The sequence below is a fragment of the Peromyscus californicus genome, unplaced genomic scaffold (genome assembly GCF_007827085.1).
Source record: "Peromyscus californicus insignis strain IS unplaced genomic scaffold, ASM782708v3 Scaffold_20__1_contigs__length_68692818, whole genome shotgun sequence".
In the NCBI taxonomy this organism is placed as follows: Eukaryota; Metazoa; Chordata; class Mammalia; order Rodentia; family Cricetidae; genus Peromyscus; species Peromyscus californicus.
Window position 1 is genome coordinate 23,212,748 of NW_026294503.1, and position 71,675 is coordinate 23,284,422.

General features: G+C 36.8%; 1 protein-coding gene across 1 annotated transcript; it reads right to left on the reverse strand.

Moving 5' to 3' along the window:
- Positions 1–23,248: 23,248 nt before the first annotated feature.
- On the reverse strand, positions 23,249–59,356 carry LOC128116229 (solute carrier family 22 member 22-like). Its single transcript, XM_052747413.1, has 10 exons — positions 58,939–59,356; positions 56,300–56,403; positions 54,982–55,136; positions 54,316–54,484; positions 53,358–53,481; positions 49,477–49,592; positions 46,947–47,161; positions 31,769–31,877; positions 26,925–27,128; positions 23,249–24,486 (listed from the first exon to the last, which is right to left on the reverse strand). Exons 1-10 carry the CDS (start codon positions 59,338–59,340, stop codon positions 24,423–24,425), a joined length of 1,662 nt encoding a protein of 553 aa, XP_052603373.1. The 5' UTR covers positions 59,341–59,356; the 3' UTR covers positions 23,249–24,422.
- Positions 59,357–71,675: the final 12,319 nt, after the last annotated feature.

Genomic DNA, 71,675 nt, shown 5'->3' on the forward strand with positions numbered 1-71,675 from the left:
TATCATGCTACTTTTTAGATAGCCATATTTACTAGCAATTTAAGAAAATATTTTTTTGTACTTTTTAATATCATTTAGCCACTTAGTTGTGGTCACTTTCTACTTAAAAATGCTATTGAGTTCAATTCATTTGTACATATTCATGTTTCTGCCAGGCACTATACTCTTTTGTAAGAATAATTTCTTTTATGTATCCATTTGCTGGTAATGATTTGCAAGAACTTTGTTTTCAAATCTGAGAAATGATTTATGTTTCATAGCTTTTGTAAACTATGCTTGATTGTTATAAAAGTTAGACTAAAAAGAGGTTAGGGACCTGTAAACTAAACACTATAAAATAGTGCTGAAAGAAATTGAAGAAGACAAAATATTTTGCATTTACAACATAGTCCCTGTGTATGCATTAAAATGAATACCATTTAAATGTCCACATTAACAAAAATTATTTGCAAATTTAATGTAGTCATTATCAAAACTCACAGAAATAATCCTAAAATTCTGATGGAGCCACAATTGCCCCAAAGTAGTAAATGCCACTTTATTCAATAACAACAAAGCCAAAGATGTTATACCAACTGATATCAAAATACAAGTAATCAATAATAAAAGCAGGTTGATGCAAGCATATGAGCAGATGCACACCTCAATGCAACAGAATACAGCCCCAGATCTACTTACTGGCAGCCCATATAACTTTGATAAAGGCATCAAGACTATGCAAAGGAGAAAGGACAGTCTCTAGTAAATAGGATTGGAACACCAGATAACCACACACAGAAGCATGAGATTGAACATATCTTATTCCATACAGAAAACAACCCAAATATAAGATGTAAAGCTATAAAACAAATGATTACAACAGAAAAATGCTTCTTGACATCCGTCTAGATTATGATTTCTTGGATATAGCTCCCAAGGCATATTGTAACAAAAGTAAAAAATAGACTAATGAGATTCATCAGGCTGAAATGCCATTGTGAAGCCAAGGAAATAATCAACAGAGTAAAAAGCAAGCTTGCATATTCAAAGAAGCATTTCCAAACCATCTACGGATAAGAGTTAATATCCAAAGAAGCAAATGGCTAACGGTAAGAAAACAACTAATTAAAAAAAAAAAATGGCCAAAGCACCTAAAAATAAAATTCCTCCAGTAAAGACACACAAATGGTCATGGAAAAAATGTTCGACAGCAACAATCATCAAGAAAATGCTAATTAAAACCACAAAGACGGCTGGGAATGTAATTCAGTAGCAGGATGCCTTCCTTTCCCTAACATACTTTAGCTTGGTCCTAGAACCTCAAACCTAAAAACAATCAAACAGCAAACATCACAATAACCGGTTCTACCTGACTCTGGTTGGGATAGAGATGATCAGTAAAAATGGTTTTTAAAAGACAAGGTGATAAGCACTGATTAAAATGTGAATGAGGGGGTTCAGTACAATTTGTGGGAATGGAAATTACTAAAGACATTATAGAAAACAGCATTGAGGATCTTCATAAAAAGCTAAAACCAGAACTACCAACAATCCTTCCTCTGAATACATCTACAAACATAATAAAATTAGTATTTGTAAGAGAAAATACAATCACACACTCGTGGTGACAGCATTCATAATCGCCAGAAATAGACTCAAACTAAGCATGAGCAAATACAAGAGTAAATAAAAAATATTGTTTCATGTAGTCAACTGGATATCGTTCAATGTTTAAAAAGAAGGAAGTCCCATCGTTTGCAGCAACAGAGATGAAACTTAAAAGGACATTATGCTAAATGAAACGAGACAGGCAATATTCCATGATTTCACTTATAGATGGAATCCTTAAAAAGCTATACTAATAGAAACAGAGACTACAAAAGTGTGGTTAACATTGATTAGAAGGGGACAGTGGGGTTTAAGAAATGTCTGACAAAAGATAAAAGACTTCATTTAGACAGAAGGAATAAGAAATTGGAAGATATTGCTAACTAATAATAATAATAATAATTGCTAATAATCATCTATTTGTACACTTGAAAATTGCTAAGTGGCTTTTAAATATTCTCAGTACAGAAGAAAAGTTTAGCATAGGAAGTAATCAATATGTAGATTTCTTTGACTTAACCGTTTAATGAACTATGATACGTGAAAACACCAGGTTCCTGCATGTGCTGTGTATTTACTGTTTAATTGCCTATGATTTCTAGTTTCATTCTGTTATTATCTGACAAAATGTGAGAAACTTTTGCATTATTTTGCAACAATCAAGTCAGCCTTCAAGGGGTAAAATATGTTCTGCTTTGGCACAGTTCCATAATGTAGTAAACAAATATATTTATTATAAATTAATGAGATAAATTGCTGTGTATGACTAGTAGGTCCATTTTGATCTCTCATGTAAATTAATTCCATTGTTTCCTTGTTAATTTTTGTTACAGTGATTGAGATGGTAAAACTATTGGCAAGAGTGGGTGTAAAAATCCCCTGCAATGATTGTTTTGGATACTGTTTGTTTTTTATGTCCAGTACTTCTTGTTTCATAAAATGACCTTCTTCAACTTTGTGTGTCCATGTGTGTGGGGGTGGGGGTGGTGTGTGTGGGTGGTATGCATATGTGTCTATGTGTGTGTATGCATGTATGTGTGTAGGTGCACAGTTGCTAATAACTTTTTGATGAGCTATTTTTTATGATGTAGTGATATTCTTTGTCTCTTCTGACTATACAGAAGTCTGTTTTAATTAATATAAATAAATTTCCTCCTAGATTACTTTTAGATTTTGTTATCTTGGTATAGAATTTTACACTTCTACTTTTTGTGTATGTACATCACTGCCAGTTAGGAGAGAGAGAGAGAGAGAGAGAGAGAGAGAGAGAGAGAGAGAGAGAGAGAGAGACAGAGACAGAGAGACAGAGAGACAGAGAGACAGAGAGACAGAGATAGACAGAGAGAGAGAGACAGAGAGAGACAGTCTTTTAATTGAATAGAATCTATTCTTGAAAGATACTTTATCATGTCTTCAATTTAGTTGGTTTTTCTTTTGGTTGCTTTTTTTTCTCATTCATTTTTTTGCCTTCAATTATATTACAGTTTTGATGATTGACTTAGGCATGCTTTATTCCTTCCAAGCTTTAATTTGCTTGTATATTCCTCTGGAGGGAAATTTTTTTTCTTTTAGTTTATAAATATCTTAAAAGAGAACTTTTCTCTTCCTGAAGGGTAACCTTGCTGAGTTATCAGTTACTTTCCTTCTGTGTTTGAAATACATCATTCTAAATCTACTTGCCTTTAGAGTTTCTGCTCAGGAATCTGCTTAGTCTGATAGGTTTGCTTTGAAACTTTGCTTTGAAATGCTGCCTTGGCTTCAGACACTTTTTCTTTGTATTTTGGTAGCTTTACTATGGCCTACTATAGTAATATTTTTTTTCTCTTGTGGTCACATTTATTAGAGTTCTAAATGTCCCCATACTTAAATAACCATATTTTCCCCAAATTTTGGAAATTGTTTGCTGTTATTTCACTGAATTGCTTTTCTATGCTTTTTAGGATTTTTTCCTGCTTTTTTAAACCAATTTCAATTTTTCATTAGTTTTTCCTCTTAAACTTCCTGTGTGCTCTGTTTATTCTTACTTTATCCTTAGTACTTTCTGAACATGCTAACTCATCAACTTTTTCTTCAGGCTCTAACATACTTAAGACCTTCTACCAAAGATTGAATTTTACATCTGAAACTTTAATTTCTAAGATTTACACGTGCCTCATTTTCAGACTCTATATCTGTATTGAAATATGCTGAGATCTGTCAGTCTGGTGGGATGGGCAGCTTTTATACACAAAAGTTAGAGCCTTCTGACAGAACCATCTTCTCCTAATGATGTACCCCTAGGTTATCAGTTTGGTTTTCAAGGAGGAATTTAATTCCAAATTGAACTAGTAGTGCAAATTCCCTGTATTTTATCTGCCTTTAATTCATGGGTATTAGCACAATATGTACTCTGCCAGACTCTAACCAACTTCTTCTGAGGCTTTCACATGTGTGAAATCTCTCTGGTAATTCAGGAAGGTGTGTTCTAGCGTGGAATACGTGGTGTTTCAAATTCAGTGACTGCTTTTCCATTTCTGTCAACAACGCATTCCTTGAAAATGTCTGGGGCGATCTATGTTTATGTTCCTTGTAGACATAACATCCACAATTTCATCATTTCTCTCTGCTATTGATATGGGAGTGAACGCTCATGATCAAAACATGGTCTTCCCCAGCTCCTCATGCCTGTTTGGGACTGGGTCCTCAGGGAAGGACATTTATCACCTCTGGAAGTTGAAATATTCACCGATGGTTGAGCAGAGTTGGACTGTTGCTGTAGTAATGTGTAGTATCTTGCAGCTGAGATACATTTATAACTCAGTAGCAAAGATTTTGTCCAACATGCTAGAGATGCGAAACTTCATTCCTAGTTCCCTCACAGTGAAAAGGAGAAAAGGACATAAGCAATTGCATTTGTTTTGCACTTTTCTCTGTCTTGCCTTCATGATAATCTGTGTTGTTTAACCATCCTGTAACTTTTTTTTTTTTTTTTTTTTGGTTTTTTCGAGACAGGGTTTCTCTGTGTAGCTTTGCGCCTTTCCTGGAACTCGCTTTGGAGACCAGGCTGGCCTCGAACTCACAGAGATCCGCCTGGCTCTGCCTCCCGAGTGCTGGGATTAAAGGCGTGCGCCACCACCGCCCGGCCATCCTGTAACTTTTTTATTAGTTCTCAGAATTGTTTTCTACCTTCCTCTCCTTAAAAAAATAGTTTATCCTGTGTTGCCCTGCCTCTTCTGCTCTTAAGGCCTGAAAAATATCATTCAATCCTTCATCCTGTCTGAAAGACAAAATCTCCCATTCATATGCATAAGTCAGGTACAGCAAGTAGTCAGAGGATTCAGGACATTATGAACAGAAAAAAAAATAAAATAAGGAATGAGATGGGCCACAGAGATGGCTCAGAGGGTAAAGACACTATTGCAAAACGTGGTGACCTGAGTTCAATCCCAAGGACCTATATGGCAAAAGGAGAGAACAATCCCCACAGGTTGTCCTCTGACTTCCACACATATGCCTGGGCCCACATAAATAAACAAACCCTACACATATGTAAATACACCCACAAACTAAGAAAATGCAATATTAAAGAAGGAAGGAATGACAGTGTTTGGGTAGTTACATATTACTAGGAGATAAAACAAACCTTTATAGAATACCCCTAGGTTGAAGATACTTTCCCATTAAAGAAGTAAGTACAACTTCAGGTTCATCCTATAGTTAGTTGGGTTTTGTCATCATTGCCAAGGATCTGACTGCAGCTCACCAGAGGGGAAGAAGTCCTGAATTATTTCTAAGCCAAAGAATTTCTCTACAGTTGGTACCGAGGTTCTCAGGAGATGAGTTTGGTGGTTATAGAAATGGAACCCCAAGATGACATATAAGAAATCTCCACAATAGAGTACAAGAAGGCTGTGTTTGGTGGGCAGAAAAGTACTTTCTATGATACTGAAGAAATCTACTGAGAACTTGCAGGATAAGCAGGTAGCTCACACGTTCTGGGAAACTGACAAGGGAGCCTAGGTTACTAGGAAACTGGTTGTGTAGACCTTGCTGAACAAGAAGAAACCAGCTGATTGCACATAGAATTCAATGGGAGTTGGACAGGGAGGAAACCATGAAATATACTGAGATATATTGCTTTGGGGGAAAGTCACTGCATTTTCTCAAAGAAATTAAGTAGAAATCACCATCATGTGACAGGATATGCTAATCATCCAGAGGAAAGCCTGTGAGAGATTTCTGGGAAAATGAGAATGGCTACTTGGCTACTGACCCTCCCAAAGACAAGCAGGACTATATACCAACTTGAGAAGACCACGCACATTCATCCAGGGTTGTCCCTCGTGGGATCAGGCATCCTAACCTAGCTTCCAACAAGAGAACAGGATGAAGCTCTGCAGAGTCAGTTCAGAAGTCCATCCTCCAACAGCATCCCTCCAGTGCCCTCTACTGTCAAACTTTAAACCATCCCAATGCCACAACAATAGCATTACATTCAAGAGGTAAGTAAAACACTAATAAACAAATTTTCTTGGCCTTAATCCCAGGAGTTAAGATCAAATCGATACCAATTTTCACTTCCCTGAGTCTATCTGTTGGTACCAGTTTTTTGAACCAATTCTGTATCAAATTAAGATCCATTCAGGAAATGAAAGCAATGCAATGATATGGATGTGGGAGAATTGTGAACTCCTTTTTATGAACTCCAATGAATTGACTACTAAAATGGAAAAAATAGTACCAAAGAACAGATAAATCACTACTGAGAAGGAATACCAGGTGAGGCATTGGCTTTGTAAGGGATGAAGCATCCCCAGGCTGGATTGAAAACTCCAAACAAGGAAGTTTGTGTATGAATTGACCTGGCATCTCCATGTGAAATCTCCATACAGGAGCCTGTTAGTTATCTGGCTCTGCCCTTCCTGCTACCACTGGAGGTAACCTTCTCCTACAACAGTGACTCTTTACTCCAGTCATAAAGGAGGCAGAACTATCAGCTCTTTCTTTGTTGGTGTATGGTTGAGTGACACAGGAAAGGATGGTTTGGGGCTTCTGTTTCCTTAGACTATGATTATTTTAAAGGGAAACGTCCCTGTGGTTCTGGACTTTACCCCAGTTTATCTTTTGAGCACTCAATACAGTTTGTGAAGGAAAAAAGGGAGGGAGAGAGAGAAAGAGGGAGGGAGAGGAAGAGGAAGGGAGAGAGAGTTCCCCTCTTGGTGTTCTCAGCAGTCTTTGCTTTTTCCTGGATTTTAGTTGACTTATTTTATTATTACCTCAACTCTGATAAACTCAAAAGAAACTCTGAACTTACACTGATGCTAGGCATGTTGTGGCACCAAGACCTGTGCTCCTCCCTTTTTACTTTGTAAGAGGATACAAAGAAAGGATCCTGTAAATAAATACTCAAACCCGGAGATTGCACATAATGTGGAAAAGGATGAAACTTTCTTCATGTGAGAAGTTTTTAAAATATAATTTTTATTTATTCCTTGAGAGTTTCATTGGTACATACAACTCTCCAACTCCTGCCACATCTAACTCAGTGGGTGAGAAAAAAAAAGAGTATATTAATTGTGAGGGTGTAGTTGTGAGAGAAAAGCTTTTTGATCCTCATGACTTCCCTCACTTGGGTATCCGAGTTGTTTCACTCATCTTTCTCTTCCCTTTTCTCTGCTATCTGAACCCATCCAGGCTCAAGCTCTATGTATCCCTAGCATGCTGATAGCTCTTTCCTCCTGAGAAGCTGAACATTACCTCTCTGCTCTGTGGTGATATATTGTGTACCCTAACAAACTTGCTTGAGGATCTGAGGACAGAGCCAGCCACTAGATTAGACAGGGAAATCAGGCAGTGGAGGCACACACCTTTAATCCCAGCACTTGATCTCATGCCTTTGCTTGGGAAGCACACACGCCTTCAGTCCCAGGAAGTAATATGGCATGGCAGAGAAAGGTATATAAGGTGTGAGGAAACAGGAACTCACTCTCTTCAGGCTGAAGTTTTTTTGAGGTAAGAACTAGGGGCTGGCTGTTCTGCTTCTCTGATCTTTCAGCTTTCACTCTGATATTTGGTTCTGGGTTTTTTATTAAAAGACCATCTAAGATTTGAACAACACTGTTCATCGTTTGTTTTCCATTTAATTTCATATAGTTTTCCCTCCTTATTATTTCAGAACCTGACTTTTAGGTAGCATTTTTGTGATAGATTTCCTAAACATCTGACGTTTTCTGTACTTTTAGGAATAGCAATGGCAGTATTGATTTGTTTATTAATCTTCCTTTTCACTGGAGTCTGTGGAACATATGAGCAAGGGTTGTGTGTGTCTCTTGGTTTCTGCTATTATTTTGTTGCCTAAATTATCTAGAACTCTAGAACTTAGTGGTCTTCCAGAGCTTAAGCACTAACAAACTAATTCTTTTCCAAATATCCAGATTCTTCCCACCTATTGTCTATTTCCTGTTTTCAGTGTGTGTAGACTTCCTGTTTTTACTTATTTGAAGTGCCATTTAAATTGTTGTCACATTCTATATTCATGGCTAGGGCAATGACTCAAACATTCTACATGGTTATTTTGAAGACTGCTAAGTCTCATGAAAATAAGGACTAAACAGTGTTTGCTAAACCATGATGTTTTGACTGGGGTCATCTTTATGGATTCCTGGGAATTTTCCTAGCACCAGTTTTCCCCCTAACCCCATAATGGCTTCATCTACCAAGATACGTCTTTCTTTGCTGTCCCTCCCCCAACTAGACCATCCCTTCCCTTCATGTTCTCTTCCCACCTCCCCTTTTACTCCCTACCTCCTCCCCCATATACACTCCAATTTACTCAGGAGATCTTGTCAATTTCTCTTTCCTAGGGGGATCTATGCATGTCTCTCTTAGGGTCCTTGTCACCTAGCTTCTCTGGGGTTGTGGATTGTAGCCTGGTTATCCTTTGCTTTATGACTACCCAAATTAGAACCTTCATCTAGTAATGGATGGAAGCAAATGCAAAGATTCACAGCTAAGCACTGGGTGGATCTCCTGGAGTCCAGTCAAAGAGAGGGAGGAGGGAGTATATGAGCAAATTGGTCAAGATGATGATGGGGAAACCCACAGAGACAGCTGACCTGAGCTGGTTGGAGCTCACTGACTCTGGACTGAAAGCAGGGGAACCTACATGGGACCAAACTAGGCCCTCTGAATGTGGGTGACAGATGTGTGGTTTGGGCAGTTTATGGGGCCACTGGCAGCAGGACCAGGATTTATCCCTGGTACATGAACTGGCTTTTTGAAGCTCATTCCCTGTGAAGGTAAATCTTGTCTGATACACAGGGGAGGGGCTTGGTCCTGCCTCAACTTGATATGCCAGACTTTGTTGATTCCCCATGGGAGGCCTCACTGTCTCTGAGGAGTAGATGGAGGGTGGAGTTGGTGGTGAGTGGGAGGAGTTGAGAGAAGGGCAACTTTTAAAAAAATTTTAAATTAAAAAAAAATGGTGTGTTGACATAATGGTTCAGCAAGTTGAAGTGCTTGCCACCAAGACTGATAAACTGATTTCAATGCACAGGACTCATAAGGTAGAAAGGAAGAACCAACTTCCAAACATTTTTCTCTGCCTGCCACACATAGGCCTTGAAATGAGGATATACAGACACATATGTATGCAAAACACACACACAGACACACATACACACACACTCACACACTTAAAATAAGTGCAATAAAAACATATACATTGTATTACATGAAGATTAAAGATGTAATTTGAATGAGAAATAAGTTAGAAAGTAGTGTCAAAGGGATTCTACAGAAAAATATAAAGTTCTAGAGACAAAGTAATGACCAATGTCCACAAAAATAAGCTTTCAGAAGACAAAAAGGCGAATTTCAAGTTTTAATTGTAAGTCAAATTTAGAGCAAGCAGAGGAATTGATCATAAAATCTTGATAATTTGGATGAAAACCAGAAGATATTTGCTGCCAAGATATAGGACAAAAAGTGTGGTATACACATTAGCCACATATTGTTTGTTCATGGGAATTATGCCCAGATTTTGAAAGACTTTCCAAAATAGGCTAAACAAATCTCATTTTCTGTTTACATCACAGGTCCTAGAATAAAGTTTGAAATTCATCTGATATGGTGAGATGACTTTGTGAAGAAAGACTTGACAGGACCAGGAAAGGAGTTTAGAGGACCTTGCCTCCTGTATTTAAAAATTTAAGAACACATAGATTATTTCATACACATTTCAACCAAGAAATCATAATTCATTACTCACAATTAACCAAGAATCATGCTGTATATTGACATTCCAAGATAGTATTTTATAACAAGACTTTCTCTGTCCCACCAGCCAGGTCCCAAATAATGACACAAAGACTTATTATTAGTCATGAAAGCTCGACCTTTAGCTTAGGTTTGTTTCAACTAGCTCTTGTAACTTAAATCAACTCATTTATATTAATCTACATTCTGCCACATATTGCCCATCCTATTTCTTCTGTTTCTCCTGGTATCTTTCTCCTGCCTCTAGATTCCTCTCCTTCCTCTCTCTCCCAGAAGTCCTGCCTGTATCTCCTGCCTAGCTATTGGCCATTCAGCTTTTTATTAAACCAATCACAGTGACATATTTCTACACTGTGTAATCAAATACCTCCAAACAGTATTTTATGGCAAGTAGCTTAAATTTTCTTTTTTCTTATTTCATTTAACTTTTAATTTATGGAAAACAAAATTTCGTCATGTGATTAGATTCTGTATACTAAAGAAATGAATTTTTATACTCAGATGTTTTTTCTATTTTCCCCTTTTACTGAAAATAGATTCTTTTCTCATACAATATATCCTGGTTACAGTTCCCCTCCCCGTACTCCTTGCAGTTCCTCCCCGTTCCACCCCAATCTAGATCTACCCCCTGTCTGGTTTTCATTAGAAAACAACAGACTTCTATGAGATAACAATGAAACATAAAATTACTAAGATAAAACAAAGGCCAAAACATCAAAGTTGGACAAGGCAGACCAGTAGAAGGAAAAGACCCCAAGAGAAGGCACAAGAATCAAAGACCTACTCATTCACATACTTAGGAGTCCCATAAAAATACGGAGCTGAGGCCGGGCGGCGGTGGCGCACGCCTTTAATCCCAGCACTCGGGAGGCAGAGCCAGGCGGATCTCTGTGAGTTCGAGGTCTCGAAAAACCAAAAAAAAAAAAAAAAAAAAAAAAAATACGGAGCTGAAAGCTATAATATATATGGAAAGGAATCTGATACAGACGCCTACAGGTCCTGTGTTTGCTGCATCACTTTCTGTGAGTTCATGTGAGCTTTCCTTAGTTTATTTAGAGGAACTCATTCTCCTCATATCCTCCATCCACTTTGGCTCTCACTCATTCTGTCTCCTCTTCCACATGGTTCCCTAAGCTCTGAGGAGAGGGGTTTGATGGAGACATCCCATTTCAAACTGTGTGTTCCAAGGTCTCTCTCTCCTCTCTCTCTCTCTCTCTCTCTCTCTCTCTCTCTCTCTCTCTCTCTCTCTCTCTCTCTCTCTCTCTCTCTCTCTCTCTGTGTGTGTGTGTGTGTGTGTGTGTGTGTATTTGTTCCCATCTGCTGTAGGAAGACACGTCTCTGATGATGGCTGAATAAGACACGGATCTATAAGTATAGCTGAATATCATTAGGCTAGGCATTATTTTGTCACTCCTTTTTTTTGTAAGACCAATACTATTTGGTTTTACTCTGTGACTCTGGGCTATCAAGTCTATGATTCCTGATCACCTAAGCAGTGTCAGGGTTGGGTTCCATTTCATGGAGTGGGCCTTAAGTCAAATCAGATGATGGTTGGTTATTCCTACAGGCTTTGTGCCATCATTGCCCTGGTGTATTTTGCAGGTACACATTGTTGTGGATCAAAGAGTTTGTGCTGGGTTGGGTTTATGTTTCTCTTTTGGTAGCATACAGAGTGCCTTCTCTTACCAAAGACACTAGAACTTCAGGGTAAAGGTTCCATGTAGGCATCAGCTTGACTGTCCACATGTTCGATGAGTTGTGTTGGTGTTGTCTTCAGCAAAGGGGCCTCACTGCCAATTTGTGGAGAGCAGTCTATTACAATGGGAACAGCACAGAGTGTTTGAGGATTTCTGTGGTAGTTCAACAATTCAGCATAACCCAGTTCTGGCATGGGAAGCTTCATTAGGTAACAGGAGATGGCCAGTTGGGACCACATCTTCCTCATTATTTAGAGACTTCATTAGATAGCCTTCATATATTTTAGGGCATTCCCACTGCACTATGTTTTCATGCCCCACCCCCTAAATTATCCCTCAATTCTAGCTGTCTCTTTCTACATTCTCTCCTTCAATGACCTCTCCTCCTAATCCTCCAGTTCCCATCCACTTGCCCCCAGCCCACCTATAAAATCTATTTGATTTCCCCCTCCCAGGAAGATCTATGTGTCCACCCATATCATTCTTCTGTACCTAACTTCTCTGGGTCTACTGATTGTAGTTTGGTTATCTAATATCTAATATCCACATACAAATGAAGACATACCATATTTATCTTTCTGGGTTTGAGTTACATCATTTGTAATGATTTTTTTCTAGTTCCATCTATTTGTCTGCAAATTTCATGATATCACTATATATATATATATATATATATATATATATATATATATATATATATATTTCCTATTCTGTAGGTTCCTGCTTTGTCCAAATGAGGGTGTCCTTTCACATACATAAGCTTTTCAGTTTCATGAAGTGACATTTATTAATTGTTAAAATTAGTGCCTGTGCTAAAGCTGTTCTGTTCAGAAAGTCTTTTTCTGTGCCACTGAGTTCAAAGCTATTTCCCTCTTTTCTATCAGGTTCAATGTACCTGGTTTTATGTTGAGGGTTTTGATCTACTTGGACTTGAGTTTTGTGCATAGTGATAGGTATGGGTCTATTTGCATTCTCCTTCATAATTAAATCCAGTTATATGAGTACTATTTGTTGAAGATGCTCTTTTTTCCAGTGTGTGTTCTAGGCTTCTTATAAAAAATCAGGTGTCTATAAGTGTGTGGATTTATATCTGGATCTTCAATTCAATTCCATTGATAAAAGTGCCCATCTTTATGCTAATATCATAGTGTTTTTATTTACTATAACTTTGTAGTTCAACTTGAAATTGGGAATGGTGAGACTTCCACCTGTTCTTTAATTGTTTAGTATTCTTTTTGCCATTCTGGTATGATGGGAATGTCGTCTGTATGATGTGAATGTGTGTTGCTCTGATTTGGTGGATAAATAAAACACTGTTTGGCCAGTAGCCAGGCAGGAAGTATAGTATAGGCAGCATAAGCAGAGAGGAGAATTCTGGGAACAGGAAGACTGAGTCAGGAGTTGCCAGCCAGACACAGAGGAAGCAAAATGTGAAGGAAGAACTGAGCAAAGGTACCAAGCCATGTGGCTAAGCATAAATAAGAATTATGGGTTAGTTTAAATGTAAGAGTTAGTCAGTGGTAGGCCTGAGCTAATGGCCAATCAGTTTAATTAATATAAGCTTCTTTATAAGTGGCTGCGGGTCTGTGGGGCTGGGCAGGACCAAAGAAAACTTCAACTACACTGGTATTTGTTATTGCTGCTGTTGTTGTTGTTTACATAGGAGCTAAAATTTTTCCTTTCAAGATCTGTTAAAAATGTGTTAGAATTTTGATGGAGATTGCACTGAATCTGTAGATTGCTTATGGTAGGATGCCCATTTATTATATGTTAAACCTTCCAATCTATGAGCATGGGACATCTTTCCATCTTCTTGTATCTTCTTCAATTCCTTTCTTCAAAGACTTGAAGTTTTTATCTTAGAAGTTTCACTTGCTTTGAGATTTCCTTCTCAGCTAATCTGTCGTTTGTATATAGGATGGCAACTGATTTGGGGGGCTTAATCTGTATCTAGCCACTTTTGGTAACACTGTTTCTCAGCTGCAGAAGTCCCCTAGTGGAATTTTTAGGGTCAATTATATATACTATCATATCATCTTCAAAGAAAGGAATTTTGACTTTTTTCCTTCTCAATTTATATCCCCTTCATCTCTTTTGAGTTTTCTTATTACTTTAGCTAAAACTTCAAGTACTATATTGAATAGATATGTTGAGAGTTGACAACTTTATCTTGTTCCTGATTTTAGTGGAGTTGCTTTGAGTTTCTTCTCTCCATTCAAGTTGATGTTGTGGACTTGTAAACTGCCTTTATTATGTTGAGGTATGTCTCTTGTATCCCTAATCATACCAGTACTTTTATCATGAAGGGGTGTTGGATTTTTGTCACAGGTCTTTTCTGCATATAATGAGATAACCATGTGTTTGTGTTTTGTTACTTTCAATTTGTTTCTATTGAACCATCTCTGTATTGGTTGAAGCCTTCTGGGTTGAAGCCTTCTGGGTTGAAGCCTACTTTATCATGGAAGATGATCTTTTTGATATGATCTTGGATTTGGTTTGCAGTATTCTATTGAGTATTTTTGCATCTATATTACTAAAGGAAATTGGTCTGCAATTCCCTTTCTTTATTAGGTCTTTTTGTGGTTTGGGTATTAGGGTAACTGTTACCTCACAAAATTAATTGGAAAATATTCCTTCTGTTCTTATTTTGTGGAATAATTTGAGAAGTATTAGCTTTATCTCTTTTTTGAAAGTCTAGCAGGACTTTTACTAAAACTACCTGGTTTTTTTTGAGACTTTTAATTGCTGCTTCTATTTTACTGTGTGTTACAGATCTCTCTAAATTACTTATCTTATCTTGATTTCACTTTATCAAGTCATACCTATCAAGAAAATTATCAATTTCTTCTAGATTTTCCCATTTGGTATAATACAAATTTTTAAAGAATGTATTTTAAAGAATGTACTTAAAATTCTCTGGATTTTCTTAGTATCTCTTATGTCCTCATTTTCATTTCTGATTTTTTAAAATTTGAATATTCTTTCCCTAACTTTTAGTTAATTTAGGTAAGGGTTTGTCTTTCCTCAAAGAAGTAACTCATTGTTTCATTGACTCTTTGTATTGTTCTCTTTGTTTCTATTTCATTGGTTTTAGACCTGTGTTTGATTATTTCTTGCTCTCTAATCCTCTTGGGTGTGATTTCTTCTTTAAGTTGCTAGTATGGGATCACTCCAGCCTTTTATATAGGCCTATAGTGCTATGAACTTGCCCCTTAGAACCACTTATATTGTGTCCCATGAGTCTGGGCTTGTGGTACATTTGTTTTCACTCAATTCTAGAAAGTCTTTAATTTCTTCCTTTATTTCTGTCTTGACCCATATTTTCATTCAGCGTCCATGAGTTTGTAAGCTTTCTGTTGTTGTTGATATCGAGCTTTAATCTGTGTTTGTCTGATAGGATGCAGGAGTTACTTCAATTTCCTTATGCATGTTGAAACTTGCCGTGTGCGAGTACATGGTCAATTTTGGAGAAAGTTTCATGACGTGCAGAGAAGAAAATATATTCTTTCGTGTTTGAATAAAATGTTCTATAAATATCTGTTAGGCCCATTTGCTTTATAAAGTCTATTACCTTCAGCATTTTTCTGTTTAGTTTTTGTCTACATGACCTACATATATGGGTAAAAGTAGGGTATTGAAGTCTCCCACTACCAGTGTGTGAGGTCAATATTTAATTTAAGCTGTAGTAGTGTTTCTTTTACAAACTTGGGTACCTTTGTATTTGGGATACAGGTGTTAAGAAATCAAATGTCCTCTTGGTGAATTTTTTCTTTGATGAATATGTAGTGTCCTTCCCTATCTCTTCTGATTAGTTTTGGTTAGATGAAGAAGCCACACATTCTTGCTTCTTGGGGTCTATTACTAGTAATATATTTTTCCAATCCTTTACCTTGAGGTAATATTTATCCTAATGTTGAGGTGTGTTTCCTTGATGAAGCAGAAGGATGCATCCTGTTTTCACATCTATTCTGTTAGACTCTGCCTTTTTACTGGGAAATTGAGATCATTGTAGCTGAGGGAATTCAATGACCAACAATTGTTGATTCCTGCTATTTGTTGTTGTTGTTGTTGTTGGTGGTGGTGGTGGTGGTGGTGGCGGTGGTGTGTGTGTGTGTGTTTCACTTCTTTTAAATTTTCTGGTCTGAAACTATTTACTCCCTGTGTTTACATGGTTGTAGCTAACCTTAGAATGGAATTTTTCCTCTAGCACCTTCTGTAGGGCTGGATTTTTAGATAAATAATGCTTAAATTTGGATTTATCTCAGAATGTCTTATTTTCTTCATCTATGGTGATTGAAAGTTTTACTGGGTATAGTAGTAGTGTGGTCCCTTAGAGACTGTGGTCCAGGACCTTCAGTCTTTTAGATTCTCCATTGAGAAGTCATAAGTAATTCTATTAGGTCTTCTTTATAAGTTAGTTACTTGGTCTTTTTCCCATTCATTCAATATTCTTTCTTTGTTCTGTACACTTAGTGTTGTGATTATTATGTGTCAAGAGGGAGTTTGTTTACTGGTCCAGTCTACTTGGATTTCTGTAATCTTCTTGTATCATTATAGGCATCTCCCTCTTTAGGTTAGGAAAATTTTCTTCTATGATTTTATTGAAAATATTTGATCTTGGTTTCTTCTCCTTCATCTATTCATAATATTATTAGATATTATCTTTTCATAATGCCATAGATTTCCTGGATTTTTTCGGATTTAACATTTTCTTTGACCATTGTATCCATTTCTTCTATCTTATCTTCAGTACTTAAGGTTCTCTCTTCCATCTGCTGGTGAAACTTGCCTCTGTAGTTTTTGTTTGAATTCCTAAATTTTTCAGTTTTAGAATTCCCTCAGTTTATTATTATTATTATTATTATTATTATTATTATTATTATTATTGACTCTATTTCTATTTTCAGGTCTTGAACACTTTTATTCATTTCCTTCTTATGTTTGCATTTTCCTGATTTTCTTTAGGGGATTTATTCATTTCCTTTTTAAGGACCTCTATCATATTCATTAGGCCCATTTTCAGGCCTTTTTCTTGTGCTTCAGCTATGTTGAAATACTCAGAGTGTGCTGTGGTAGGGTTGCTGGGCTCTAGTGGAGACATATTGTCCTGGCTGTTATTGATTGTGTTTTTATTCTGGTGTCAGAATCTGGGGTTGGGATGATTATAGCTCTAGGTGCTGATACTTGGTTTTGGTTTTGTCTTTGTTGAGTAGATATTTTTGTTCCTTCATTTCTGTTTCTGTTCTGGCTTTTAGGAGAATATGACAGTTGTGTGTTTCCTAGTATGAAAATTTCTGTGGACCTGATAGATGTGGCCACTGAGGGTACTAGATGAATTGTGTTTCTGGGTATTGGGAGCTGGCTAGTGACCTAGATGGGTTAACAGGACTGGGAAAGCAAAGCATTCCACCAGGATCTGCTTATTTAGACTCCTTAGAATGGGACTAGGGAGTGAAGAGAGGTCACACAAGAAAGTCTACTACAGAGCTGGGGATGAGACTGAGGCATTGTACCCAGAGGAACAGGAGAGGAGAAAATCAGTCATCCTCTCTGGTTCACTGGCAAGAGTGGCCTGTGGGTTAGTAGGAATTACCTGCTCGATTTAGGGGAATGAGGATAAGGCAATTAGTAGGGGGAAGGAGGTTAGGAGCAGAAGGTCTATGGGATCCACAGGAGATGTCAGCAGGACAAAGGAAAAGGAGGCTGTAGCAGGTATGGGGTTTAGATTTGGAGGAGAGGAGGGAATGTTGAAGGTCTTCGGTTGGAGTACCTATGTCCCTGGCCTGCTCAGCTAGTGAGCTCCAAGTAAACTCCTGCTGGTGTTGGAGGCTGAGATAATGATATTAGTAGGGGAAAGAAAAGTTGGAGAAGAACAACTTCACAGTCACTTGAGGATGGAGTCAGAGAGGAAAGAAGATAGAAGAAGGTGCTCTGTTGCAGAGCTGGAGATGGCTATAGCTAGTTACAAAGGAAAAAGAACTCGGTAACATTAATAATTTTCTTTTTCTACTTTCAGTACATGTACAATGATTTTTTTACTTGAGATAACATAAAATGAGGCACAAGGAAATACTTTGAAGTTTTAAAATTATATGAAGATGTCACTACTTTGTATAATAGTAAACATTCATAAATAAATACAAGAAATAGTTATGAATGCAAAGCATAAGTACATACCACATAAAGTTTCTCTATATATCACCACAAAGAAAATTAGAGAAAGTAGGAAGTAGTCTGGAACGAATTGTCACAGGAAGCCACTTCCTGAATATAACACCAGTAGCACAGACACTGAGAGCAATAATTAATAAATGGGACCTCCTGAAACTGAGAAGCTTTTGTAGAGCAAAGGACATGGTCAATAAAACCAAATGACAGCCTACAGAATGGGAAAAGATCTTCACCAACCCCACATCTGACAGAGGGCTGATCTCCAAAATACATAAAGAACTCAAAAAGCTAGACATCAAAATACTGAACAATCCAATTACAAAATGGGCTACAGAGCTTAACAGAGAATTCTCAACAGAAGAATCTCAAATGGCTGAAAGGCATTTAAGGAATTGCTCAATATCCTTAGTCATCAGGGAAATGCAAATCAAAACAACTCTGAGATATCATCTTACACCAGTCAGAATGGCTAAGATCAAAAACACTGAAGACAGCTTATGTTGGAGAGGAAGTGGAGCAAGGGGAACACTCCTCCACTGTTGGTGGGAATGCAAACTTGTACAGCCACTCTGGAAATCAGTATGGCAGTTCTCAGAAAACTGGGAATACGTCTTCCTCAAGACCCAGTTATACCACTCTTGGGCATATACCCAAGGAATTCTCAATCTTACCACAAGGACACATATTCAGCTATGTTCATATCAGCATTATTCATAATAGCAAGAACCTGGAAACAACCTAGATGCCCCTCAACTGAAGAATGGATAAAGAAAATATGGCACATATACACAATGGAGTAGTACTCAGCAGTAAAAAACAATGATATCATGAAATTTGCAGGCAAATGGATGGATCTAGAAAATATCATCTTGAGTGAGGTAACCCAGACTCAGAAGGACAAACATAGTATGTGCTCACTCATAAGTGGATACTAAATGGGAGGGAAGGGATAGCCAGACTGCAACCCACAACTCCAGAGAGGCTAGCTAATAGGAAAAGAACCTAGGAGGGACACATGGATGACCCTGTGAAGGAAAAGTGGATGAGATCTACATGAGTGGACTGGGTGTGGGGGATGGCAGAGGGAGAGGAGTGTGGGATGAGAACATAGGGAAATGGGAGGGTCAAGATGGAATAGGGACAGAGTGGGAGGGTAGGGAGGAAGATACCATGATAGATGAGGACATGATGGGAATAGGAAGAGGCAGGGTGCTGGGGAGGCTCTCAGGAATCCACAAGGTTGACCCCACCTTGGTCTGCTTGCAGTGGTCCAGAGAGTGCCTGGACCGGTCTACTCTGGTGGCCAGCCTCGGAAATAACCTAGCTGTCATCATAGAGCCTTTGTCCACTGACAGATGGAGGCAGATACAGAGATCTATGGCCAGGCACCAAGCCGAGTTCTGGGAATCCAACTGATGAGAGAGGAGAGATACTGCAGGCAAGGGACATCAAGATCATTATGGGAGGATGTGCAGAGATGACCGGCCACATTAGTAGAAGCCCATGAACTGTAGACTGGTGGCTGTGGAGCCCCCATGGGACTGGACTAGGCCCTCTGGACACGGAAGACGGTTGTTTGGCTCAAACTGTTTGGGGGGCACCCAGGCAGGAGGATTGGGATCTGTCCCTGGTGCATGGGCAGGCTTCTGGGAATCCAGTGCCTGTGGTGTGACACCTTGCACAGCCTTGGTGCAGTGGGAAGGGGCTTGGACCTGCCTAGGCTCAGTGTGCTGGGCTCTGCTGACTACCCATGGGAGACCTCGATTTGGAGGATGTGGGGATGCGGGGTGGCTTGGGAAAGAGGGTTGGGGGGTCCGTGGATAGCATGAGGAATGAGTAGAAAATTTCTTAATAAAGAAAAATAAAATTAAAAAAAGAAAAAAAAAGCTGACTAGAATATTATATCCTTTCACCTTTTAAAACTAGAATTCAATACAATGCTAAATCATTTCATAATTTCCTAGTTTATCTTCAAATAAGTTGGCTACATATAAGTTTATCTTTTCTCCATATTTATGATGGTATCAACAAGTGGAAGATAAATTGTTTCTGGTAGGAATTAGCTGCATATTAAGGATGTTATAGGAAATGTTTCATAAGGAATTATGGGGAGGTATACAAAATATCTTCTAGATACAATATTAACACAGACAATACTACTGGTATTCTGCCAACAAAATTACAACTGCCTTGTAGAGTTGACCTTAAAAATCAGAAATAGTTTCCTCAACATGAACCTCTAGCTATATAAATATACTAAATATCAGCTAATGGATCATACATAATACATTATTTTCCCTTTTAGATAAATTGTAGACATTTTAAATTGCATATTTTACATTTAAATATATTAAATCATACACAAAATATACAAACTATATATGAATTTTAACTTTCTCATTTGTAAATTTGAGAAAAACCATAGTGATCTAAAAGCTACATTGTACAGTATTGTGATTTCCAGGCAAACTAGAGGAGACCATGTTAAATTTCAGTTTCATACAAACAATGAAAAAATTAATAAATGCAGGCAGAATAACATAAATATGTACTTGTTCCTTTATATTTAAACTAGCTTGGCTAGTTATCTTGTTATCTTGTTATCTTGGCTAGTTATCTTTTTCCTTCTTCATTTTTTACAATTAAATATTATAACATCATAAAAATTATATGAGTGCTCACAGAAAATTTCAAGTTGCATATTGTAAATAAACATTAAAACAAATCTATAATAAACATAAATCTGAATATAAATATACATATATAATTTAAATCAAATTTTCTTTCCTGGGCTGACAATGCTCCCTCTGAGGCCCAAAGGTTATCTAATTAAAAAAAGTCATCTAACTAAAAAGATTACTTCAAGTAATCTTTTGAGTTGTTGGTCAGGTTTGTCCAAAGGACTCCCAAATATTACAAGTTATTGATGGGGCTATTGCTCTTGGTTACCCACTAGAGACGGAAGAAAGAGATGGAATACAATTTTTTAACTATACTCTGAAATCTCTGAGTGATTTGGTAGCCTGGATATATGAAAATGTGTAGTGAAGTGGAAAAACTTTACAGGATAATATGTCTAGCCAAACAGTAGGTTGCAAGTTATGTCTCTATGAATTACAATTTTAGAAAACTCATTGAATTGTCTTTTAAAATAGTTTCTACTTTTTTATCTAAAATTTCTAGATGCTTGCAGCATAGCTTGAGAAAGATTCTCAACATGGACCATTTCAAATTCTTTTCTTATCTTAATATTGTTGGTGATATTTTACTGACAAAGGTAATATTTTTAGAAACAAAAGCTAAGATGGATGCTTTCACAAGGAGAAAAAATAACAAGGATCAGAACATTTACCTATGTAAATGATATTCATGGAATAAAATGTGAGAATATACCAGCATCTATTTTTTTTCTGGTTTTTTTGAGACAGGGTTTCTCTGTGCAGTTTTTGGTGCCTGTCCTGGATCTCACTCTGTAGACCAGGCTGGCCTCAAACTCACAGAGATCTGCCTCGATCTGCCTCCTAAGTGCTGGGATTCCACCACCCAGAAATCTATTTCCTTTTCATTCAATTATTTTATGAATTATCTGTAAACATGATTCCCATAGAAAAGTACATATTACACTCTTTTCCCTTTAGGCTCAGAAATCTTGGCAGACAGGGGAGCATTATCAGAGCCAGAGGTGATGAATAAGTTCAAGGAAACAGTGTTTCCCTGACAAAGCAAAGCAGTTGTACATATTAATGCACAGTGATTGTGACAACATGCAAAACGTCTGGGCAAACAAGTCTGACAAAGTTCTAGAAAGGTGGTGCAGAAGTGGACACAAAAATCTCACCACTAGCTGAAGAACTATTAGCATTTTATAGCTGGAGGTGGGATTTCTTTAATGGTGTGATGCCTGTGGTTCCAACACACTCTGATGCATGCCCCACTCCCAAGAGTAGTTAGGCAGTACAGATTGGACTTGGTGAAAAAGGGGGAAAGGGAGGGAAAACTTCAAAGTTGGGAGGGTAGGGAGGTGGGGGACAGAAAGGGTGGATCTGAAAAGGAGTTGAAGTAGGGTTGATTGTGTTCAAAATTTATTATAGGAAATTCTCAAAGTATAATTGCAAATGCTATTTTTAGAAATTAATACAAGCAATAATGTTAGAAAAGAAGATATGGAAATTAAATACAAGGATGAATTTGAAGAAAAAGAAGATAGAAATGATCACATGAAAAAATACAGTAAAGAAGAAAACCAATCAACAAAGGGCAATGGAAGTAAGAATTATAATAAGAGGAGAAAAGATGAGAATAAAGAAATAAGAAACTAAAAAAAAACTGTTGCAGTTGGAAGAGGAAGATAATTGAAAAGGGGTGAGCAGAAAGGAGAAGAAGATACTACATAATTAAATATTAAAAACTGAGTGTTACTGCTCCTGCCTGTGATTCAAAAACTTGACAGACTGAGGCACAAGAACCACAAGCCCCAGGCTAGACTGATCTTGTGGTGGGAACCAAAGAAAATAGGAAAAGAAAGAAGATAAAGAAATTAGAAATTAAAAAAGAAGAGAAATGAGAGTGAAATAAGAGAACAGAAAAATTACAGTAAAATTAGAATGAAAACTTAGATATAATTGTTTAAAGCAATCTGGTCTGCTCAAAACACTATAAAAAATGGACGGTTCAATTACTAATCACTGCCCTACCCTGCAGGATGGAGCTGAATGAGTGTCAAGCTTTCTACCAGCCTGCCAGCTAGTCTGAAGTCCCCAAGAATGATCACATCTCTGGTCTTAGGTGTGGACACATTATGAGGTTGCAGCAATCTACACCAAAGCTTGTGTGGCCCATCCTCCTAATTTCTCTGTTTTTTGTAATTTCGCATCAGTACGTAACTATTTACGATCACTTGTTTCCCATGCTGGAGTTCTTGTAATTAGCTTTTGTAATTAATGGCCATGGAAGAGAATAAACCACTTCCCTTCCTACATCTCGGACCTGCTTCTCGTGACCTAACAATTGGCATATCTCTCCAGGCTAACATTTATAGGATCATAGGATCAGTTCATGATCTTTGCTTGGAGGACCTGGATCCAGGTCAATAGGGAGATTTTTACCGGTCAAGCCAAAGGCTCAGATGAATCATTTCAAAATGTCATCCCATTTCATCAGTGCAACCAAATACAAGAGAAGAAGAGGGAGCGTGGCTTGTGCCAGCATGCTAGAGACTCCAACTCCATGTCTGGTGAGATCGTGGTTCTGCTTAGGGTTGGGAGGCTGCTAATGTTGTTTCAGCCTGTCACTATTTCTTTCAGCTCAGCCACAGTTTATACGCAGTTGCTTTCAGGTATATTGGGTGCTGAAGCTCTTTCTGTCCCTCAATTCTCTTCTATAAACTGCCTTGTTTTCTGTGTTTGTTTCCATGAGTATTTGCTGAATTCTAAAACTCTGGTGCCTTCCCACTGTAAAAACACCTGGAGCTGTGAGAAATAATAATAAAATTATTATTATTGTTGTTGTTGTTATATATAACAATTATCATATTTACAATAACATTATTTAGAGGATTAAGTTAGTAAGCAGTTTCTCTTTGAGCAACTATAAACATACTAACAAATGAATAGTATGTTCTCTCTCCAAACATACATCAACTTCAGGGAAAAATAGCACTATTCTTACTATGGACAACTTTCAGAAAATAGGAATTGGCTTATAAATTGCTGAAGGGGAAAAATCAGCCTCGAACTTTTATCAAGTATCCTGAACTTGGAAAATTAATTCCCTCTATTTCACTTTCATTCCCCACATCCATGGTCATCATTCGTGCTTCATGTTTCATTCCACATGGAATTCATGTAAGGAGATTATGAGGCATATCTATGATTCACCGTGGACTTTAAAAGATAACACATGAAACAATGACCTGACCTAGAGACTTCCAGAATGTAAACTATCTGAGTCTTATCATAATCATGTCTAATTTGTTTATCCCAATCAGGATTTTATTAGAAAATTTGCATAAGGAATTGATCATGTGCTTTTTAACATCTGGCAATTTAGTGATATTACCCCTCACCTGATGTACTTAACTCATTGTTCACTACTAAAAATGGAAGAAAAAAGTCTAAGTTTATAATCTCTAGTTATGATGATGCTCAATTCTAGTCATTATGAATATATCTTCATTTGGTGTCTACAAACATGGTAATTCATTATACATGTGACTGTCAGTATGTGGGAATTTTTTAAAGAATTACCAAGCAATTAAAAATCATAGTAGTGAATTCATCCTCTAAATAATTATCATGTTGTTCAAAAAAGTCTCTAAATTTCCTATGCTATTCTCATGAAGATTTTTAAATCAAAATATACATACTTCTAGACAAGCACATAATAAGAATCTCTAATTGGTTTCTTGGACAGTTTGTTCTTAATTTTAAAAAGAATTTAATACTACGACATTTAATACTACTACATTTAATACTATGACAAAGTATTTATTGCACAGATTTGTTTTAATTTTTTTCATGAAAGGAACCTATACTCCTGGTTTATTAAATAATAAATCCTTAGGATTTTCATCTATGTTGTGGAGATTTGCTTTTGCAATAGGTTCATTTAATAAGTGTATTTGTGAATGTCCTTCAATGGGTGAAGTCTCTACAGTACAGAACAGGACAAAGAGGGTTTGTATTTGTGGAAACCCTATGGATTTTGGCTTCTTTAGCATTCCGTAGTTTCCAAGAAGTCTTGCCCTTCTTTTTCATTGATGCTTTTATTCATCAATCTGTTCCGGGAATAAAAGAAATAAAAAAAAGCATTAGATGAATAGACATACAAGTGAGACAGAAATGGTAAAAATACAGAAGTAAAGATTATTTGTACTACACAAGCTACACATCTCTCAAATATTCATTCAGACTTCCCAACATATTCTTGAATTAACATGACCATTTTAAAGATGGCCAAGTGAAACTCTAAGTTCTCTTGTAATTCACACAACTGACAGTTACTCAAAAACAGAGTTTTTAATAAAAAAACCAAAATCTTTATACCTTAATTCTATACTCATTTTTAGCATATCAGAAAAGTATTACTTTCCCTGAATAATGCCCACTTTGTGAAAGAAGATGTATGAAACATGAAATACTCATTTCATCTTGATCTGAAAACTATGGTCTGAAGATCAAAAGAGCATAGTGGACATCTGGCTTGCCAGTAGATCTATGCCAGTCATTAATTATGTCAGCAGCTGGGACTTGGGCATACAACGATGAGATGAACTTAACTGAAAACAAGTTAGTCATGTGGAGATGACACTTAAGGTGGTATATATAGTATGCTTTGTTTTAAGAAAGCAACATCCTACTGATACCAAGTAAATACGTATGTGAATACTGCAATGGTTAGCTTTAAATTTTAATTTGACACAGCCAACGGTCACCTGAGAATAGAGTCTCAGCTGAGGAATAACCCAGATCAGATCAGACATGTCTTTGCAAGGGGGTGGGGTATTGGTTGTTGTAGAGTGGCCAGCCCACTCTGGGCAGCATCACTACTGGGCAGGGAGGGGGTCCTGGACTGTATAAAAAATACAGCTGAATATAAGCCCAAGAGCAACCCAGTAAACAGTAATCTTCCCTAACTTCTGCTTCAGGATTCTTGCTTGAGTTCAGGCCTTGAACTCCCTCAATCATGGACTATAATCTTGAAGTCTAAGACAAGCCTGTTCTTCACCTACATGGCTAAACACATTAGTCAATGTGTTTTATCTCAATGAGTTAAATGTTTCGTTGCATCTTCATTTGTGTTCCCAAAAAGGCATCAAAGTCTAATTCAATTAAATGTAAACTTAAAATATTGTCTGGGTATGAAACCTTTTAATAATTTAAGCTCTTAATAACTTAAACTCTCTCATATATATTAATCATAAAAGCACTGCTGACCTTAGGAGGTATCAGTACTAATTACATGGGAAAATACAAATGAAATTCTTCTAAAAGGCTTTGTAATTTTCCATGCTGATGAAATAGGAAACAGTTAACAGAATGTTTATTGTATTCATTGCTGTTTACCATGTCAATGATTGATATTTCAGGAAAAGATAGATTATTTCATCAAAATCTTCTGGTAAATATTACATGCATAGTCTCATATCTATGACCATCACCATCAAAACATTGTGTTAAAAGATTTAAGGGTCTAAAAATTATAAAAGCAATCATTTAAATTTAAGTATAAATAACATGACTATTACTTTATTGGTTACTGCTATGTCACAGATACTTGGGAAGATTTAAATTTGATTTTGCAACTACAGTGATAGTGCTTAATATATAACATTAAAGACCACTAGGAAAAGCAGAAATAAAACAATATTTGGCTTCAAATGACTTGGGCTCCAACTCTAGTTCTTTCTAACACTCTCTGATTGTGTATTTTCATATATATACTTCTGATTTTATATAATATATATAAATATCTGAATAGATAAATGATAGACAGATATGAAAAACCTATTCAATTTTCTAGCATGCAGTATAGAAATTATGCATTCCAAGTCACAGATTATGTGAAATTATAGACAAATAAATACTTTTTTCAATGGCAAACATACCAGGATGCTAGGCTATTTGATATTTAAATACATACATATATATTAAAATTATTTTTGTAAAAGCAAATCACAGTTGTATATCACATGAGTATTCATATGTTACTAAACATAATATTAACAAAATTAACCAAAATATTCTTGTTGTAGAATATTATTTTAAGATGTGTTGCATTCTTTTATGTTGCATTTGTTTAACTCTGTGAAGCTGTGTTACTGTGCCTGTCTAAAACACCTGATAGTCTAATAAAGAGCTGAATGGCCAATAGTTAGGCAAGAGAAAGGATAGGCAGGGCTGGCAGGCAGAGAGAATAAGTAGAAGGAGAAATCTTGGAAGAAAAAGAAGAAAGAGCAAGAGAACAAGGAGAGGATAATGCTAGGGGCCAGCCACCCACGCAGCCAGCCACAGTGTAAGAGATATATAGAAGCAAGAAAAGCAAAACACCTAGAGGCAAAAGGTAGAGCACCCCCAAAAGAGTAAAAACAACAAACACCATATCCTACTCTGAGCCTTATCAAATTAGATTATATAAATCTACCATATAATTCCAAACCATTTCAAAACTATACACACTACATTCCCACAAAAAAATACCATCATAAAAGCTCACCTTTTCTCCAAATCCTTGATAGTGTCAGAAAGTGGAAGGTTGAAAGTCTCTGGCAGAAAGTAGACATTGATTGAAGCCACTATGGGTATGATCCCACAGAGAATCATAGGAAGGTGTACAAAATACTTGCTAGTAACAAGTACAAGTGCAGATACCAATGTTCCTATTCGGGAAGCAGTGTAAAAAACACCACTTAGAGTTGACCTTAAAAAGTAGACCAGAAATGAAAACCTGAATCTATAAGCTTGGTCTCAATTGTATCATTTTCACCACAGATATGCAAAATTACCCTTGGCCAATGTGGATTTTCCCATAATTCAGTACTATTAATGTTGTGTATATATCACATATATCCCTATGCCTTCTAGAGTCCCATACAAAGCATGATTTCCATATGGACACAGATTTCTGCTTTTCTTGGACATGCTATAAGGTGTTTAAAGCATTAGTTTTTGTTGTCCACAGAGTATATAGCCTATTGTGATTTTTAGTTTTCTCATCTTTAAAATGGAAAAAACAGATACTGTATCAATGTTCATGGAGTCCAATATTAGGGTTACTTGATAATATGAGATGAATTAAATTTAAAATAAGCAAGAATAATATTTTAGTGTGCAGTATCTGATATTTATTTACTTCTTTATTTACACTTAAAAAGAAATTCTGAAGTCTATTTACACTTGAATTTAGAGAACTGACCTTACTTTCTTCCTTCTTTTTCTTTTCAGGTAAATCTTGACCTGGTATATGGACTTCCATTGAAAATTTTAGCATATTAGTTTAAAAATTAGAGGATCAATACTTGGCTGATGGCACTTTCCTATAGAATTTAGAAGATGATATGTTGCAAAAAAATGAAATCTAAAGAGTAAAGGAAGTATCTTGATAATTTAGTCTAGTAAATAATTCAAGTTCACATTTCATTTCTTCAAACAATTACATGAAGTTGCCATTTTACATGTATTTTTCTCATTTGGTTTCCACAAAAAAACCCTATTTGTCCAAGTGGGCATATTTTATGGGCATTAAATTATGAGTGTTAAAGTTAATTACTAAAAAAAATTAAAGAAGCCAAAAAATACCATGAGCTCACTTGGGATCATATGCATGTCAGTACATAGCTAAAGAACAGGTACTAGGGAGGGGATAGCTTCAGAGAATTAAATTTCAATTGTTAATGATAAATTTTTGCAGATGTAGTATAGAGCATTGAGACTACACATAAGAATTGCATATTGATGACAAAACTTGCCAAGAGAGTTCATTTTCAGTTGTGTGTTAAAATATTTCCCACAAATGATAATAACATTCTAATAAAAAGAATATGAAGAGCCTATGAGTAATAATAGATAAATGGAGTGCCTGTATTATTGGATGGCTAATATGATGGGAAAGCTTTAAGGATGCATACTTACCCAATAAGTCAACCACCTATATACAAAGCATGATGGCTGTCTATTCATACATCAATAAGATATCTTTCTCAAAAGTTAGCTTTTATTAGGTAAATTCAAGGTTGTCTATCATTCATGTCTTGCTCTTAGATGCCCTGTATCCCACTAAGAACTTCATTAAATCCTCTGCAAACAAACAATTGCATGACATGTCCTTCTGTTCTAAGAGGATGGAATTCCTGAAAGTTATATAAAAATAGACTTATTAAGAAGATTATTTTTTATTTGGGTGGTTCAAAATCAAGAGTGACAGTTGATAATGGAGAGTTTTGTCTTCAGAGAGTGTGTAATATTGGATAAGAGTAATAGGAAATTTTCACTGATTAATTAAAATGGTGCAGCATCAGTGGAAAATTGGGTTACATCTATCTGAGTTCCCAAAAGGGTCAGATGGGAATCCTCAAACAACTTAGACTTCTGCCAAGACACTAGAATGCTCTCCATAAATTGAAAGCAAGGCTCCATTGCTGAGGACAATATCTAGATAACTCATTGAACACGAAGAGATCAAGCTGGTACCTACATAGAGCCATCAAGCCTTCTTCCTAGTATCTTTGATACAAGAAAGTAGTCTACACAATACCAAAAGATAAACATAAACATCAACTCAGCCACAAAAGTTTTGATCTTCAGTGATTTCCTATCTGCAAGATATGTTAAGGCAATAGTGTCACAAAGCTTGTGGGAGTAACCAAACAATGTGCGATTTGATGTAAGACCCACACCAGGTGATGGAACCCATACCCTATACCGAGAACCAGAGACTATATAGCCCAAAGACCTAGGGTAAAATAAAATACTACTGATCTTTAAAAAAAAAAAAGAAAGTAGTGATAAAATGACTCCTAATGATACTCTGCTATAATCATAGATTAGCTCCTTCTTCAGCCATTATCAGAGAAGTTTCTTCCTGCAGCAGATGCAACCAAATACAGAGACTCACAGCCAGACATTACACAGAGAGAAAGAAAGAAACCTTGGAACAATAAGCCATAAATGGGATGTCTTTGCCAAATCCCTCCCCTCAGAGCTCAGGGAACCCTGCTGAAGAAGCTGAGATAATGTAAGAGCCAGAGGGGCATGGAAGACGCCAGGAGAACAAGGTCTCCTAAATCAGCATGAGCAAAGCTCATATGAACTAACAAAGACTGAATCAGCATACACAGAGCCTGCACAGGCTTGCTCCAGGTCATCTGTGTATATATTATGGCTTCCAGGTTAGTGTCTTTATGGGATTCCTGAGTGTGGGAAAGAGTGGATCTCTGATTGTTATGCTTTCTCTTGGGCTCTTTGCTATCTCTGTGTTTGTCTTGTTCGACTTTGATTTGATAATACTGGATACTGTTGTTTTTAAACCTCATTCTATTTTATTTTGTTATATATTATTATTATTATCTCTTAGAAACCTGTTCTTTCCTAAAGAGAGACAGAAATGTAGTGGATTAAGATGGGAAGGGAGGTAGGGGAGGGAGTGAGCGGAAGGGATAGAGGGAGGGCAACTCATAATCAGGATACACTATGTGAGAAAAGAATCTATTTTCAAGAAAAGGGAGGAGGAAGAGAAGAGGGAGGAGGAGAAAAAGGGGCCACCACAAAGAAATATAAATAATATCAACAAGCAAAATTTTCAGTAAATTTTCCAAAACACGTTTGCTTTGTCACATTGTCTGATATGGCCCCATTATACGTCAAATTGTTTAGATAGTAAAAACGTTCAAGAATCTCTACTGAAGATAGAAAACTTAAAAAAGTCCTTCTATGCTAATGGAAAATGCATCAGTAAGGATTTCTGAAATGAGTGCTGTGCTTGGCAAACACACATGGAGTCTTGGTTTTGCAAGGGAAAGGCAGTCCTGAACATGAAGCGCTAATCTCCTGAGATACACATGCATGTTTAAGACTGTGTGCTAGGACTGGTCATGGTGCTGTACATCATCTGTCCCTTAACATGCAGCATTTTGGTTTTGTACATGAAAACATCTTCAAGATGGCGCCTTTTCAAACTTTGTGCACAAGCGTTACTTGAGCCACCAGAGATGCAAAGTAACAGGCTAAACTGGTTGGTTATTGTATGCCTGAAGAGGCAGAGTCAGAAGATAATAGTAGTCTCTGTGCTGAAATTTGTATATGGTCAGAGTTCTCAAGGGATGATGATGTAGAGGGACTCGGAAAAATATGACAGAATATTTTCACCTACTAAATTATCCTTCCAGCTACTATGCAAATGCTAACCTTTCATCTCTGAATATTGTTGGAGGACACTTTCTATTTTTTTATGTTTTATGTTAGCTTATGAGGTGTTGAGTTTAATTAAGATGTTTTCATGCATATGCAATTATGCTGTGTTATTACTCTCTTCTCCCACTTCCCCTTCTCATTACCCTGCTCACAGGTTCTTCCCCCAACAGTTGTCCCACCTTCTGTTTTCATGTCATAATCACATCATTGCTCTCTTTTCCTTCCCTTCTCCCCACTTGTGTTTTCCTTTCTATTTTCTACTTTTATGACCTGTACATCTACACACACACAAACACACATACACACACACACACACACACATACACACACACACACACACAGATACATACATTCACTATCACATCACATATATCCCACTCTCCTTTAGACAGATTGTGCTAGAAAGTGTTGCATCGAATTGACATACACTAAAGTCATCTGAGAGGAGGGGACCTCAATTGAGATAATGCCTCCATAAGACTGGGCTGTAGACAAGCCCATAAGGCATTTTCTTAATTAGTGATTGATGGGGGAGGGCCCAGCCCATTATGGGTGGTGCCATCCCTGGCATGGTGGCCCTGGGTTCTGTAAGAAAGCACTCTGAGCAATCCATGTGGAGCAAGTCAGTAAGCAACACCCATCCATGGCCTCTACATCAGCTCAAGCCTCCAGGTTGTAGCCCTGTTAAAGTTCTGGTACTGTGTTTCTTTGATGATGAACTGTGATGTGGAAGCATAAGCTGAATAAACATTTCCGTCCCCGAGTTGCTTTGGCCATGGTGTATCATCACTGCAATAGTAACCCTAAGACACAGGTGATCGAAACTAAACATCAGCATACACTTTAGAGCTAAACCACACTATAAATCATATAGACCTGACAGTTATCTATAGACTATTCTAGCCCACAGAAATGAAACACATGTTCTTCTCAGCGGACCATTAAGAGTGAGCTGTAGACCAGCCTGTAAGGTATTTTCTTAATTGGTGATTGATGGGGGAGGGTCCAATCCATCGTGGGCTTTATAGCATCTTCTCTAAAGTAGAATACATCCTAGCAATGCCTTCTAAAGTGTCCCTTATTTCACTCATTTAAATTTTCTTGATGCTTCCAACAGTATTCAGGGTGAAACTTTGCAGTTTCTTTTCTTACCTGAGTACTGTTGGTGTGAGTTCCTGGGTATAGGCAATGCTTATGCAGATGAAAGCTGCAAAAGATCCTTTTACCAAAAGGAAAAGAATAAGGCGTAGGACATGCATCTCTGCAAACAACATTAATAGAAGAAAATGATTATTTTTACCAATATTTGTTGATCTCTAGTTTAAAAAAATTACAATTGCTTTCTAAAACATTAAACACTAGGCTGTTATGTGGAATCAAGCACTGTTTTTTTTTATTGAAAGTATATTCTGATTATGATTTCCCCTGCCTTGACTCCAATAGCCTCTCTACCTCCCCACCCCACCCAAATCCAAACCCTTTCTTTTCTCTCTCATTAGAAACAAAGCAGACATCTAAATAAAGACAGAAAAAATAATAAAATAAAAACAAACCTGAATATGGCAAAACAAACAAATTAGCAAAAAATTTCTTTTTAAAAAATTGAAATATCATACATAACATGAACATAATTAAGGACATATATGAAAATCCACTGCCAACATCACATTCAATACTGAAATATGAAATCTTCCTCAAAGATATGGAACAATGTGTATGAAATCCAACAGAGTGAAAATATAATCTGTAGAATAAGAACAAATACATACCTGACAGTATTAAGCTCCACAATATTAAAGAACTCCTAAAACTGCATAACAACAATTCAAATGACTTGGGTAAAAAATGGACATAGACATCAACAGAAACAAAAAATAGAATACTTAGAAATGATTGTCCTGGTTGAGTAAGTCCTGAGTGAGTATGTCCTGTGGAAATGAGCAGGCCATTTCAAGGACAGAGACTCATGACAAAATAGCAATGCCTACTTTCCTTGGAGAGTGAGACTCCCAGGGATAGCAAAGACTCCCTCTAGTCCATGTGAAAATGTTGATAATGTGTGCAGAAAATATTCACTGTTGCTTTCTCCCCACCCCCCAAGATATGTATAATCTGAAGACTCTCCCCTATAGAGGGTGCTACTATTGAGATTAGCTAAACCTACCTCCTTGTTCAGCTGTATATAATAATTCTGCCTCCTTGTTTGTTTGCATGTGATAGGCCCATCTTCTTGTCTAGCTGCATGTACTCACCCTACCTCTGTGTTTAACTGTATGCAATAAACACAGTGAGCTTCCAGGACCCTGGAGTTTCCCCATCAAAGAGCCCAGTCTATCTGATCCCAGCTTTGTGTATGTGTGCCTTTCTCTCTCTCTCTCTCTCTCTCTCTCTCTCTCTCTCTTTCATACTCCCTCCCTTCCTCCTTCCCTCCTTTCCCCCTCTCTCAGTTTGTCTGATATTTTTCATTCCCTTGCCACTCCAGTCAGGTCAAGTCCCTGAAATCTGCGCAAGTATATACAAAAATGTAAAGCCTATGTGGGAAATGACTCCTGGGAGGGAGTTTGATCTGTTATGAAGGATAGTTGACAGATTTTCATCCATACACTTAGCAGTCAAGGGAGAAATGACACAATGTCTCTGGGAATAAATTATGAGTTTAAATATGGTATGCTCAGAGAACAAATATATACTTTGTCCCCTGTCTTGAGCATGAGAAACAATTTCTTCCTTATCTTATGCATTTTGCATGCTAAACACATACTAAAATAGTTGACAGATACAAAACATGTAAATCTTAACTCTTATTTTTGTTATAAAATTCACCTTTTGCCATTTTAAAATGCAATCTCTCTGGATAGTTACATTAAAACAAAAAAGATCTTCACATTGGTGAATTCCCAAGTTTTAGTATTTGTTTTTAGAATACTTATTTAATGCATACAGTTATAGTTAAATGTGAAATGTTTCCTAACAGGCTCATGTGTTTGAACACTTGTTCTGCACCTAATAGTACTGTCAGTGAGGATTTGGAACCTTTAGGAGGTGGAGTATCACTGGAGTGTGGAGGCCCACAAATGTTTCCTAGTGAGATCTGAACTTGCTTTCCCCAGCAGGGCTGCATTAGAGGATTGCTTGACCATGTGGATGGTTACTAGGTGATTAGAAGGGTCTACACTTGGCTGAGCTAGGGGGAGGTCTTTGCTCTACCCCTTGGCATTCCTATAAGTAGCCCTTTAGAAGAGACAGAAGGGGCTGGTGGATAATGATCCAGGCCCTCCTGAGGCTGTCCTGTGTTTCTACCTATTTCTCTCCCCTCTATCCTTCCACCTCTATATTTCTACTTCAATCTCTTATCCCTCACTCCTCAAGAGTTCCTTGTCATATGTAAGTGGTAACTGGTCCCCACAAATGGCATCAGGTACAGGGACTTGGTAAAAGGAGTGTAAGGGGGCATCATGGGCATAAGGGGACATACCCAATAATTACAAAGGCGATGGTATTTTATTCTTGGGTGTGAAAGTTAGGCAGTGGAATGCCAAAGTTGAAATGTAAGGCTGCAGAATATATTTCTCTCTATCTAGGTTTCTTTCTTTTTCTCTCTATCTTAATTTCTACCTATAAAAATTAAGTAAAAAGTATAAGGAAGAATGTGGGATTATAGTGTAGAAAACACAGGATAAGAAAAAATATGTAAGGTAGAATATATAAATATAGTGTAAGAAAAAACGTAGGATAAGATATGCAACAAGACAGAGAAACTATGTCCTTGATTTTTTTCAACTGTCGGATTATGAATGTAAACTCCTGGGGAAGAATCAGAGAAAAGTCTATCAAAGATGAGAAAAATGGGAGGAATAAGATTCCTATGAAAGCTTTTGGCCTGTGGACAGCTTAGATTTAAGTCCTGAGTGGCAGAGGAAAGAATTTTCCCTGAGATAGCTGTGGGTGAAATAAAACTCTGCTGGCTCTGCCACTGTATGAAAAACATCATACAATCAAAATTAGTTTCCTTTTGATCATGAAGCCAAATTTAGAGAACAGAAGTCTTGGGAAAATTTTAGCAATCTCTCCCTCTAAAAAACTAAAAGCTTGCTGGGTGTCGGTGATGCACAACTTTAATCTCAGCACTCAGGAGGCAGAGCCAGGTGGATCTCCGTGAGTTTGAGGCCAGCCTGGTCTACAAAGCAAGATCCAGAACAGGCACCAAAACTACACGGAGAAACTCTGTCTGAAAACAAACAAACAAAAAAACCTAAAAGCTTTTCAGACCTTTCCTTCTCAGAATGTTTTTCTTTCTGTAAGGGCAAAAATTAAATTCACCTGGAAAATCTATCAGAATGAGTAAATCACCTTTAATTTTTCTAGGAAAAACAAAAAACCTCTTGGAACAGGGCAAATCCTCTCTGCTACTCCTTTCTCTCCTTCAAGCCAGAATTAGAAAAATAGTAGCCAGAGTCAGTGCAGCCAGAGCCTATGCCCAGGAACCACAGCAGAGGTGGTATGGGAACCTGGGAGGGGCTGTTAGCATGGAAAAAGCCGTTAGCAGAGCCTGATCCATGCAGTGGCATCAGAAACTCTGTATCTGCGGGGAGGAGACAAGCCAGGACAAGACAATAAACTATCTGGAAGGGAATTCTCTGAAAAGACTGAAAAGGCCTTTATTTCAAGTACTTTAATCTTCTTTCACTGACCTGGTAAGGCAGGGGTATAAAGCATCAAGAAATTTTCACTTCTTGCAACAAGCATCTGAGTACACACAGACAGGCACCATTTGTTCCAGGGATGGTGTCAAGTGAAAAGCTTAATACTCACTTAAAATCATATGATAAAGGAGCAGAAACTTAATTTTGACCATGTTAATGAAACCAGGAGAGTTAAAGTCACCACTGGCTGCAGCTGATCAGAACCAGAAAGGCAACCTTGGAATTGTAGTTTGAAAAGTAGCTTGGGAAATGCAGTGATAATATAGAGAAAGGTAGCTTGGGAAATATAATCCATAACATGGTTCATAACATTGTGAAGATATAGAGAATGGCAGTTTGTGAAATGCAGTCTATAAAAAAGATACAAGTATTGCACTGTCCCAATAACTGTTTTTGGTTTTTTTTTTTCAGATAAAAATGCTATTTTTCCTACAAGCTTTGTTAGGTTGCCTCCTAGAAATGAGAAATGTGAACAACTTGCCTGTCAGGTGGGGATTATTTGCTATGGGAAATTGAGAAACAGGTGATGCCTGTCAGAAGGCAATTAAAATGCTAATGATGCTTCTCAAATCATTTTAAAATCTTTAAGGAAGAAAGAGAAAGATTTGTACACTGGGAAATTTGGGTATGAAAAAAATTATGGGCAAATAAAAAATTAAGAAACTTGGGTTGTGGTTGAAATGCAAGAGAGAAACATTGGCATCATTGAAATGCTCATGATAATCTTAAGATGCAGCTTCAAAAAATTAAGAAGGAGGAAATCACACCCTCGGAAGCTTTCTGGCTGTCTGAGTTTGGTGAGGAGTGTGGAACAGAGTAATGTCAGCTCCAGTGACACTCCTCCAGAGGCCTAATGGCTTCATAGGAAGTTTTTCCTACGAGCTTTAAAGAAGCTCAGTATGGTAATTACTCATGATTTGTGTACTGTCTCTCTTGTTGAAAGAAAATCTAATAGTTCTGTTAAGAAATCTCTTCTTGATGTTTGCTAAAGTTGGGAAAGTAATCCTATAGAGTTGGCTTTTGAATATAAGTTAGTAAAGAGATTTTTCTAGATAAGTTTGTAAAATAGTTCTATAAAGTTTCATGTTGAATATAAGTATTTAAAAAATATAAATATGAATGTAAAAAGTGTAAATGTTGAATGTAAGTTTGTAAAAAATGTGTAGTGATGTTCATACTAGAATTGTTTTTATTATTCTTTTACCTTCAGATTTATTTGCATACTTTTTATAGTAGCCCAAAATAAAATTTTATAGTTTCAATGGCCCCCCGGAAAAACTTAAGCAAAGTTGTTATAATTAAGGGAGCTTTTATGTCTTCTTCCTAAAAGTTTGCACTCTTTCTGTTTAGAAAGACATAGGCCTCCCACAAAGGGACAAGCCTCCCACAATCAAGTTAGTTTGTTAAAGTGTTTTTAAAATAGGATGGGTTTTTGTTTACTTGAGTGGATATTTTGAAGTTTTTTTGAAATAACTGTTTTAAAATTTTATTGAACGTCTGTTTGGAGAGAGTTTTGATCCAGGAAAAGGTCTTGGTGCAGCTGAGTATGCTGTAGTCACTTTAGACCCATTCCAAAAATGATATTTCATCTTTATCATCCTCTACTCCTTTACTGCTAGGTGTGGCAGCTATGGAGATCTCTGTGGATGCTTGCAAGCTCCTAATAGGGAACTGGGTCAGAGAGTACCTCCTCCTCCCAGAGGCTGGTAGCCAAAGACAGGCAACTTACTTCTTAATAGCTTCCAACATAATCCAGAGTATGCTTGCAGGAAAGTACGTCACCATGACAGGTAAGGAAGATAATCAAGAAGAACCACCTAAGACAGGCACAGTCTATCTGAGGTGCCTAGAAGGCCTTTTATTATTTCTAGAAGAGAGAGTTGTGGAGGCACACAAATGTTTCCTAGTGAGATCTGAACTTGCTTTGCCCATCAGGGCTGCATTAGAGGATTGCTTGACCATGTGGATGGTTCCTAGGTGATTGGAAGGGTCTACGACCTGGCCGAACTAGGGGGCGGTCTTTGCTCCACCCCTTGGTATTCCTATAAATAGCCCTTTAGAAGAGACAGAAGGGACTGGTGGATAATGATCCAGGCCCTCCTGAGGCTGTCCTGTGTTTCTACCTATTTATCTCCCCTCTATCCTTCTACCTCTATATTTCTACCTCAATCTTTTATCCCTCACTCCTCAAGAGTACTCTGGGGGGAAATGGGAGCTGGTCTCCCACACTGGAGGAAGTGCATCATTGGAGACTTGAGATTAACAGACAAGTCCTGCTTCCAGTCCCCTCTAGTTTTCTTATTACACCAAGATGGTAGAAGATAGAGTTCCAGCCACACATTCACAATTTCTTCAAGCTACTGGCCATCATGCCTTCCCCAGCATGGTGGTCACTATCTTCATCAGTGAAAAAAATAAACCTCTTATTTACTTCCTTTCAGGTACCAGTAACAACCACACACCAAAAAAAAAAAAAAAAAAAAAAAAAAAAAAAAGAGCTAATGGACATCACACATCCTCTTTTCTCTTTCTAAGGAAATTCCAGTTACCTGATCCCATCTCCAATGTAGACTAATCACAGTTCATTGTTTCAGCCTTACATGATTTAAATAAATACTCTAAAATACAGTCATACCAATGGTTCCCAATTAGAAGCCTGCATTTTCTATTGGTGAAGAGTTTCAAAAGACTACTTACTAGACCAAGAGAATGAAATACTCTGTAACCAAGTTCCTCCTTATCTCTTACCTCCTCGTTATTTACAGGTTGTTAGCACAATAACACCAATTTTCCAAACCACATGTCCTCCTTCCACTCCTAGTGCAACTTTTTTGGTGCATTTCTTCACCAAATAATACCTATTTGGCTTTACGGGTTCAATATTGAATGGCACTAGAGAGATCCTCCAAACTACTTGTTTGTAGTTACTGTCCTTTCTGCCCGATATACTCATGCCAAGCACATATGGCTAATATAGGCCTCCCAGACATGACTTTTTTTCATAATTGATAACACATAATTAGTTCCTAATAAAATCTGATGTAGAGCGCCCAAGTTTAAAGAAAGCCATGAAGTTGGGATTCTTCTTATTAAGGAATTCACAGCCTTTAAAATGTCCAAATGTAAAGTAGAGTGTAGGGCTGGTGAGATGGCTAAGCTGGTAACGGTGCCATCAAGCCTTAGGATATGATTTTGGTCCCTGAAGCCCTTGCAGTAGAAGGAAAGAACCAACTACTGCAAGTTATTCTTTGACCTCCGCATATAAACTATAGGGCATGTGGGGCGTTTACCCAACCACCCCCACAGTTCCCCAGAGTTTTCTTGAGTGCGAGCAGCAGGAAATATTAGATAGAAGGATTTATTGCGGAGAATCTTGCGGAGATAAACAGATAGAAAATAAAGGATAGCCTCGAGAGGGCCTGGAACCTATTCCAACGGCCCCCGACTGTCTCTGCCCCAAGGTTTTTATAGAGACGCCAAGGGGTGGAGCAAAAGACCTTCTCCCCCAGGACTGCCAAGTGCAGACCATCTCAGACACCTGCACTCAGGCCCGTGGTCCTAATCATCCTCTATGCCGACCTGCTGGGTAAAGCCACGAGGAACCCGAGAACGGGCTCCCACAGGTCCCCCTTTCTTAATATATAAAAAATAACTATTAATGGCTTACAGCAATCTCCATAGCTGTTACACCTCCCAGTATGGGAATAGAGGATGATATAGATCGTATTTCTCTTTTGAATTAGGTCCAAGGTGACTACAGCAGTCTTAGCTGCCTCAAGCCCTTTCTAAACCAAAAACTCTTTAGGTGACTACAAACTTAAAGAATCCCTTAGCTTCATCATTACCATTAACAGGTTAACATAAATATTGCTATACATAGTCACAATTCTCCCAATCTTACAACACAAAGCAAACTCTTAACAGAACCATTTGAATTAGCATATAAGGTGCTATATACAGTTAACAATTTTCTCCGTCTTATAACTTTAACTCAATCATTTGAATTTTCTTGCTAACAGACCATAGGAAAAACTTTGATGTATTCACATCAAACTTAAATATTCCTTAACTCCACAAAACCAGGGTGCATTAATATCAATAGGGTAAATATAATTTCTGCAAACACAATTCAACCTCATAACTCCTCCTTTTCTTTATAATTTTTTAAACAAAATCTCAAACCTAGTTAGAGGAACCCAAACTTATACAATTCCTACAAACCCATATTGAAAAGCAATATTTCCAATCTAACCATGAACACTTGGAAAACTTTTAGCAAAACATCCAAAAGCAGTTTCTTAATAAAACTCTTTACACACTTTAAAAGTAGTCTCTTAGTATACCCCATTTGCATTTCTTACTAACAAAAACATGACATTAATCCACTCAAACAACTTTTGAAATTAAACTAAGGAATATTAACTCTCCCCCTTTTCTTTATAATTTAAGCAAAATATCAAGCCTAGTTAGAAAACCAAACGTTTCCATTTAAACAGTTCCATTTATAACACAAAACCAGTTCTGTATGTAATTCCATTTTTACATAAACAGTTCCACAAAACAATTCATGATTCACCAATTAATAAAGCATATATGCATACACAAAACTGCATCTTGATTCTAGGTAGAAATAATGAATTTCTTCATTTAAATAGTTCCATTTTTAACCCAATTCCAGAAAACAGTTCCTAGGTCATTACTATAAATTGTCCCATTGTAATGAAATCTCTATTGTTCATTTCATTTCTTAAGTCTTAAAATTCAAATGATAAATTCTGGTATCAGTCTTCCAAATATTAATAAATCCATAAAAATTTTTGTAGTTCTCATTTTAAGTTCAAAAAGTTCAAAAAGGTAAATTTTGGTATCAGGCTTTCACTTTCAAATATGAAGAGACGTTTACAACCAAAACTTTTTGCTGTTAACAATTCTAGTTCAAACAAGCATCTCTGCAACTTTTATTCTCAAGCCAGAGACCTTTTTAGGTACAGTAGTATTCTAAACCGCACCGTTTTTGATGTTAGCTCAGGTTTTTCTGTGTTTCGTCGATTTTCCACAGATCTCAGCTGTGGATGCCTTGTTGTGCTGATTCTGGCGTCCACCATTCTTAGCTTCTTAGCGGCTTCTGGAACTTTTGAAAACCGCTCAGACTGTCCGCTTTGCAGTCTTCTAGCACACTAACTTCTAGATCTCAGGTTTTTTCATCATATACATTAAGCATAGATTCACACTTAACATTTACACTTTACAAACTCACATATAACCTTTTGCCTTGCAAAGCATTTAGACTCACATTCAACATTTACACTTTTTTACAAACTCACATAACATCTACTTATTTATACTCCTTAAGGAAACTCTAGAACTACTTTAGCAAATATATTTCTTATTACTTATATACTTATATTCATTCCATATTATTTCTTATTTAAACTTACATTTACAACTAGCATCTTTACTTCTTACAAGCTTATTACTGCATGTCTTAAGACTGACTACCTTAGATATTTCTTGCAAGCTTATATTCTTAAAGGAACTCTATAGATCTATTTTACAAACTTATATAGGGCTACCATTAGCATATATCTAATTTAGCAAACACCCAAAGATTTCTTTTCTTTTTTTTTTTTTTTTTTTTTTTTTTTTGGTTTTTCGAGACAGGGTTTCTCTGTGTAGCTTTGCGCCTTTTCCTGGAACTCACTTGGTAGCCCAGGCTGGCCTCGAACTCACAGAGATCCGCCTGGCTCTGCCTCCCGAGTGCTGGGATTAAAGGCGTGCGCCACCACCGCCCGGCCAAAGATTTCTTAACACAGATCTAACGAGACAGAATTTTTACAAACTCACATATCTTATTTTCATCTTTTTCTATTTCTTACTCTTAATTATTATTACTATCTCTATTAGAAAGATTTTCTTAACTAGACAGGAAGTACGTACATCATTGCTAAAGTTTAGAGTTTATAGTCAGCTTTGTTATAAAGCACTGGGATTTAGTGAGTGTTGTTGTTATAGAATTGTGATAGTTGTTGCTAGGGGACTATAACCTTCCCAGGACAAAGTCACACTCCAAAGTTGCCAGTTCTCTCAGCTGTTCCGGACCGGCAGAGATGCACTGTCAGCGGTAAACGGTTTTTTAACTAGAGGCTGTCCCTTCACCCAAATTCATAATAGCTCCCCTAAGTGCTTCAATTCAGACAAACATTTCTATTACAGCAGTACTTTTGGTTTGTTCTACTGAAAAACTTCACTTCACACTGAGGGTGAAATTACCTTATTTAGCTGCTGTAAAGCTCTTCGCCATAACTGCACAGCTATTTGGTGATATAAAGTATTTTTCTAAAGGAGCTAGTAAAAGCCAAAAGCGGCACAGCTCCGAACTCTATTTCCTCACTGTTTGCATTAACCAGTGACAAAACCTCAGAAACACTGATCGAGCCACTTTCATTCTGGTTCCTTTATAGGAACGTCATTGGAGCTGACCTTCCTTAGTTCCACGCTCCTTAACAGACGCTCCGGTAACCACCGAGCTTCATTCTACTCTTGTGAAAAAACACAAACATGTCCTCGACCCCATATTAAAACAAGATCAGGACCCTTTTATAATCCCAAGCAGGGATCTTTCCATTTCGAATTACCCTCAGCTAAAGGACCAGGAAGATTGGAGTGAGCTCTAATATGGTCCACAAAGCATGGCAGCTTTCTTTTGTGGAATAGCGTCTTGGATTTGTTGAAACATTTTGACTGGATTATTGTTAGTTCCAGTATTTTTACCAAAACTGTTACTATTCAAAAGAGTTAAGAACATAGATGTTCTTTCATGAAACGTATCCTTCATTAGCTCACTCTGAGAAAAAGCATTTTCAGGATTTAGCATTTTCACTTCATTAGCTTTAACTACTGATGTTATTAGCAGCTGTGATATTTAGCATTGATTTCTTATAAGGAACTTTCAGGTGAAGCAACTATTTTTTTTAAGAGATTTTTCTGAAGTCTGTTTCCCATCTATAAAGCAGTCATTTCTTTTTTGAATGCCTGTTTCTTATCCCCTTAATTAGATTTACAGAGGAATCACTCATTGCAGGCAGTTTGTTCAAAAGGCAAAGAACTTTTTTAATTTCAACATAAGTTTCCTCATATCTAAGACAACGTTCAGTGTATAAACTGCTCTCTTGCTTTCTTAAGGATTTTAAAGTGGCTTGTTTGCTCTTGTAGGTAGCTTTTTGTCATCCAACTACCATAAAAACTTTGCACAGCTATTAGGGTAAATAAGGCATTTTACCAACGGAGCCCCAAACCACGAAGCACCTAGTTCTGTATCCTTTCAATTTTTCCAATGGAACTGACACTTAAACTCTTAGATGATTTTCCTCCTTATTCTTTTAAAAGCTGTATTTTAAGTTTACCAAGAACGTGTTTTTGAGCTGACAAAAGTGTTTCAGGGCAATGTCGCCATCTTTAACAGAAAAACTACCTTTCCCAGAATGCATTTCCCTTATATCAGTCCATAATAATAATATCAGTCCCTTATATCATTTCCCTTATATCAGTCATTTCCCATAGTTCTTTTTGGGTCTGAGAGTCAACTTCTAAGTTCTTTTTTACCAGACTTGCTTACAAATTCTTGCCTGGGAGGTTTGAACAAAGTTTTTTGCTTTTGCAATGGGAGATTTGAACAAGCATTTTACATTTTCAATTATGGGACATTGGGAGGTTTCTATTCTCTCCTCAGGTGGCTTCAACAGGTGTCTCTCCTTCATTTGACATGGGCCCCCAAATCAGAACCGCACCTGCCTCGTTAGCGCGCATTGAGGCTGGCATTTCTGATAGCAACTTTCCTCGGGGCTTGTGCTTGCCTTAGCCTGTCAGTGAAAAACAAGATCATTTACCACAGCTTTTCCATAGCTCTTTCAGAGAGATTTTCTTCCACGGATCTATCTCATTTTGCTTGTTCCTTCCCCAGATGCAGAGCTTCAGGTATCTGTCTGTGGCTCTGTTCCCCTGCTAGCTGCTTTTGGAGGTAGGGGCTTTTTTTTTCTCCCCCCGAATCTGCCTCAAATTCTAGCAGCTTTTTCAGGTCATGCATTTTCTGGGGAGGATGCTGTCCCTTCTGTTTCTTCAGAGTCTTTCTCCCTGACAGTATCCAGTTTGGTCTCAGTTTATCCCCTCTACCCCAGAAACAGTTTCCGACACTACAGTGGTGGCTTTCCCTGCTACTGAAGGTAGGGGCTTTTTGTCCGTTTGTTTTCAGGGTCTGTATGGTTTGCGTACAGACTGAAAATCTAACAAGGGAGGTTTTTGCCATCTCTAAACTCCCATTAGGACAGGTGCTTTGCTTCATCAGGCCTTCACCTGGCCCAGTCCCCCAGTGGGTTGCATTTGCTTGTCTGGGTGCTCAAGGACAGAGCTTATGCCAGAGGCAATCACCCCTCAGGGCTACACTCCCTCATTTCACCAGGAGTTAGTTGAAACAAAGCTTTTCTCAAAGAGATGCTTTCTTTGACAGAAAAGAAAGCTGTACTAGTTCTGTTCTGCCCTGGCTGGGCTCTTTCCCCAGACAGTGTTCTGACTCAGCAGCACAACTGCTTCAGACACAGTTCAGCTTTACTGTTTTCCCAGAAAGGTCCTTACTCTAGTAGGAAAGCCTTTTCTCATTTCTTTTTGCAGCTGTGGACCTATCAACCTGGGACTTGTAGGAAAGTGGACAACTGTGCCATTCCCCCCAGCTTTAGCTTTGTTCATTAGCAATCTTCCCCTGGGTCCTGCACCTTCCTGCCTCAGCTCTGTGCTCCAGGAAGTTTACAACTGCAGGAACCTAGTATCCCCGAAATGCATCCCAACTCAGAGATGCTGGGTTTTTGGTCAGAAGCAAGGATACAATGCTAACAGTTTGCATTGCTTCAGGGGATCTTTGCATTAGGATGATTAGGAGCACCTTTTCAAAGACGCTCACTCAGAAACAAAACCCTTGATGCCTCAGCTGGGCTGTAACTGAAAAGCTTGGCTGTTTTGCTTTTCTCAGGTAAAGTCTCCTGCCCTTTTGGGCTCTCTGTAGCTCTTTACCCACACTCTCCCAAGCATTTCCCTCAGGGTACTCTGACCCACTGTCTTTTACTGGCTTGAAGAGACAGAGCTTAGAAGAGGTTTTTAGGAACTTGTCCCTGCCTCCTGCATTGCAGGGAGGATTTTTAAAGCTTGAAAGAGAACTTAGGTTTTGCCGTCTTAAGAGGTTTGTTGTTTTCCCTTTGAGCTTGTAAGGAACACATGTAAGGCCTAGGGTGAACAACCCTGGTCAGGAGTGATAAGCAATAGAATGATGTAAGTAAACCACAAATGGAGTAGTGATAAGCTATAAGCTATGTGTGGAAGTAGGGATAAGACTAGAAACCTAGCCAGGAAAGAATATAAAAGATGAAGCCTCAGACCCGACCAACAGAGCTCGTCAGGCCCTCGCGCGAGACGACTCTCCTCTGCCAGAGACGTGAGATCCTGTCCCCAGTGCAGACGTGGCTGACCTGAGGAAGGCTGACCCAAGATCCAGAGGAACAGACGTGGCGAGTCCGGACCTGTATACCCGGAGAGGTACTCCTGCTTCCATTTGGAAGACAGGATGAATATTGCTTGTAATCTTACTGTGTGAATAAATGAGTGTTATACCAAGTCTGGATCAAGAGTGATTATTCCTCCCCCGTAACTGGGGTATGTGCTCGCTACAGAGCTAATCACAGGTGGTCCCCATACTAATATCTTCAGGTGATTCTAATTTTTGTCCTTCTGAGAGAGAAAGTTAAAGGCTTTAGTTTTTAAGTTTAAGAGCTTTTGAGAAAGATGAAGGCTTTTTAGAGAGATTTTTTTCCCCAAATTTTCCAAGGAAAGCTTTATAGTTTAAGAGAAAGATTTTTTTCCCCAAGAGAGAAAGACCAACTTTTCCCAAAACTTCCCAACTTTAAACTTTTTGGCTTTTTACACCCCCATTTTTGCCTCAGGGAGAAATCACTTTCTCCTGCCGCTTGGACTTAGCATTTCAGCTGTCCCCAGGACAAAAGCTTCCATAGGAAACTTTTTTCTTCCCCATAAGCTCAGAGAAGAGCTTTTTTACTACCCGTAAAGCCCAAAGAAAGTTTTTCCCAGTTTGTGTTTATAGTCCCCAAAGTTAGAAAATTGTAGAGTTTTTCTGTCTAGTTGCCTTATTTTTTTCCTACATGATCTTACACTTCTAAGTTTTTCCTACACTATATTACTACCCTATACCTTATACTTATTTTTCGCAGATAGTAATTGAGAAAGGGATAGAAGATAGAAAATTTTGACAGAAGAGAATTTCGCTGCAGCATCGGACATCCTTCCAGTCCGCTTTCCTTTTCTCTCGAGGATAAAACCCCTGCCTCTCAATATATATAAAAAATATATATTTCCCATAACACCGGCATACCTTATCCACTGGCAGGGCTGAACTCAGCACTTTCGCCAAAAACTCTGTAATAAAACTATTATTTTCCTTTATCTTTAGTCCCTATTACTTTGTCTTTAGTCCCTGTTCATTTGTCTTTAGTCCCCCATTTTTCTTAGTCCCCCCTTTTTTTCTTTAGTCCCTTTTTTTTCTTTTTTCTTTAATCCCTTTTTTTTTAGTCCCTGTTCATGGCGCCATTCTGTGGGGCATTTACCCAACCACCCCCACAGTCCCCCAGAGTTTTCTTGAGTGCGAGCAGCAGGAAATATTAGATAGAAGGATTTATTGCGGAGATAAACAGATAGAAAATAAAGGATAGCCTCGAGAGGGCCTGGAACCTATTCCAAGGGGCCCCGACTGTCTCTGCCCCAGGGTTTTTATAGAGACGCCAAGGGGTGGAGCAAAAGACCTCCTCCCCCAGCACAGCCAAGTGCAGACCATCTCAGACACCTGCACTCAGGCCCGTGGTCCTAATCATCCTCTATGCGGATCTGCTGGGTAAAGCCACGAGGAACCCGAGAATGGGCTCCCACAAGGGCACGCCATTTTCCATATAGAAACTTATGGGCTCAAGCCCCCTCTTGCTATTCTTAATCCAGTACAAGAGTTCACCATCCAACCCATATCTATGACTTCTTCTGGACTCATTTTTTCTTAGTCTGAAATTTGGCTAGAAATAAATCTCATTGGAGAAAGCTATAAATTTTAACTGTAATTGTCCTGTGGAAATATCACTTGTAATGATTGTATCCTTTTCACTGGTTTCATATAAATAAGAAAATAAACAAATAAATGTTAAGTTCCTTTAGAAGAAATAAATAGGGATCTGGAAAGACAGCTCAGCAGTTAGGAGAACCTACTGCTGTTGCAGAGGACCAGACTTCTTTCTCAGCACCCATATCACACAGCTTATGATGAACTTCCTATAACTCCATTTTTAGGTTATCCAATGAGTCTGACCTCCAAGGGCACCCACATTCATATATCTGTACATTCACACATTGAATGGACATGTGCATATGTGTGCATACACATATAATTATATAAAATACATATTTAAAGAAATATAGTCTGATGCTCTTCTAGGCAGTACAGTGTAAGTTGCATTTACTATTTGAAAAATCCATGTATACATGAATATGCATTAATAATAAGATTCTAAACACTGAGGAAGTCTTACCTTCAGGTAGAAATATGGTGATGGTAGTACAACTCCCAATTGTAAGGAGTGAAAAAGCAAATGAAGGACGACGGCCAACATTTCTCAATATAAAATATGTGAGTAATTTGATGGGTATGTCTACCACTCCTAGGAGAATCTGGTTCAGGAAGATGTTGTTTCCCAAATTTCGAATATCCAACAAGATGCCAAAAGCACCGAACATTGCTGTAAAACTGGAAGAAAGCACACAGAAGGCATTCAATGAACTAAGGCATCAGAACATTTTATTATGGGGTGTGTGTGTGTGTGTGTGTGTGTGTGTGTGTGTGTGTGTGTGCGTGCGCGCGCATTTAGGATCATTATTTCTTTCAAAGATGCAACTAAAACCAAATATTACAAGTATGGGATGAAATAGAGTTTTATAATGTCACAGAAATTACTTAGAAAAAATATGAAAATAAGCCGGGCGGTGGTGCGCACGCCTGTAATCCCAGCACTCAGGAGGCAGAGCCAGGCGGATCTCTGTGAGTTCGAGGCCAGTCTGGTCTCCAAAGAGAGTTCCAGGAGAGGCGCAAAGCTACACAGAGAAACCCTGTCTCGAAAACCAAAAAAAAAAAAAAAAAGAAAAAAAGAAAATAATAAAATGATAAAATTATTAATAAATTGAGTAGAGTTTATATAAGTAAATTTATGTTAAAAACACTCTGAACTTAGTCCACTGCTCTGATAGACTCTATATCTGAAGTTTGTTGTGATCCAAAGAGAAAATAGATAAGTATATTCCTAAAAGATGCATAATTTCTTGAAAATCATATTTGTTTGGAGTTTAAAATTTTTATAAAACACTAGATTGCCTTATAATTTCATTATAAATAAAAAATAATGCATCATGAAATAAAACCTTCTGAAAATTTCAAAATTGTGGTAATTTTTAATTTGAAATTATGACACTATATGTATGTATATCCATTATAATTACTATATATAATAATTATATATAATATATGCCATTATAATTAGCAGAACAAGCTAATATATATGAGCAATGGATCTAGGTATGTACTGTTCTACTTAACATATCACTTCAAATTTATGTTTTAAATAATATATTTTTATGATTATAAGTTGCTTCAAAGATTATTTTTCTAAATTCATTTTACATATAAGGTCAGAGACATAGATTTCTCTTATTTCATTGCATATTACACTAATTTTTCTTGACTTAAACAAATTATCTTATGTCTATGGGTGTTTTTCCTGCATGTATTCCTGTGTGCAGAGGTCATGAGAGGGATCCTCTAAAACTAGAGTTGCAGAAAGTTGTTAGCTGCCATGTGGGTGCTGGGAGCTGGTCCTCTGGAAGGGTAACAAATACTCTAAACTCCTGACTCACCTTTTATTTTAGATAAATAAATGAAAAAATAAATAGAGCCATGAGTGTTGACTCAGAAGTGAAGGAATAAAGATAATTTAAAAATCCATGTAGCAGTGTATTCATTTAATATGTACTTTTTGCAAGATGGTAAAAGTAGCCACTTGAAAAATAAGATTGTCACTTCATTTTCCTACTGTTTGGGAGATGGTAATTTCTTCATTTAAAAATTATAAAGTGATGGTACATTTAACGTATCTTTGAATTTTCTTACGTCCCATTTCAGTTTTTACTATATATTGTATCATGTTCACCCACATTATTTAATGTATTTACTACATACAAATACTAAAGAACTAGGTCTCTGGACAGCTCTTTTGATGCCTGTACTTCTATTTATCAAATATCATGGTGAGAAGTACGAAGATGTTTTTAGTGATCATTTTCTATACAGAAAACCCTGGGCTCCAAATCTGTCTCTTGCAGCTCTTGACCCATTGTGAAAGTTTATCATGCAATATGTGTATGTTTAGGAAAGTCAGATAATTTCTCCTGAGGTCATTTTTCTTATCCTGAATTTGGACTAGAAGTAAATTCACTAGAAAAAAAGCTATAAATTTTAACTTGGATTTTCTTGTGGAAATGCATTATCACTTGCAATGATCTGTCCCTTCCACTATTTGTATGTAATTTCCCAATGCACTGCCAAAATACATATTTGGAACAACTGAAGGTCAAGGAAGGTCCAAAATGCACGCTGCTTAGCCTTGAGCAAAACTTGAAACAACGTTTGTGTGGATTTGATTCCAATGTTATGCATTTAAGTTTACTGCATTGCAGTGTGAATAAAATTGACCAATCCAATTGAAAACCTGTTTTGTCTTCCTCATTATTTAGTGAAATTTAGTTTTAGTCTAAATAGCCTTTTTAATCTCATGTTTACATTTCTTCAGTCCTTGTAAGTTGCAACCATCCCATGAGGCGTTTCAAAACAAAAAAACAAAAACAAAAACATGACCCATATAAGTTCTTTTTATCTTTCCCTACACAATTTTATATTTTCATTTCTAGTGCCTTGAAGCAAATGTTTGTTTACCCCAGATGTTCCTCTAAAGGGTTAGCATGGTGCTGAAGCAGTTGACTGTGTGTTGGAGGAGGAAAGGGCAAGCTACTCACATTACACAGGAATAACAAAGCACTATTTTACACATCATGGGATTAATAATCAAGTCCTTTATTCTGAAATGTTTGCTGGTTGATTTCCCATCTTCCTTAAGTTTAGATTGCAAAGCCTTCAAAAAAAATCAAGTCAAAATATTTAGGTTGAACAAAGGTTTGAAATAAATCCTCACAAATTATATTCCCCACTCCTCTAGGCTGTCATAAACCAGCAACAATTATCTCACAAAACTAGAGTGGTGTGGGTTGTGCTCAAACCATCTAAAAAGAAAGTAGGACTGGCAAAATTGCTTAAGGTAAAAGTTCTTGCCACCAAGTCTGATGACTTAAGTTCAATCCCAGTATCCACAGTTCAAGTTCAAAAATGATTAACCATAGTAGTCCTCTGACTTCTGGTATGCTCTTCCTGGCAAATGTGTACCCAACACATGTACACAAAATGAGAAATGAATGCAATTAAATTTTAAAGCAAATAAATAAAAATAAATAGAAATAAATTTTAAAATGTTTAAATGAATAAGCAAATATTATATATGTTATGAAACTATTTCCTAAATAGAAATCACTTTCTAATAATTCATGAATTACTTGTTTCTTGTTATCAACTATTGATCCAATCTGATCTGAAACAGTTATAACTAACTAAATGGTGCTCAACCTGAAAAACACTCCTTAAGAATCCCCACTGTTTAATTACATATGATTAATAGCTACTTTTAGTTGTAGAGACCTATAGAGGTTTCCTTGTGAGATCATACTCAGGGTCCGAGAATCTGAGCTTGCTTTACCCAGCAGGGCTGTATAAGGAGATAATTTGACCACGGGCATAGTTATCAGGTATCTGGAAGGGTCTACAATTGGCTGTGTGGTGTGCTTTGATCCAACAAGGAGGAGGTCTTTTGCCCCACCCCCTTGGCATTGTTATAAAAAGCCCTTTTGAAGAGGCTAAAGGGACCTTTGGGTTTTGATCCAGATCCTCCCAAAGCTATCCTGTCTTTCTGTCTTTCTCTTCTTCTCTTTCCAAAAGTTTCTTATCTCTCCTCCTCACAGGAACTCTTTAAAAGGTAGGAGCTGGCTTCCCACACATGGTGAATCAAGTTCTATACCTAGTTAACTACTAAAAAAATTCCAGTTAATTTTTATTGTATCATTACAGATTTTTATATATCTTATATTGCTATTAATTTTATGTGAAATTAATTTTCAGCAAAAAATCTACATTAATATTAACTTTAGGACTCAATATTTTAAAATATTTTAGCTGGTTGTTTTTAATATATTTTTATTAAATCTTAGAGAATTTCATGCTACATATCCTTTAGCTAATTGTTTCTATGGTTTAAAATTGAAAATATTATAGAGTGGTCAGGAATGGAGAGACTTATATCTAGCTATTTATCTATGATGCCTGTAATTGTAGACATCTGAAACACAAATCCTCAACACATCTTATTGGATCATTTTTCCTCAATGTGTTACACACTGCATTATATCCAGGACACCAATTACTTATTCAGCTTATTTTCTTTTTTCTTAAATATGTACAATGACTATAATTCACCTGGCAATCATGTGAATCCATCAAGACAACCAGAACTTGTTAGACATATGAAAAGTATTAGTTCACTAGAGAAATAAAGGAGTACGGTGCATTTTATATATACATATATATATATATATAAATATATTATAATTAAATTATAATAACATCATGCCTTCCATTCCCTCCAGTACATCCCATGCACATCCTTTATTTCTCCCAAATCCATGACCTCTTTTACATTGTTGTTACATACACACACACACATACATATATATGTTATACACATACACACACACACAATATATTCCTATACATGTAAATACCACCAGCTCAGTCCATGTAACATTGTCTGTGTGTATATGACCTCAGGGTTGAGCATTTGGTACTGGATAACCAATTAGGGTAAGGAATCTTCCTAAGAGTAGAGCGTTTCTCCATGGTGCATTTTACAAATAAAATTCCCAAAATGTTCTTTTTGTTTTCCATTTAGAAAATGTTTATAATATTCATAGATTATAATACAATATTAGGTTTAAAATCAAATTACTATGCAGCCTCCCTTCCTTCCATGCCCAGTGTGCTGCATACAGTGTGGACTTCTGAAATACCTGAACACATCTCTCTACTCAATTCTTTTCACCCTTCCAACATGATCTTAAGGTAATGCTGAGAACTCACAAATGTCAGGAATATATTTTTTATAAAGGGTACTTCCACATCCATATTCACTGCTGATAAAATTAAAATAGCTAAGAAATGAGTAACCTGAAAATCCTTCAACAAATGAATGGACAACAAAAATGTGGAACATATAAATTAATTTAGAGATAGAGAAAAATGAAACCAAGAACTTTGCAGGTAAAATGGATCAAACTAGAAAAAATGATAATGTCAATATTAAATTGACAGACATTTTTTTGTCTGATCTGTGGTTCCTAGCTCCAAATCTTCAGATTTGGGATGACAATGCACACACAGAGATAGATTATCTAACAAAAATGCCAGTACCTAGCACCAAAACATCATTTCCAGTTCTTAGTCCATGCAGTTCAAGAAACTTCCAATACAATACAGGCAATTGATGTTGCCTTGGTTGCCTCCTGAGTTTAAAGATAATTCCCTTTTGCTATAGACATCATGCACTTTGTACACAGGACTCAGCAGATCTGAACTAGATCTAACCATAATACCTCTCCACGAGGACTAGCTGCCATAGTCACAGGAAGGTGCTGTGTAAGCTGCCAAAGGAAGAAAATAACCAATATTCATACCTAGATGTGATGCCCATGAATTACAGAAATGGCCAGCATCACAAGATATTACTAATGGTGTGATAGTAGCACACATATCTTGGTGGCAAACAACAGCTTTTTAATTGGATTTAAGGCCCACTCAACTTGGAAGAAAATGATATCTAATACTGGAAACCTAGCCAGCTACCTAGAGCTAGCAAGTCAAAGATCTTAGAGGAGAACCTTCTACCATCACTTTACTAAACCTATATAAATTGCTAACTGCATTTTAAATATTTGTCCTTATAAGTATAGTTATCATCCCTGATCAAACAAAATTCTCACTGCAAAAGACATAAACCATTACAGAAAATCACAACTGGTCAAAATATAAATAACAACTGATCATAAGTTTTCTAGCCTCAGTTGATACATTTACTTCACAACTCTAACAACTTAGGCTCAGGGAACATCAAGGAAGAAGGAGAGGAAAGATAGTAAGAGCCAGAGGATCAGGAAGTTTGCTGGGCTATTGTGTGTCAAGGTAAGAACAGGGGAACATTACCCATGATACTTGAACAAACTTGGCTGCCTAAATAAGATGAGAACAACAGTAATAGACATGCTAGCATGTCTTTCATAGGGCTCCACCAAGACAAAGATTTATAGGCAACTAGGGAATTTTAAAAGAGGGAAAAATAATCATCACCAGGGAATGGGTATCCTCTTTGATTATACAAGACGATATGGTCATCCTTGAAATCATATACATGTAACTAGCAGTAAATAGACTGAACAGATTGTATTGGTAAATTTAGGTATAAATATATAGCAACAACAATCTAAGAAAAAAGAGGTCATGAATTCAAGAGGGAGTTGGATGGGATTAACATTGGAGGAGTTGGAGGGAGGGAACTAAATGGGAAAATGATATATTTTAGTTAAAAAAGAAATTTTGAAAGGGTAGTAATAATAATCTTTTTAATATGAGTCTATTCCAAATTATTCTAGCTCCTGGGTGTATTTATCTATAATTTCACTGTGGTTGTTATTAGTTGATGGCCATGAGAAATTTAAAGACAATTATAACATATTTCTAGTACCTCAGTAGTTAGATTATATGCAATGTCTTTCTTCCCATTGATGAAGGCAATTCTCTGTAGTGTCTTTATTGCTTGTTCTGTTTTCCGAGTGCTTATTAGCCACCGGACTGATTCTGGGCCCCACCTGTTTTAAAGATTAATAGAAGGGAAGGTCATATTAATGTCCAAAGACATTTCTCTTGTATCCAGGAAAAGAATAATGTTATAGCTATGATCCCACCTACCAATTGAGAACATTCCAGGATTTAAGCAACCTTCAATGTATCCATGAATCCCACTGTCATACCCTGTGGCTAAGCCTTTTAATATTTATTCATAGCTATAAAAACAACAAAATTTTTGTTCTTACAGAGGCATAAAGACTCCATTATTCAAAATCTAAATGTGTTTCATAGTACTCTAATTCAAAAATTCTGCCACTTCAATATGTGACTCTAAATTGATTGAAATTCACAGTTTTTAAATACAAAAATGTGTATATTCCAGATTAAAAGTACTATTAACTTTTTATATTGCTTATTTGAAATAATACCTTATGGTTTATTCCTAAGAAGACAAATTAAATTTTGAAAGAATACCAGAATAATTTCTTTCAGAAAAAAAAGTCTGTTGTACATCTCCTTAAAGAGGTATCTAAAAGGTCTATTTTCAGACTTCTCTGTCCTTGACTGCCATGCAGTTAGATTTTCCTGTGACTTGAGCTCAACAATCAAGTGAAAACCAAAGTGATACATAAATGAAATTTTGAGCCACCATTCACTTAATTTTATAAATTAGCTGAAAATATCCTATTATTGCTTTTTATAAGACTTCTAATTTATTTTTCTGCATATAGTGCTTCAAATGGCACAGAAAAAATGAGTAAATGGCAAATATTCCTCAGGAGACAAAGCAACACCATCATATGATACAGTCATTAGGGTTTAATTGTTTAGTACATATGTCAAAGTACACATACCAGAAAACAATGAAAAAAATGAAGTAGGGCAAGGCAAGAACAAGTTGCAGTATGTGCCAGTCTGAAAGCACATAGGCTAGTCCCCCAAGCCCGGCCTGGCCAATACTGATGGATAGTCCACTGAGTGTTATGATTCTGCTATACCACTTTGGTGAGGTTTCTTCAAAAACTAAAAGAAAAAAATAGTTCTGTATTAGTTTGCAGTTTACTGCTGTGTTTATCAATATGACCAATAGCAACTTGGGGAGGAAAGGTTTTCTTTTATCTTAGAACTTATAGACCATCATGAAGGGAAGTAAGGGCATGAATTTGAAGGCAGGAACTGATGCAGAAGCCATGAAGGACTACTTCCTCGCTTGCTCTCCATGACTTGCTCAGCCTGTTTTCTTGACTAACCCAAGACTACCTACTCCATGGTGTTAGGACCATTCGTAATAGGCTAGGCCCTCCTAGCCCATTAACTGATCATTAATTTAAAGAAATATCCTTCATACTTGCCTACAGTCAATTCTGATGAAGGCATTTCATCTGAGGTTCCCTCTTCCCATATGAGTCTAGCTTGTGTCAAGTTGACAAAAACTAGCCAGCACATTATCCAACACCATTTAAGAAAGATAGCTTCAAGAATGAAAGACAATGCATGTGTACAGATTAAAGCAAACTTACCAAGGATAGGACAGTTGATTACAATATTACTTATGGATGCAGACATCAGGAATCTCAAAACACAGTAAAGGGAGAAATTAGGGGCAAAGGCACAGCAGGACCCGAAAATCCCATAGGCTAAGCAAGAACACACCAACAATGGTTTCCTTCCAAACCTATAGTAACAGTAGTTAAAATAGTAAAAAGTCTACAACTGATTATTTACACATCATTAGCATATCTCCAGAGAATCCTCATTACTCTTGGATCCTTGTTTTCTGACATCCTATACCACCATAATAAAACAATTAAAGTCACATATCTTTACATAAATGTCAATGTATAGTCACTACCTTTATGTATCTAATAAAGCACATTTCTCTATTTCTTATCTGAGCCATCACACTGAGTATATTCTAGGTTCTTTTAAACAATTTTATTGCTTTGTGTGTGTGGGGGGGGTATGCATGCAAGTGTTCGTGTGCGATATGCATGCAGGCACCCATGGAGACCAGAATAGGGCATCTGAACTGAATTGAGGTCCTCTGAAAGAACAGCAAGCACTCTTAACTACTAAATCATCTCTCTAGACTCATCATTTTTGCTACCATTTCTTACTTACTTAGCATATCCACACACATTAATTGACTTATATCCTTCCTCATAAATATTAATAATTAGCATAAGTTAATAATATATTATTCATAACCCATTTGTTTTAAAATCTGCCTCATTATTCATCTGGTTGTGAAGTGCTTATCTACTGTTAACTCTATATTTTTCTTTCTAGAAATTTTCCTGAGCAGTAATCAAACTCAAATGTTTTTAACCTCCTGTCATAAACTTTCTTATAGACTTCAAGCAAATTAATTTTCATGAATGAATACTTTAAGTACACTGTATAATTTTTAAATATGAAAATGCCCATAAGTTTTGAGTTGCCACAGTTTTCTGGCCATCTTGTATACCAAACTTAAGAAGAAAATGAGGATTTAGTTCTTACAAATTTAGCTTCTGAATTTTGTCTCCATTGCTAAATCTATGCTATTTTTTTCATTAATCATATTTGTTACATAACATTTTGTGACACTTTTGTCCCCTTTCCCTTTTTCCATCTATCACTTGTTAATTCTTTATGGGTCAGTTCAATGTTCACACCTATGTGGAGTCTGCAATATTGACTTATCTTCCAAAGTATTTTATTTCTTTGAAACTTACCTATCACAATACTGTATTAAGCCTCCTAGATTCTTTCAATGTTCATAATTGAATAAAACTGTATAGTCTTTAAAATCAGTTTTATAGATGATTCTTTGTCCAAAATAAGAGAGGGACTTACCTGTCAGAAAAAAGACCACACACAAGACTAGCCAGCAAATGCCCTGCCATAGTGGTAGCTTGTGCATAGTATTTGAATGACTGGAAATCACATACTAAATCCCACTGTAAAAGATTGAATAAAAATATCATTACTCGAATGATTATACATAGTATTTCAAAAGAAGCCTCAATTATAACTAGTGAATATACGTGCTGGGTAATGAGAAACAGTCCCTGATTATTTTTTTAACATTAACAATGATTACTTCCTTGGTAACTTATGGTTAGATATGTCATTGCCCCTAGAGGAGAGGCTACTACTATTATTTTGCTAAATGTACATAGTATTAAACTGGCTCCTAATGACTACATTATACCCATAGATTAGTGCCTCTATCACTTATTTTCAGAGCAGTTTCTATTTACTAGTAGTAGGTGGTGATCAATGAAGAGATCCAAAACTGGTCAACACAGAAAATAAGAGACTACAGAGAGCTCAGCCTTAAATGAAACATACATTTCATACACCCCAGCTGGTTATCATATATTACTATATTTCTGTAGTAGTAGGAATCCATGGAACATTTTCTAAATGTTTTTAGAGTTATTTCTCCCTTACTTTGTTCCATCCTATCTACCCTCCCCTCCCAAACCCCAATTTAACCCTTTCTATTCCATTACTCACTTTTAAACTTTTATACCAGTGCATTCTATCTCCCCTAGCTTGAAACATGAAGCCCCATGTCCCCTTAATAATTTCCTGACCTATATATGTATAAAAATAAAATATATGCATGTGAAGATACAAAGCTAACTTTTTAAAATGAGAGAAATCTTGTAATATTTGTCTTTCTAGTTCTTAGTTACCTCTCTCAGAATGATTCTTTCTAGCTCCATCAATTTACCTGTGAACTTCATAATTTTATTTTTCTTAATAGCTTAATAATATTCTTTAATATTCTTTAATTGGTGCATGATTTTAACAAATGGAGGTAGTTAAATTTTGTAATCTATGTTCTACAATTTCTGTCTCCAATGAAAAGGATTTCCTTATCTTTTACAAAATGTAAGATATTTGTCTTAGTCTGGGAGCAAGCTTTGGACACATTAAACAATTTCTAACAAGAAATATATCCACTGGTGCAAGAGTGATGTAATTTAACAATAGTAGCACAACTAACCACTTTTCTACAGGATTTGAGGCCTGCTTCACAGGGGAAATTTTCATGCTTGGTATGGTAGTACTAGTTAAAAGCCCAGGGTTAAGGAGGTCATAGGCTCTAGGTTGGAACCTCTTATTGCCACTTTGCTCAATGGTTATAATGTCAAAATTGCCTTCTTGTGGTGGTTTGAATAAGAATGAATCCAAAAACTCATATGTTTAAATACTTGGATCCAAGTCAGTAGAACGGTTTAGGAAGGATGAGGAGGTGTGGCCCTGTGGGAGGATGTTTGTCATTGAGAGTAGAAATTGAGGTTTTAAGAACCATGAAATTCCCAAAGCTTTTTCTCTGCCTCTTGATTGTGGATCAAGATGTGAACTCTCAGATATTCCATCACTCCTCTATTATGGAGTCTAACCTTATGAGGCCTTAAGCCAAATTGAACACTTTCTTTTATAAATTGCCTTGGTTGTGTTTTATCACAATAAAAATTAACTAAAACACATCTAAATATGTATGTATATACCTATAGACCTAACTGCTCTCAATCTGGCTCAGAGAACCTTCTTCTAGCAGTAGGCAGCTATCAAGGAGAGACACATAATTAGTCAATAGCTTAGAAAAGGAGACTGATTGTTCAGCCCTAAATATAGTATTTTAACATCTTTATTAACCACCATCTACCCCCAAAGCTCAGGGAAAATTCTATATTCTGAGCATATCATAGCTATCCAATTTCATGAAGTCATATCAGCTGTGGTTACCTACTCAAGATATGCAAAATATCAAACCAGTCCAAATTCCACATAGATACGGGTAGTAACCTCCTGAACTCACTCTCCGCAAAGGATTTATTTATGAGAACTTCTGCTTTTAAATGTTTTATAAATGTCATTCATTGTCATCCTTGAAACCACTCCAACCCTAAATAGTTATTAATTTGTATGGAAAATTAGAATTTATAATGATTATGTTCAGATGATAACATTAAACAGAAACTTCCCTAAAAACATGATATAAAATAACACTGCCTTCAATATTAATAAACTAAAACATAAAGCTTAATAACAGTAAATAATAGATCTAAGATTTTTCACCCAAATAAGCCGAGTCTTGAAGATACACTACTAACTGTAATATTTGAATGCAATCACCACATTCAGTTAAAATTTTTGTAGAATGGTGGTATTATTCTCTTTTCAAATATATGGGGAAAGATTCATATAAAGTGCAAATATATGGGCATAAAGTATGTATCAATGATAAAAACTGCAAATCTTAACTTTGAAGCTGTATCTCTCTTGAAAAACACACAGAGAGAGAGAGAGAGAGAGAGAGAGAGAGAGAGAGAGAGAGAGAGAGAGAGAGAGAGAGAGAGAGAGAGATTCACATCTCCTTCCAAGGTCTCAATATTTTGTGAAAACTATCTTAAATCTCATTACTTGGGGCCAGGGCTCCATAGTCAACTCACTAGACATCACTAGATGTAACTTACCTCAGTAACAATGGTAGAAGTAAAAACACTGTGGTCATATGTCCATCCATCCAGGCATGGCTCAGTCTCCAGCTTAGTGTTGTTAAAAATTGATACATTGGAATCTAAGAATTGCCACTGGGTATGCCGGAAGCGTTGGCATTGCTCAGGTTTCTGATTGGGGCCCATTGGGATGGAGACCTTCAGCAGAGCATCAGTAGTTAAGTTCATGGTGATATTAATTTCAGATCTTGGATTGTCAAGAAGGTTTACACTGCAGTGATGATCAGGGATGGCGGCTGTAAAATTCTCCATGATGTCATGAGAGGATGACATCAAAGATAAGATGATGTAAAGGACAATCCTCGCAATCTGAAATCTTCCACTGTCACCTACATGGTGTAGAATTTCATCAAAGGCCATGGCTATTCCTGCAAAAGCTGGCTGCAGAATCATAGGTATTGTGGTATAGAAAACAAATTGAAAATTGTGACTTAATTGATTTTTTTAATATTTTTATTTTATAAGTAACTTTTTAATTGATTTTTTTTTTACTTTTCTGGGCCAGAAATTCAGAAATTTGAAATAGTCATTCTTTTCTTAACAAAATGCACATTCTCTGCCCACATATTAAAATATAATAAACCACTTGGATTTTTCATTCTTTCTTTTCATTCTTTCACAACAAAGACAGCAGTATGTTTTATTCCATAATGACAGAGAATTCAAATAAAAAAAATCCCTGATTTGACAGCTGCATTGAATTAATACCAGTTTATAAATACAGTTAAAATGCAATGTGTTGTATTCTGCTCAGCTCTTGAGAAGTATTTTTTAAAGGATAATTATATCAATTACAGTCTTTCTGCTCCTGTGAGACTGTGTCTTCTTTATAGGACAGGAAAGCTACACCATGTCTCAAAAATATGGAAGTCTAAACAAGATCTGAACAATGACATCAGTTACCATACCAACATGAATGGTGAAAATCTCACAAGGCCCCACCCCTGGTTAAAGAGCTTATGCAATCAAGAACTCTGCTTAGAGTGAGAAAATCAGTCCCTTCCAGGGATTAACCCCTAAGTAGTTATGCAGTGCAAAATGGTCAACCCTAAAATCATACATGTGAGCAACAGTAAATGGACTCAGCAGGTTTTATTTATATGTGTGTGTATATGTAACAACATATTCAAAGAGAAAAGTAAACAACAGAAATAACACATGAAAATAGAAGAACTCATGGGTAGAGAAAGGGGAAGAGCAGGTTGTAGGGAATAGGATATAATAATAGGGAATTGAAGATGACCAAAATATAATATTTGCATAAATAAAATGTCATAACAAAACCCGTTACTTTGTACAATTAATGAATGCAAATAAAATAGAGAAGAGATACTAATATACAAATAAAGATTACATATATTCAAGGCCTAAAAATGTCATGGTTGCATAATACTTCTAATCAGATTAATTTCTGTTTCTATCATCGTGTACATGTGCCTTACATACTGACAGTTTGCCTGTCTCATCATTGTGGTATTACCCTTTCAACAACAGCTTCCCAACTTCCTTCCCCAATCACCTGAAAGCATTATTCTACCTTTGGGTTCTATGAGTTCAACAGTTTGGGGTTGTACGTATAAGTCAAATCAATTTGTATTTTCCTTTCAGTGTTTTGTTGTTTTCACATAGAATACTGTCCTTCCATGTTGTTTATGATTTAATATGTAGCAAGAGTTTCTTCTTCTTCTAACTGGATAGTAAAAATAATTTTCAAAAAATCAAAAAAAATGCTTATATGTATATATATATTGGAGATATATATATCACATTCTTATATATATATATTATCACATTCTTTTTATAGCTAGGTACCTTTAAAAGAACCCAATATCCCAAATCATCTACGAAATGAAAATCACAACCAAGTCTAGCAACAATGATAACATATCCCCTTACATCTTAGAGCGTCTTTTATTAAAAAAACTAGTAGAGCCAGGCTGTGGTGGCTCACACCTTTAATCCTAGCACTTGAGAGTCAGAGCCAGGCAGATCTCTGTGAGTTCAAGGCCAACCTGGTTTACATAGCGAGATCCAGGACAGGCACCAAAACTACACAGAGAAACCCTGTCTCGAGAAATAAATAAATAAATAAACAGACAGAAGGGTAGATAGATAAATAAATAAATAGTAGAAGTACCAATGTAGGAGAATAGTTTGAGAAAAGTCATTACATACTCGTCACAAGAATGCAATGCAAATCAGCATCTCAATTAGGAATAATATAGTGGTAATTCCTCAAGAACAATTTAAAAATTTGTCAATCCCTCTTCTGATTCTAAATCCAAGGAAAAACACATAAATATTTGTCTCTTATGTCCATAACAGAATTATTCACAATAGAAAGCTATGGGGAAAGGCAGCATTCATCATTGGAAAATCATTTTGTTGAAAACTGTTTATCCTTGGCTTTCTCAAATGATGTGTTTGTACAAATGATAAGCATGTATGTTTTTATATGATAGAAATTATCAGAAAGAAAAGAAAAATATATTTTCAAGGTACCCCCTACCATGGGCTTCACACTAGGGTCCACAGCCCTGGTAGCTTTACCAGAGGCCAGAGTAGTCCTAGGGAACCTAGGGATTACACTGCTCACCACCAGCTTGACCCCTTTAAGCCTGTCCAATGACCTCGGAGTGCACTCACACCCTGTGACTCATATCCCATTCTATTACTTTGAAGTAGTCTTCAGCTATACCAGAAGGCAGGCAGGATCTAGGAACCCCAGATTGTACCTCCTTACTCTCTTTAGCTCCATATCAAGGCCTACAACTTCAGAAGCAGATTTTGGCTTTATAATTGCACAGGCTGGATCCAGAGCCCACAGCCCTGGCAGATATACTGGAGGCCAGGCTGGTTATATGGACTTCAGAGGCCACACTAGAACTAGGAACCCCAGACTACACCCCCTCCCCTGAGCTGCATATCCTGGTCTATAACTTTGGAAGAAGAATTCAGCTTTACCAGAAGCCAAGCCAAAACCCCCCAAACCCCAGAGAAGACACCATACTAGACTCAAAAACATGCTAGTCACCAGAACCCTTGGCCATTTAGGTCAGAAGACAAGAGAGGAAAGCGAAACCAAGGAATAAAAAATCAATCTAACAAAGACAAATGCAGGAATCAAAACCTAGACCTATAATCATCCAAATCCAGATGGCTAAACTTCAGTGTAAGAACACAATCAATAACAGAAAAGGTAATATGGCATCATTAGAGCCCAGCTATCCTAAAACAGCAAGACCTGGACAACCCGAAACAGATGAAGCACAAGGAAATGACATTAAAAATTAATTTATAAAGATGATAGAGGTCCTTAAAGAGGAAATGAAAAAAAAATCACTTAAAGAAATTGAGGGAAAGACAAACAAAAATTGGAATGAATCAATAAATCCCTAAAAGAAAGCCTATGAAAAAAAAAACCAACAAATACTTGCATGAAATGAACAAAACTATTCATGACATGAAAATGTAAATAGAAGTAATAAAGAAAACAAAAACAGAGGGAATCCCTGAAGTAGAAAATCTGAGCAAATGAACAGGAACTACAGAAGCAAGCATTATCAACAGAATACAAGAGAAGGAAGAGAGAATCTCAAGTGTCGAAGACATGATAAAGGAAAGATTCATCAGTCCAAGAAAGCATTAAATCTAAAAAATCTCCGATACAAAATATCCATGAAATCTGGGACACTATAAAAAGACCAAACATAAGAATAACATGGATAGAAGGAGGAGAAGAAACAGCTCAAAATCCCAGAGAATATATATAACAAAATCATAGAATTTTCCCAACCTAAATAAGGACATGCCTACAAAGGTACAAGAAGGTTAAAGAACACAAAATAGATTAGATCAGAAAAGGAAGTCCTCTTGCCATATAATAATCAAAACACTAAACATACAGAACAAAAAAAATAATATTAAAAGCAGCAAGGGGAAAAGGGCCAAGTAACATATAGGCAGACCCGTTGAATTATACCAGACTTCTCAATACAGGCCCTAAAATCCAGAAAAACCTGTACTAATGTCTTGCAGACTCTAAGAAACCACTGATGCCAGCCCAGACTACTACACACAGCAAAACTTTCAATCACAATAGATGGAGAAAATGAGATATTTCATGACAAGTCAAATTTAAACAATATCTATCAATATCTATGTACAAATCCAGCCCTTCAGAAGGTAATAGAAGGAAAACGCCAATCCCAGGAAGCCACCTATCCAACAAAAACACAAGTAAGAGATAATCACAGACCAGCAAAACCCAAACACACACACACACACACACACACACACACACACACACACACACACACACTCACTACCAACAACAACAAAATAACAGAAATTAATAATCATTGGTGATTAATATCCCTCAATATCAATGGACTTGATCTCAATTTGCCAATGAAAAGACACAGGCTAACAGGCTAAGAGAATGAATAAGGAAACAGGATCCACCATTCTGCCACATACAAGAAAAATGCCTCAACATCAAAGACAGACATTACCTCAGAGTAAAAGGTTGGAAAAATATTTTCCATTCAAATGGACTTAAGAAGCAAGTTGCTATAGCTAATATCTAACAAAATAGACATCCAACCAAAATTGATCAAAAGAGATGAAGAAGGACATTTCATATTAATCAAAGGGAAAGTTCACCAGGATTATGTCTCAGTTCTGAACATCTATGACCCAAATTGAAGGGCACATTTGTAAAAGAAACATTACAAAAGCTTACATCATGCATAGGATCCACACAATAATAGTGGGAGACTTTAACACCCCACACTCACCAAAAGACAGACCATCTAGATAAAAACTAAACAGAGAAATAACAGAACTAAGAGATGTTATGATTCAAATGGACCTAACAGATATCTACAGAACATTTTACCCAAACACAAAAGAATACACCTTCTTCTTAGCACCACATGGAATCTTCTCCAAAATTGAGCATATATTCAGCCACAAAGCAAGTCTCAACAGATACAAAAAAATTGAAATGACCCCCTGTATCTTATCAGACCACCATGGATTAAAGATGGATTTCAACAGCAGAAACAACAAAAAGCCTACAAACTCATGGAAACTGAACAATGCTCAACTGAATCACCACTGGGTCAAGGAAGAAATATAGAAAGAAGTGAAAGCCTTCCTAGAATTCAATGAAAATTAATGCACAACAAACCCAAACTTATGGGACAAAATGAAAGCAGTCCTAAGAGGAAAGTTGGTAGCACTAAGTGCCTTCATAAAGAACTTGGAGAGAGCTCATACTAGAGACTTAACACTTGAAAGCTCTATAATAAAAAGAGGCAGACAAACCTAAGAGGAGTAGACCACAGGAAAAAAATCAAACTCGGGGCTGAAATCAATAAAACAGAAACAAAGAGAACAATACAAAGAATCAATGAAACAAATGTAGGGTCTGAGGAAATGCTGAAGGAAGACCCCAGACTCAAATAGCATGCAAGAACAAAGAGTGTTTATTATACCAGCATGCATGTGGGGGTGTTCACTTATCCAAAATGGTGACAACCCAGACAGGGCATGCAGGCTCCTTTTAAGGATAACTAAGGGGAGTTTCAGGGTTAACTACATAGTTGGTTATGCAAGCAGCAGTTACATTGGTATATTTTTAATTGGTTGAAGCTTCGTCTTATCATTTTGGACACATCTGCACAAGCTTGGACATGATTCAGAAGGGGGCTGCTGGGTTTGTCCTTGAGATACTGTGAGGTTGACCTGGGCCCTGTATGTTTGTTCTCCCCCTTGACCCTGAAGGTAAGGGCCTTGGAGATAAATGGCCCTTTGTTGGAAAAGGCACCTATTGGCCCTTCTCAGAGAACTGAAACCTAACTTCAGTTGTGAAAGCAGGAGAGTTTAACCCCTTCACAGAGTTGGTTCTTCAAGAAAATCAACAAAATAGATACAGCCATATCCAAACTAACCAAAAGGTAGAGAGAGAATATCCAAATCAACAAAATCATAAATGAAAGGGGGGACATAACAACAAAATCTGAGGAAATACAGAGAAGCATTAGGTCACATTTCAAAAACTTGTACTTCATGAAATTGGAAACTCTAAAAGAAATGGACAAATTTCTTGATAGATAACACTTACCAAAGTTCAACCAAGACCAGATAAACCATGTAAATAGACCAAAAACCAATAATAAATAGAAGTAGTCATTAAAAGTCTCCCAACCAAAAAAATGTCCAGGTCTAGATGGTTTTAATACAGAATTCTACTAGATGTTCAAAGAAGAGCTAATACCAATGTTCTTCAAATTATTCCACAAAATAGGAACATAAGGAATATTGTCAAATTCTATGAGACCACAATCACCCTCACACATAAACCACACAAAGACTCAACAAAGAAAGATAATTACAAACCGTTTTCACTAATGAACACTGACGCAAAAATAATAAAATATGGCAAACTAAATCCAACAATACATCAAAAAGATCATCCACCATAACCAAGTAGGCTTCATTCCAGAGATGCAGAGGCAGTTCACTGTATGAAAATCTTTCAATATAATCAGCCATATAAACAAACTGAAAGAACAAAACCACATGATATCTCATTATGTGCTGAAAAAGCCTTTGACAAAATCCAACACCCCTATATGATAAAAGTCTTGAAGAGATCAGGGATATAAGGGACATACCTAAACATAATAAAAGCATTATACAACAAGCCAATTGCCAGCATCAAATTAAGTGGAAACTGAAAGCTATTCTACAAAAATCAGGAACAAGACAAAACTGTCCACTTTCCCAATATCTATTCAATACAGTACTTCAAGTTCTAGATAGAGCAATAGGACAACAAAAGGAAATCAAGGGGATACAAATTGGAAAGGAAGAAGTTAAAGTATCATTATTCACAGATGATATGAGAGTATACATAAGAAATCCAAAAACTCTAACAGGGAAATGTACAGCTGATAAACTCTTTTAGTGAAGTGACTGAATATGATTAACTCAAAAAAAAAATTAGCAGCCCCCTATATACAAACAATAAATTGGCAGAGAAAGAAACCAGAGAATCAATAAAATCCTTTATAATAGCCTCAAATAATATAAAATATCTTTGTGTAACTCTAACCAAGCAAGTAAAAGATCTGTATGAGAAGAACTTCAAGTCTTTGAAGAAAAAAATAAAGAATATATCAGAAAATAGAAAGATTTCCCATGCTCATGGATTGGGAGGATTAACATAATAAAAATGGCCATCTCACCAAAAGCAATCTACATATTCAATGCAATCTGCATTAAAATTCCAATACAATTCTTTACAGACCTTGAAAAAACAATACTCTTTTGGAAAAACAAAAACCCAGTATAAGTAAAACAATCCTGTACAATATAAGAACTTCCTGAGGTGTCACCATCCCTGATTTCAAGCTCTACTACAGACCTATTTTAATAAAAAAACCACATGGTATTGCCATAAAAACTGACACGTGGATAAATAGAATTGAATCAAAGACCCAGACATATATCCACATACCTATGAACACCTAATTTTTTACAAAGAAGCCAAAATTATACAATGGAAAAAATAAAGCATCTTCAACAAATGGTGTTTGTCTAACAGGCATGTAGAAGAATGTAAACAGTTAAAAATCTATCACCCTGCACAAAACTCAAGTCAAAGTGGTTCAAAGAACTCAGCATAAATCTAGATACCCTGAGTCTGATAGAAAAGAAAGTGGGAAATAATCTCAAATACATTGGTATGGAAAAACAATTGTTCTGTCCTGAACAGAACACCAATAGCACAGGCACTAAGATTGATAATTAATAAATGGTACCGCATGAAATTGAAAAGTTTCTGTAAGACAAAGGACAGTACCTATAGGACAAAACGGCAGCCTACAGAATGGAAGAGGATCTTCACCAACCCAACCCAACATCCAACAGAGGGCTGATTTGCAAAATATAAAAAGAACTCAAGAGACTAGATATCAACAAACCAAATAATCCAATTAAAAGTGGGGCACAGAGCCGGGTGGTGGTGGTGCATGCCTTTAATCCCAGCATTCAGGAGGCAGAGGCAGGTGAATCTCTATGGCTTCAAGGCCAGCCTGGTCTACAGAGTGAGTTTCAGGATAGGCTCCAAAGCTACACAGAGAAACCCTATTTCAAAAGAAAAAGTGGGACACAGATCTAAACAGAGAATTCTCAACAGAAGAGTCTCAAGTGTCCTAGAAACACTTAAGGTAATGTTTAACATTTTTAACCATCAGGGAAATGCAAATCAAATGACTCTGAGATTCTGTCAGAATAGGTAAGATCAAAAACACTGACAGCTTATGCTGGAGAGGATGTGGGGCAAGGGGAACACTCCTCCATTGCTGATGGAAGTGCAAACTTGTACAGGCACTTTGGAAGTAAGTATAGAGCTTTCTCAGAAAACTGGGAATCAATCTACCACAACACCCAGAAATACCACTCTTGGGTATATACCCCAAGGTTGCTCAATCTGGCCACAAGGACACTTGCTCAACTATGTTCATTAGCAGCTTTATTTGTAATAACCAGAACCTGGAAACAACCTAGATGTCCCTCAAGAGAGAAATGGATAAAGAAAATGTAGTATTTTTAACAGCTGGGTAATGGAGTATTACCCAGCTGTTAAAAACAAGGACACCAGAAAATTTGAAGGCAAATGGATAGAACTAGAAAAAATCATCCTGAGGGAGGTAACCCAGACCCAGAAAGACAAACATATTATGGACTCACTCATAAGTTGATATTAACTGTAAAAGAAAGAAAGGATAATTATGCTACAACCCACAGACCCAGGGATACTAGGTAACAAGGAGGGCTCATGGGGAAATAGTTGATCTCTCTAGGAAGGGGAAATAGAGGAGATTTTGTTAGTGGACTGAAGGCAGGTGGGGATGGAAACATGAGTGATCAGTTTGTGCAGGGTGGGGCAAGAGTACTGAAAGAGACTACTGGAAGGGGGTGGTCATTTGGGGGTCAGGTAAAACCCTGTCCCAAGGGAATCTCCCAGGAATCTACAAGGATGACCCCCAGATAAGACTCCTAGTGATAGTGGATAGTGAACTGGCCATCTCCTATGACCAGATTGGTGCATAGCCCAATTGTCATCAGAGAGACTTCATCCAGCAACTGATGGAAACAGATGCAGACCCACAGCCAAACATTAGGCAGAGTTCAGGGAATCCTGCAAAAGAGGGGAGTGAAAAGATTTTAAGAACTAGAGGGGACAAAGATATCAGAAGAAAATTCACAGAATCAACTAACCTGGGTTCATAGGGGCTCACAGAGACTGAACTGACAACCAGGGAGCCCGCATGGGACTACTGATCTAGGAATTTTGCATATGTGTTACAGTTGTATAGCTTGTTCCTCTTGTTTAACTCCAAACAGTGGGGACAGGGGTGTCTCTGACTTTTTTACTGACTTTTGGGACCCTACCCCTCATGATTGCACAGCCTTTATACATGGGGAGGTGCTTAATCTTACTACAAGTTAATATGTCATGTTTCATTGGTACTCATGGGAGATCTGCACTTTTCTAAACAGAAATAGAGGAGGAATGGATTTGAAGGGCAGATGAGGACAGAGGGAAGCTAAGGGAGAGAGACCGGATGAGAGGAAAGAAGAGAAACTATTATGGCCAGGGTGTAAAATAATTAAGTAAATAAATCTCAAATGATTTTTTAAAAAATAACTAAGTTTTTCCTGAGCATTATGAGAGCCTTACTGGTTCAAGGTGTGGTCATTGTAAACTCATCCCAAAAAACTTCCAGATCTTGTCAAGTGATAAATTTAAGGAAAGGGAAGTTTGAGAAAGAAGTGTTCAAAGAGTATGCTGAAAAAAAAAACAGTTAATAGCACTTACCAGGAATGTATCTGACTAGAACATGACAAAAAATGAACAACAAAAAAACAAACCATGAGACAGGCTGAGCGGGATGGGCTAAGAATTGTGTCAGGGATTAAAACAGCTAGGTAACTTTAAAATGCCTCTTTTATTCTACTCCATCATTTTAGTTGACAAAATTTAGTTGACTGAGTTAGCTAAAACTTCTATATATTTGAGGTGAAATATATGTTATTCATATATATACTGAATTACACTTCTGTGCTCTACTTTGTGGATAAATTATAAAATCAATTCATAAACCATTAAAACATAGCATTGTAATTTGTTAAGCTATAATTTTTAAGAAGTAAAGATAGAGAAGTACAATAAAAAATGCTACTGCAGCTCAGCAGGAAACTGGTAGTTGTATTCACAATGCCCAAAGACAGTAATATAAGATCTTCAAATAGGAATTCTCATATTTCTGTTAATTGCTTTATATTCATTATGGATAGGAAACACATGGACAACCAGTAATATTTTCCTTTTTTTACATTAATCAAGCTCTTTTTGCTTTGATGACTCAATTATGTACTCTGTTAACCATGATTTTGCATGCTATTACAAAAAAATGGAAACTTACCTATATAAACTTGGTGTTGCACACAGCCAAATCACCCTTAGAGAAAGAATGTGTGTCTGCACCAAAGAGAGAGGGTATGTAGTCCTAGTATGACAAAGTTAGTAAGTTACCTCTGGTTAATAGACATGCCCATTGGAATTAAGTGACTGAAGTGGACTTTAGTTCATGGGGTTGTTTGTTTTTCTGCTTAAAGTGAACACTCTGTTAGTGAGAAATGTTGGTATCTAGGAGCCCTATGAAAAAAGCAAAGAAGAGTCCCACAAGACTTTCAGGATGGTCCCAGAACAGCGATTAGAACAATGCCAAGTATCTTTTCTCCAGAATCTGTATTTCTGTGTGCATCTTGCTGTCTCTCATCACCGTCATGATCCCCAGCTTTGTCATTTCTACCTGAATAAATTAAAGATTTCAGAGAACATTTACCTAAGGTAACAAATCATTTTATCTGAAAATAACTACATTTTTCTCTAGTCTTAAATATTTCATTCAAGCGTACACTGAAGTATAATCATATTTATCCACACTTTCCCCTTCCCACTCATTTGTATACTGCCAAAAGGTCACCTTCCAGCTTCATGAGTTTAAAAAAAAACCCACTAAGCCCAATTAGTTCTTCCCATATGTGCATGGTTATGTGGACACTCATTGGAGTATGGAAACTATACCAATGACCACATAGTACGAAAAATGATTCTCCTACAGGATAACTCCTACAGGATACCGAATCTTAGAAAATCATAAATTCAGCATGTATCTGTTTATGACACATGTCAATCATACATTTCATAAGAATATAATTTTTTCCATCCAGTTAATGATCTCTCAAGTTTTAACTTGGGAATCTTTAACAGTTCAACTAAATGAACCCTGAGAGTGAGTGCAGCATCGCATTCCAGCCAGCCACAGATGTGAGCATGAGCAACGAAAAGTGTAATGATGTTCTCTGTCTCCATATGTGCCACATCTGCTGATATTTCATAGGACAGAGCAAGAAACATAACAAAATAAGAACAAAGAACAGAGATGTGATCTTAGCTTGCCCAGTAAAAGAAATTACAAAGCAACACAGGAAAAGTCACATATATAGAAATGGCTAACAGAGCCAGGCAGCAGTGGTGCACACCTTTAATCCCAGCACTCAGGAGGCAGAGCCAGGTGGATCTCTGTGAGTTCAAGGCCAGCCCTTTATAGATGGAGATCCAGGACAGGCACCAAAACTACATGGAGAAACCTTGTCTCAAAAGAAAGAAAGAAAGAAAGAAAGAAAGAAAGAAAGAAAGAAAGAAAGAAAGAAAGAAAGAAAGAAAGAAAGAAAGAAAGAAAGAAAGAAAAATGAAATGGCTGACAGATTTGATACATTAAGACATAAATTTAACACAGTAATTTCATTAAATATAAGTGTGATTCTAAATTACTTGCTCTTCTAGTACTAATTTTAGTTCAGGATTTTCACCCTCTTTCAAATTAATTCTATATTTTTGTTACTTAAAATATAGATAAATAGAATATTAAGTGTTTTCCTTCACAAAAAAATGATGAAATATGTCCAAATCTGTGCAGTAAGTGGCTTCAACTAGTTCCAGTTCCTTTTGTTGGTGTTGATATACTGACAGCAGGATAGATTCATAAAGAAAAATTACGGGACTTGGGGATGCAGCTCAGTGTACATGCCTAATATATAAGAGGCCTGGGATTTATTCACAACTTCAAGAAAAGAATTTATTTAACTCACAGTTCTATAACTTGAAGAAAATGACTCTGTCACAGCTGTCACATGGCTCTGGCAGAGCTCTGATGATGATCTTATAAAAGATAGTGTCTAAAAGAATATTTAAGAAACTCAGAAGGTGAAGATATAAAAAAAAATGACCCATTCAAAAAATGGGCCTGGGACCTGAACAGAGTTCTCAAAATAAAGAAGATATGGCTAAGGAGCATCTTAATAATGTTCATTGTTCCTCACAATTAGGGAAACTCAAGTCAAAGCAACTGTGAGGTTCCATCATACCCCAGTCAGAATGGTAAAGATCGACAACCTACGACAAATGCTGGATGGAGATAGGAGAAAGGAAATGTCCATTCACTGTTGGTGCGATTACAAATTGATCCAGCCATTCTAAAAATCAGTGTGGATAGTTCTCAAAAATGTAGAAGTAAATCTACCCTATGAGTCAGTTCTACCACTCTTTGGCA

What these genes read in the sequence shown, in the direction of transcription:
- LOC128116229 (XM_052747413.1), bottom strand. Translation starts at nt 59,340, where the DNA reads ATGGCCTTTGATGAAATTCTACACCATGTAGGTGACAGTGGAAGATTT. An exon ending in TGTGGTCTTTTTTCTGACAG is followed by an intron (nt 55,137 to 56,299) that starts GTAAGTCCCTCT and finishes CTGTTACTATAG; the next exon opens with GTTTGGAAGGAAACCATTGT. An exon ending in ATCAAGGATTTGGAGAAAAG is followed by an intron (nt 24,487 to 26,924) that starts GTGAGCTTTTAT and finishes TTCCCGGAACAG; the next exon opens with ATTGATGAATAAAAGCATCA.